The sequence below is a fragment of the Scardinius erythrophthalmus genome, assembly GCF_964197995.2.
Source record: "Scardinius erythrophthalmus genome assembly, chromosome: 3".
In the NCBI taxonomy this organism is placed as follows: domain Eukaryota; kingdom Metazoa; phylum Chordata; class Actinopteri; order Cypriniformes; family Leuciscidae; genus Scardinius; species Scardinius erythrophthalmus.
Genome location: NC_138223.1, coordinates 9,988,627 through 10,060,715, shown reverse-complemented (window position 1 = coordinate 10,060,715; position 72,089 = coordinate 9,988,627). Strand labels below are relative to the sequence as shown.

General features: G+C 37.9%; 5 protein-coding genes across 8 annotated transcripts in view; 3 read left to right on the top strand and 2 right to left on the bottom strand.

Moving 5' to 3' along the window:
- Window positions 1-7,156, top strand: part of ttyh3b (tweety family member 3b) — a 34,122-nt gene extending 26,966 nt beyond the window's left edge. The window contains exons 13-15 of the mRNA XM_081361305.1: window positions 4-183; window positions 1,507-1,582; window positions 4,359-7,156. Coding sequence (XP_081217431.1) covers window positions 4-183; window positions 1,507-1,582; window positions 4,359-4,532 — 430 coding nt within the window. The 3' untranslated portion in view covers window positions 4,533-7,156. The remainder of the gene's footprint in view (window positions 1-3; window positions 184-1,506; window positions 1,583-4,358) is intronic.
- Window positions 7,157-12,320: 5,164 nt separating this feature from the next.
- On the top strand, window positions 12,321-13,658 carry LOC308689034 (QRFP-like peptide receptor; the record flags this gene model as incomplete). The annotated part of the gene is made up of 1 exon (XM_081362585.1): window positions 12,321-13,658. One exon carries the CDS (start codon window positions 12,321-12,323, stop codon window positions 13,656-13,658), a length of 1,338 nt encoding a protein of 445 aa, XP_081218711.1.
- A 20,922-nt stretch (window positions 13,659-34,580) lies between these two features.
- On the bottom strand, window positions 34,581-35,642 carry LOC308688925 (carbohydrate sulfotransferase 12; the record flags this gene model as incomplete). The annotated part of the gene is made up of 1 exon (XM_081362361.1): window positions 34,581-35,642. One exon carries the CDS (start codon window positions 35,640-35,642, stop codon window positions 34,581-34,583), a length of 1,062 nt encoding a protein of 353 aa, XP_081218487.1.
- Window positions 35,643-38,191: 2,549 nt separating this feature from the next.
- LOC308688924 (kinesin-like protein KIF19) lies at window positions 38,192-57,764 on the bottom strand (the record flags this gene model as incomplete). The annotated part of the gene is made up of 19 exons (XM_081362360.1): window positions 38,192-38,352; window positions 38,469-38,576; window positions 38,806-38,977; window positions 39,900-40,271; window positions 40,739-40,860; window positions 41,005-41,275; window positions 41,478-41,655; window positions 42,682-42,844; window positions 44,696-44,852; window positions 47,048-47,170; window positions 47,584-47,736; window positions 48,052-48,153; window positions 48,257-48,349; window positions 50,646-50,771; window positions 50,884-51,020; window positions 51,151-51,238; window positions 54,012-54,122; window positions 56,189-56,269; window positions 57,723-57,764. 19 exons carry the CDS (start codon window positions 57,762-57,764, stop codon window positions 38,192-38,194), a joined length of 2,760 nt encoding a protein of 919 aa, XP_081218486.1.
- Window positions 57,765-59,768: 2,004 nt separating this feature from the next.
- brat1 (BRCA1-associated ATM activator 1) lies at window positions 59,769-70,182 on the top strand. Of its 4 annotated transcripts, none has more exons than XM_081361372.1 (14): window positions 59,769-59,840; window positions 60,069-60,235; window positions 61,147-61,301; window positions 62,140-62,287; window positions 62,987-63,380; window positions 63,796-63,915; window positions 64,500-64,579; window positions 64,660-64,763; window positions 65,181-65,364; window positions 66,047-66,120; window positions 66,220-66,304; window positions 66,742-66,840; window positions 66,948-67,117; window positions 69,248-70,182. In XM_081361372.1, the coding sequence occupies exons 2-14, from the start codon at window positions 60,109-60,111 to the stop codon at window positions 69,968-69,970; spliced, it is 2,463 nt and encodes an 820-aa protein (XP_081217498.1). In that variant the 5' UTR covers window positions 59,769-59,840; window positions 60,069-60,108; the 3' UTR covers window positions 69,971-70,182. The 4 variants fall into 4 exon arrangements, with proteins under 4 accessions (XP_081217498.1, XP_081217497.1, XP_081217499.1 ...); XM_081361371.1 differs by having other exon boundaries at window positions 59,811-59,840; window positions 60,042-60,235; XM_081361373.1 differs by having other exon boundaries at window positions 59,828-60,235; window positions 64,663-64,763.
- The last annotated feature ends 1,907 nt before the right edge of the window (window positions 70,183-72,089 follow it).

Below are 72,089 nucleotides of genomic sequence, written 5' to 3'. Positions count from 1 at the left end.
AAGGTCTGAGGAGGAGGATGGCGATGAGACTACGGCCACACTCGGGCCGCGAGCACCGCACGATAACCTGTACCGCGTGCACATGCCCAGCCTGTACAGCTGTGGCAGCAGCACCTACGGCAGCGAGGCTAGTCTCCCCGCTGCGGCACACACTGTCAGCAACGCACCAGTCACTGAGTACATGTGAGTGTAGCCACGCTAAACTCATCCTAATGCATGGGCTGGATCTGAAGGACCGTACCGGTATTACAGGTCCTGTAGTCTAGGTTCGCAAGCATAGATAACTGCATGGGCTTTGCTGTATTTACCATAGGTTTTCAGATTTCAGTTGTTAATACTGCATGGGTTTTACTTCTTGATTTTAAGTTATTATAAATATAGAACTGTAAACTGCGTGTAGAAACAAACATATTATGGCATGGGAATTATAAGCAGATTAGGGCTGCACCATATTGGAAAAAAACGACATTGCGATATTTAGTTTTTCTGTGGTATATATTGCGCGACATGACAACTATTTCACCAGATGACTTGAATAGCTCTATTTGGATAGAATTAATAATTCTAGAACGATTGGGATGATTTTGTAGGGCAGTGAATCTGCATAGAATATAATAAACCAATTACAAGCATAGATAAATATAATAGAACAAAGATACAAATTAAATAAACAGTGCTTTGTTTTTTAGGTAAGTCTAACAGTATTCAGGCACAGAAATGTCAAATAAAACTGCTTAGTCTTCACTGTATAAATTAAATATAATATTATTTTTGTATTTTGTTGTTTAATTAACATTAATGACTCATCGGGTATATTAGGCTGCTGTCACTTTAAGATGGAATGCACAGATCCAATATAATGATGCGCATCTGTTTTCTTTCTCAGTTGTTTCATGTTCACGTAAGCCATAAGTGACTATTTACGAGGATACTCAGCGAGACGGGCTCAAGCACAAATAGACGTGAAAGAGAACTAAATTCGGTGTTCAAGTGTGCGCAGCTCAGAAAACAATCAAATTGAGTTCTCTTTCGCATCTTCTTGCACTCGAATGGTTTAAAATAGCTTAAATGTTTAAACTCATAGGACCTAAAACAAGTGTACATAATAAACCTGTGCTCTATGATGGTTAAACTTCGCAATAAATCCGAGAATCACATGCCTGGTCCGTATGGATCAACTACGATCCCTATACTTTACATACGGATACATCTCAATATCGATGCTAATACAATATATCGTGCAGCCCTAAAGTAGATAATTCAGCTTGTGCAATTAGTTTTACTCTGTAAATATAGATGATGTGTCACTCATCCTAAGCGATATCTATAATGTACCTCTATATATATAGTGGATTTGACTTAATATAGTGCGTAGTGGTATCACTCAATGGCTTTGCGCATTACTCCTACCCTGCAGTTCAAAGCTTTAAGTTTAGTGCATCGCGGTGTGGAAATCCCTCCCATGAAGAGGGAGTCAGAGTAACTGGTGTCTCGTTTGTGACGCAGGAGCCAGAATGCTAACTTTCAGGCCCCTCGGTGCGAGAACACGCCACTCATTGGCAGAGAATCCCCCCCGCCGTCAGTAAGTGCACAAGCACATTTACACAAACACACATGTCTGTAGATGTACAGTCGCTTTTTAGCGTACTGTCACACATTCAGTTACTCTTTTATTAGATAGCATGGATATTCCTGCAACCCTGCCCCATTATTGACATAACTGATTTGTAGTTGCCCTAAGTTGCTTAGATAATCCAGAAAACAGGATGTTACAGTGGTAGTATTTATGCCTGTTTCTTACTGATAAGTATGTAATTACCAGCTTTGACAACTGTCAAACTTCGATTTTAGCATAGTTAAAGTATATTGATGAACACTGTCAACTCAAACACATACATAAAAAGAGTCTGGAAGGTCATTTTGGCAGCCTGTATGCGACACTAATTACAAGTCGTCTGAATAATCGCCACAAAAAGTCCTCACAAAGAACAAGGTGAGATGGCACAAGCCAAATTTCTGTCATCATTTGCCTATTTTCTTCCTTTGAATTTGATTGATAGGTTCTCTTTTCCATACAATAAATGAAAATGCCAATGGAAATGATGTGGTCCAAATATGACAAAAAAGCACTGTAAAAGCTATTTATACAACCAGTGTACTCTTAAGGCCCGTTCACATCAAGGACGATAACTATAAAGATAACGATAAAGATATAATTCTAAAAATCGTTCTCCATATTAAAGAATAACAGAGTTCACACCACAACTATAACGATAAAGATATAAGGAACGATATCGTTGGGATCACTTTCAGAACGATTTTTTTCCAGCTGTCAAACGATAAAACACTGACAGCCAATCAGAATCCATTCTAGCAGGTCATCCATTTTCGCTACTTTGAAACCGCAGCGCGGGCGCGTGTGTGCTTAGAATAAAAAGACCGTTATCGGTCGTTGGTGTGGACGCATATATAGTTATCTTTATCGTTATCTTAAAAGTTATCGTACTTGGTGTGAACGGGCCTTTATGTGAGGAACAGACCTAAATTGTCATTTTTAGATACCTTGAAAAATATTGATATTCAATACCTTGGGGAATTATTATTATTATTATTATTATTAGTAGTAGTAGTAGTAGTAGTAGTAGTAGTATGGCGGAAATATATTGTAATACAACTTAACTGTAAAAAAAAAAAACACTTTATATTTAGTATATTATAATTATTTTACTTCACAAATGCAGATCGTTTACAAACGCTTCTCATTGCAAATCTGCTTGAAAGTATGAAATTCTATAATCATGCCCACAAAAATCCAAGAGGAGAGCGAGTGTGTACCAGTGCGAGGTACCAGTGTATCGGTGCTGTGAAAAAGGAGTATTTTTAATAATACTAGGGAAGCTTTTCTGCAAATAACTTCCGTTTCAGTCTGTTCCTCACACAAAGCTTTTGAATGGCTTCTGAAGACTTGGAATATAATGCATGGTTTGTATAGTCTACTTTTAGGGTATTTCTATGGTGCCTTTTTGTCTTTTTTTTTTTTTTTGGTCCATTTCCATTCACATACATTGTATGAAAAAAGGGCTGCATGAACATTTTGCTAACTTTCTCCTTTTGTGTTCTTTGGAAGAACATTGTATGGGTTTGGAATAAATAGTAATAGATTATGCATTTTTGGGTAAACCATTCCTTTAGGGCATATTCTGAGACGGCATAAATTTTTCTTATTATTTTCAAGTCAAGGCCCCTCATTGAGTGGAAGTGGGTTTTGCAATGCTTTTCAGAATCCTGGAGTTTGCATGATTGCATGTATAATCAATGAAGAGACTAGAGAATGCCTCTCTTGGTTCAAGTGCGGTGAATAGGGGAGCATGGTACTCTTTTTGAAGTAACAGCGCAGCTCTTTTAACCAGACTTGGCATGCAAGGGCATCCTTCATCCTCCTATTAGTTAAGAGTTCAGAAAACAAGAACACTCCGACTTCTAAGCGTCGCGCTCACTCCGTTTTACTTTCTAGGTGTTTTTTTTTCCTTTTGAATCTGTGTTCATGGGCCCTGGACGTGACGCATGCGTATTCAAACTCCAGACTGGAGAGACCACCCAAGAAACCATGTTTCTTTGAAAGGATGTAATCTTATTCTCAATAATGTCATGGTCCAGGATGCTGCTTTTTGGTGCCTGTTCATGCTGGAATTGGAATAGCCGATATATAATGGAATAGTCTCTCCTTCTCTGGATTTTATGATTCAAAATATGCATGAATTTTGTCTCTTTTACCCATCTGAAAAACATACCTCATGCATGTCTGTTTTGTAAACTGTCTCACATTATCACCCCAGTTGTTAATATTCCCCCACATATAGCTGCATTTTCTGTATCTATGTGTCATTCTCATTCACTGCCGTTTTCTTTTCCTATTTGTTAGTGTCAATTTCTTCTTTTCTATTGATTTTCACATTATTTGCACTCTTTTTAAAGGAATTTGCACTCAAAAGCCGATCTCGAGGAGAAAAGTACCTTAGCACTTAATGTTAATGTGCATCATCACAGTAACTTTTGGCTTTAAAAACCCATCAGGCTGTCCAAATGACTGTCAGTTTGTCTGTGAGTGAGTTAGCGAGAGCGACAGAATGAGGTTCATATTTATATGTGCTTCATGTTTGTAAGACGCTATGGCTATACTCTGTCCTAATGGCCATGTAGACGCTGTAACTTTTCCTTACTTTGACTAAATAATTTTATGAACCATATTCTGAAAAAAAAGTTTTGTAATGTACTGTAAAAAAGAAAAAAAACTTCTTCAGAATGATGTGATGGTGTTTTCCCTCCCCTTTTCCTTGTTTTCTCACCCTGTTTTGCAGTACACCTCAAGCATGAGGGCCAAATATCTGGCAACCAGCCATCCAGACCAGTCCAGGCCATCAGAATCCCAGAACGGTCTGGAGCCCAACATGCGACCAGACTTGATCAGCCGCTCGGCTCCCAATAGCCGACCAAATTCAGCTATCCACCGACCCCACTCCGCCATCCATTAACCATCCTCAAATGCGTAACCAATATTCATCTACCTGTCAAGTCCGCCAGTACAAAGTTTGTCTCCACCTCGATGTTCAGACATTTGCTAGTAAAGAAATTCACCCTAACGTCTTTATCCGATTGGAATCAGCCATCCATGCTTATATACTCTGGCTTTTTAAAGACTCCATTCAACCAAACTTTTGTTAAAACTGCCAGTTTTTACTCCTCTAATCGCACACAATGCATCACAGCAACTACACTGCCCTCTTCTGGAGGACTCCTCTCAGTTGTCTGCACAGTAACTCCCATAATACCCTCACAGAGAGTCTCTCAGGGCAGCCATATTGGCAAGGACTGCAGGACCACATTACCACAGCAAGATAATGGTTTACACCACTGTCATTTTTAAGAGTCTTGCCGTGCTGTGCAAGAAATGTCACTATATGACATCTGATTTTATGATGGAGTTCTATTTTTAAGTATTTTGCAAAATTACACTTGTCGATATAGTTTAACAAGGTTTTAACGATGCAGCTTTTGCGCTTTCTCTGCAGTTCCTGACAATATGGCGGTGTTCTACTAGTACAGCCACAATCCAAGGTATCCATCATTGCAATTTAATGTAAACGGAGATGTTTACAAATGTTCATGAGTTCACTGCATACTTGTGACTCTGTGGATTAACAAATGTTTCTGTCATTGAAGGCCATTCTTTGTATTTACAGTACAGTGTAATCTATGGTGTTCTACAGTGAATTGACAGCCATCAAGCCTTTGAGCCATTATGCACATTCAGTATCTTATTCTAGAAGGGAAACAATTGCACAGCACACTAACAGTGTGTTTGCGTGCGTGGCATGTTTGCCTTGTGCATTAGTGAGTGTGCTTTAACTCGGCACAACTCGCGAGCTTTGCTCTTTGTAAATAGTAAGTGTTTTTGTACTTAAAAATGTCTAAATGATCAACACTACAAACTCGGTGCACTAATCTTCTGTGTAACAGTGCAGTGCAACGTTTGCCGTGGCTTAAAGCTGCAGTGAAGAATACCTGTAAAAAAAATTGTCAATGGACTCTGTGATGAAATAATAGTACATGTTTTGTAGACATTTCACTTGAATTTGTGAATACACTTGTGGGTGCTTGTGTGTATGTGCACACTTTAAATGTGAATATTTCTAATGGAGGAAAATTTGCTCAGTGGAAAAGGAGAAGAAGGGATACTTGGACAAAAAGAGAAATGCCTCCCCACTGCCCCACATGTAAATCTTTTTTTTTTTTTTTTCTTAGTTGTCCAGGCTTTACATTCTTTAGGAGATTTTTCTTTGTCTTTTGTTTCGTAGTGAATCAGATTTGATTTTCACCATGGTCAGCCTTTTTCTTTATTTCTGTTTTACATCAATGGGGAAACACTTCTCTATGGTGTTGATGAATCTGCAATATGGACACTGGACGTGTGCCACCAACAGGACTTTTGTGGTTTCGCCTCCTTTCCACTACAGGATAAAGATATAAAAAAAAAAAAAATGGATAGGAAAAAAAAAAAAACTGATGGGACAATGAAACTGAGGAAAGTTCCTCCTTGTCATGCAGTCACTAAGTAAGACTTGTGTGGATGTAGTGTAAGATAACCTAGCTGTCTTTACCAAGTGCAGTATTGTTGGTTTCATTTACTTGCATCCGGTGTCATAACGCTTTAATAAGTGTTTTGTCATGACGCCAATCAACCGCTAATGTTATCATGCGTAAAATGTGGCATTCAATGCCACTCTCGAGACATCGCGATTCTTGAACGTAGGTGTTTATGGATTCTTTTGATTTGAATAAATATCATAAATTACATTAGCAGGTAGAAATGTCATTTCAAACTGGAAAATGCTATAATGCTGTATCTTTTCTGACTTTGTGACACCCTCAGTCTATTGAGGTTGCGTGTTGTTTGAATAATCTTTTTGTGTAACAAAAGTGGATGCTGTGTTTGGATGCAAACAGGAAAGGGCTTGTATCCCTAACCCTTAAAACTCATGCACAGATATGCTTTGACCATGTAGTGTCAGGCAACCACGGTTACGATCCTAGAAAAACACTCATGCACAAAAAGCAACACTAAATGTTTCACATAAACACAGAATATTACAGAAAAAGTCATAGTGGATAAAAATGCACCTTACCACTCAATAGACAGTGTAAAATTGCTCTGAAATATGTGAGTCTTTTTACAGTATTTACATGTATTCAACCACTAACCATTATATAGAGACAATCCAAATGTTCAGATCTATGATTCTGTACCATATGATGCAGTTGCATGACTGAAGGAAATATTAGGAAGAAATATTCTGCCTTTCTTAACATTTTCATACAGTAACCTTTCTTTCTGTAAATGTACACATTTTTTTCCTAGCGTATTGTCAGCTTTCAATTGTATAGACCATAACAAATGAGCCTACTCACTCCTTTCTAAATGTGAATAATGATTTGTCATAAATTGATGTTTTGATAACAATTCTTATGGATTTTTCATGGTTTTTTTTTTTGTTTTTGTTTTTCATTTGTGATTTAAGATGTTGTACATGTCAGGAAAATTGATTTTCTGAGCCTGGATTTAATGTTTTAATAATATATTAAAATGAACTTATCTGGTGCAGGGTGTTGAGCATCAGTGCCTGAAGACAGTATCGAGGTATGCATTTATCAAAGTATGCTCTTAAAAAAATCTTGGCCCTGGAATTTTGATGCTTAAAATGGAAAGATAAGCTATGAACGAATGCCAAAGTACTTGAATAGAGAATTTGTACACTTGTTTGTTTGAAAACTGCATGAAGTATGTGAGCAGGTGTACATTTAAAAATAGATAATGTTGTAGTAGAACAACAAAAAAAATGCAGTTGGGCTGTTAATAAACTGCTATATGTTTAAATGCCATATAAAAAAGTAGTTTAAACTTGTGTGTTGTTCCTGGGATGCTATCCAAAGCCATTATTATAACATGCGCTAGACACTAAAGTAGGCTACATTGATATTGCTTGTAGCCTAGACATTGTTTTAGTATTAAAGGGATGTTTCGCACAAAACGAAAAATATTTTTTTATATTGTCGTTCATTTTTTTTAATCATGTCGTTTCCAGGATTCCAGAATTTCCAGGGCCTAGGCTGCTCTTTTTCATATAGCTTAGCCTACCTACCACAATGGGGAGTTCGGTTTACAAGCAACAAAAGTTGCAACCAAATATAGGCCTATTTATATTTTTGTGAATGAAAACAAGTCTGTAATACATATCTGTTCCATACTTATCTGTATTCAGTTCCGTTGTCACGTCTAATTTTCGCACACGTTTTCTGGCACCAGGATTAGATCGTTGGAGAGACGCATTTTTAATATTGCTCCAACTGGTCGATACGCAGCCTAATTTTAATAAAAAAAAAAAAAAAAAAAGACTTCTAGGTTATTTTCAGGTAATGTTACAGAACCTGTGTTTAAAAATTATTTAATTATAAAAAAAAAAAAAAAAAAAAATCAACAACAAAAAAAATCTCTTTAATTCATTTGAAATTGTGTTGGTGAGTTGATCAGTTTAACGCGCGCGGCAGTTTTGTCCGCTTTAAAGTCCCCATGAAAACAAAATGTAACTTTTTTGGCTCTTAGTATGAATATGTTAGCCTAACTGTTATTTATAAGCTAGTTTGCTACAAAACAATCACAAAATTCGCATTTGGAAGATAAGCATTCAATTTTGAGCACTCTGCACTTCAGCTTCTCATCAGATTTTCTGTCCAATCAAAATGCTCTCTAGAATCTGAAGTGTCCCGCCCCCTCGGCCCTACATTTTAAATTGGTTTATATATATATATATATATATATATACACTCACCTAAAGGATTATTAGGAACACCTGTTCAATTTCTCATTAATGCAATTATCTAATCAACCAATCACATGGCAGTTGCTTCAATGCATTTAGGGGTGTGGTCTTGGTCAAGACAATCTCCTGAACTCCAAACTGAATGTCAGAATGGGAAAGAAAGGTGATTTTAAGGTGATTCAATTTTGAGCGTGGCATGGTTGTTGGTGCCAGACGGGCCGGTCTGAGTATTTCACAATCTGCTCAGTTACTGGGATTTTCACGCACAACCATTTCTAGGGTTTACAAAGAATGGTGTAAAAAAGGGAAAAACATCCAGTATGCGGCAGTCCTGTGGGCGAAAATGCCTTGTTGATGCTAGAGGTGAGATGAGAATGGGCCGACTGATTCAAGCTGATAGAAGAGCAACTTTGACTGAAATAACCACTCGTTACAACCGAGGTATGCAGCAAAGCATTTGTGAAGCCACAACACGCACAGCCTTGAGGCGGATGGGCTACAACAGCAGAAGACCCCACCGGGTACCACTCATCTCCACTACAAATAGGAAAAAGAGGCTACAATTTGCCCGAGCTCACCAAAATTGGACAGTTGAAGACTGGAAAAATGTTGCCTGGTCTGATGAGTCTCGATTTCTGTTGAGACATTCAGATGGTAGAGTCAGAATTTGGCGTAAACAGAATGAGAACATGGATCCATCATGCCTTGTTACCACTGTGCAGGCTGGTGGTGGTGGTGTAATGGTGTGGGGGATGTTTTCTTGGCACACTTTAGGCCCCTTAGTGCCAATTGGGCATCGTTTAAATGCCACGGCCTACCTGAGCATTGTTTCTGACCATGTCCATCCCTTTATGACCACCATGTACCCATCCTCCGATGGCTACTTCCAGCAGGATAATGCACCATGTCACAAAGCTCGAATCATTTCAAATTGGTTTCTTGAACATGACAATGAGTTCACTGTACTAAAATGGCCCCCACAGTCACCAGATCTCAACCCAATAGAGCATCTTTGGGATGTGGGATGTATGTCGTGCCCTGGATGTGCATCCCACAAATCTCCATCAACTGCAAGATGCTATCCTATCAATATGGGCCAACATTTCTAAAGAATGCTTTCAGCACCTTGTTGAATCAATGCCATGTAGAATTAAAGCAGTTCTGAAGGCGAAAGGGGGTCAAACACATTAGTATGGTGTTCCTAATAATCCTTTAGGTGAGTGTATGTGTATGTGTATATGTATATATATATATATATATATATATATATATATATATATATATATATAGGTTAAATCATTTTCATATAGGCCTATATAAAAGGGCTAGGAGACCAAATTTGTTTGAACTTTTGTTAGTCTGTTGTAGAGGCTACAAGGATGTTATTCGAGTCTTGGTTGTTTAGTGCGTCCTTATAAGGACATTTATGGACATTTTTGCTAATGCCAACTGCATAACTTTTGGCACAAGTGTGTATTTTTATTGGAATTTTACTATATCACCCCTATTTCCTTTAATAAATCTATTTTACACTATAGGTACACAAAACAGTTACACTTTGGATCTTAAGAACAAAAATGTCCCGATTGAAACCCATTAAAACTGCAATTTTTAATCCCATGATACAGTCTTTGTTAATAGGCTTTCATTCTGTTGGCAAGGCTTCAAAATAAACATGTTTACTATTTTTTACCAGATGGTGCCTTTTTCTCAGATTTAGCCTACAAAGCAAATCACTTTATTCATGTTTTCTGCTTCTGCATTGGATAAATTAGGAAGCTATAATTTTTTTAAATGAGACCAAACTTTAGTGCTCCAAAGGTTAAAATTTTTATGACAGTTTTTTTTTTGGTTGACATTTTTGTCCTCTAAGGACCTTTTTCAAATTGGTGCACAAGGGTTAAATTATGATATGGTGTATTGTGATTGCATCTGTATCACAGGGGTTATATGAATAATGGCCCAGGGTAATTGCAGTAGGCACAGACGGAGCACAGAAATTCTGCACAGATGGTGTGCCAGAAAATGGAAACTCTTCAGTATAATGAATTCAGAAAAAGGAGAAATATCACATGAAATGTGCTGACAGGTGAAAGTAACATTGTCGTCCAGAACAGAGAGTGAGTTAATTAAGGGATGAACGGGTGCAGATCTACAGTATGTAAGCTTGGTTTGTCTCTCAATCATAGGCTATTATTGCATAAAGAAATTCTTCTTTTTTGGCCCCTTAACATTTTGCAACATGCAATTGTATGCAACATGCAATATTAGTTTTTATGTGTAATGATGAAAATAATTTTTTTTTTTTCAATTGCAATTTAAGGAAGTATATATATATATATATATATATATATATATATATATATATATATATATATATATATATATATATATATATATATATATATATATATATTTAATCATGGTGTCCAGACTGATGTATTTCAGTAAAGTCTAATGAGAGTTAAATTTTTTATGGTAGAGCAGAAAATGACTGGGGTGGGCTTCTATTATTAATTTCATTCTATTTACTACATTCCATCACTTTACAACTTAAATATTTAAATGATTCTGCTATCTTAAGCATCTGGACGTGCTTTTCTTGCCTCAGGAGGAAAGCACAGCTGGTGACCGGGGGTTGTGTCAGTGTCTTCATGCTGCCGCGAGGGGGCGCATGTGTGCAGCGATCGAATACAGTTATAGACAAAGCTTCAGCTTGCCTCGAACCTCAACCGATAACCCACTTCTTCTCCTTTACCAGAGGTCGTGAACAGGTAACTGACGCCTCACCGCGCTGGATTTAATGGAAGTCTGTTGGAAAATGTTCGTTGATCTTTACCTGGAGGGCATTTATTAACTTTTGACCTATTGGAAGATACACCCGAGCGTTATGATCGTTTGAGTAAGTAGCCTTGGCTTTCCATTTCCAAATTCATCAGTGTGTAAAATGAACTGTGTTCTGTGTCGACTGCTGAATATGTTTCGTCACTTTAATGTATTATATATATATTACATATTTTATCTACAATTATTATTGATAGCAATAATATTTATATGGAGGGCATAGTGTTTTAATAAATCAGGCTACTTATGAATCGTGTATTTCTGCTTTTTAATCTTAAATGATTTACCTTCATCGGCATGTATATTATTATAAATTATTATGTTTTATGTTATTTTATATTCATAAAATAAACAAATATTTGGTAACCAATAAGTACAAGAGTTCTTATGAATGGATTAAAACATTTGCAACACCATTCATGATTTTACATCAGCATGACTGCAAATAAGTTTGACAGATGAATTGGGGAAAATAAAGCTATTGATTTACACAAAGTAAAAACCTTTCTGTCTTATTTACTGCTGTTTGCACTTATATTTAATATGGGAATCTCAGCTTCCCTTATACACACTATGCAGCGTGAGGCTGAAAGCATGAATTAATCAAAGGATTTGGAAAGCTTTTACTTGTTCGTGTTTGTGGCTTTTCTACATTCTTTAAGGGGTATGTGAATAAACGTGTATGTCCGTGGCGTGTACATCTATGTGTGTAACTGTCTCTGTCCTTTTTCAGGTCATACATGAAGAAACAGATGACCTCAAGATGTGAAGGAAGAAAACAAAGAAATGAAGACGAGGTATACATATTAGATAAAGAAGAGGATCTTATTTGCTTTTGTTGCCCTCTATATTGTCTGGGGAGGTAAAAGTGAATTGTGTAGTCAGTACTGTGTGGAAGAAGAGATGCATTGTCTTTGAGTTAGTGAAACGACAAAAGGAAAGAATGGATTTCACATCATCTGCTTTTTTCTGTCATGGCCTTCAAGCTTTTTTGGGCATGAATGGAAACGTTAGTACCTGAAAAGTAAATTGTTAACATGTAGTTTAGTCATGACGTAGTTCTGTCATAGTTGACCCACTCAACATCACGGGAAAACCACTATGAATCTGACCCCAGATCAGACACCAACCCAGTTCTACGCCCTTCCCAGGGCATTGGACCTTCAACGTGAACCTCAAAACAAGAGCAGGTCGACTCCAGCCAGCTTCTTCAACAGCTCCTTCTTCTTCCAGGATAATGCTGCTTTAGAATGGCAGCTGTTCCTCACCATCCGAGAGCCTGGCACCATTATATTGACTGTCCTTTACTCTATTTCCTTCCTTGTGGGTTTCTTAGGAAATGTCATGTCCCTCAAAGTCCTACTCGGCCAGCATGGAAGCATGCGTCTGTCGGGTGCGAGCGCCACCCGCTGCCTGCTGATAAACCTAGCGGTGTGCGATCTAGCAGTTGTTTGCGTGTGCATGCCTGTCACCCTGGGCCACCGCATCTACACACCATGGGTGTACGGGGACTTTCTGTGCCGCGCGGTGCCATTCACGCAAGCGGTGTCAGTTTCGGCCAGCGTCCTGAGCATCACTGTCATCAGCATCAGCCGCTACTATGCTGTTCACTCGCCGCTGCAATCCCGAGCCTACTTCACTCGTCGACGCATCCTCGCCTCCGTCACAATCGTGTGGCTCGTCTCCTCAGTGATCTGCATGCCCGTTGCAATAGTCACCAGGCGTGATGAAGTAGCTTTGATCGAAGGGCTGGCCATCGTGCTGCCCGTCTGTGGAGAGGTGTGGCCTCAGCCACGCTTGCGACAGGCGTACAACGTCCTGCTGTTCAGCGCACTCTACTGCCTACCTGTTGCGTTCAATCTGACTCTAGCCTTCCTCACGTGTCGCCGGCTGCGCAGCACTGGCACCGAGGGTCAGTTCACAGAGCTGGACCCCCGTTCTCAGGCGCTTCATGAGACGAGGTTGCAGGGGCGCAAGCAGATCGCACGTATGGTCGCAGCTTTGGTGCTGCTCTTTGCTCTGTCATGGTTGCCTATGTACGTGACTGATATTTGGCTGGACCGTGAGCTGCGGCATCCACCGGACTGGCTCCTACAGACCAGGCCCTTTGCACAGTGGTTAGGCCTCACCAACTCTTCTCTCAACCCATTTTGCTACTGCTTCATTGGTGACCTCCACCGCTCAGCCAAGGCTTTGCGTTTGCGCCTCTGTGGCCCGTCCCCAGCCTCGGCGCTGGCTCTGGCCTCCCTCCCAAAAATATTCAACCTGCAGAATCAAGACAAATCTCCAGGGAGCGCCGCTCTCAACACAACCAACTCCTGTGGAGAGGATAATGGAAATCTGAATCTGTCGATGTGGTGGACTCAATCTCGCACGTGTGAGTCTGTGAGCTTACCTTACCACTTAGGAATGAGCGAGGCGATTGCACTGGATACATAGCAGGCCTGATGCACCGCTGTGGACATTCGCTCTCAGATGTGTTGTGCTTTGTGCTTCTATAAACGCTTCATTCCAAACCTCTTTGAGTTTCTTTCTTTTTCAAACAGCCTTGGACCCCATTGACTTTCATTGTATGGACAAAAAAATGATTTTGGATTCCACAGAAAAAAAACAAAGTCATACTGGTTTGGCTGACTCCTATGGAAGCTTGTTTCTGCCACAGAATAAAACATTATAAAAGATAATTGCGACTTTTTATCTCGCAATTCTGAGTTTTTATCTCTGAAATGCTTGATATAAAGTCACAATTGTGAGTTATGACGTCAGAATTGCAAGATATAAAGTCGCAATTGACCGTTTGCAAAACCCCGCCCTCAAACGGTCCTCATCCAATCCTAGCTCAGCAACTGTAACTAAGGAGAAGGACCTCCGTCAAACATTGCGATTTGAGCAAGATGGTGAAACGATGCGCCTATGGCACCTGCAAGTCTGACACCAGGTACCCCAAAAGTTTAGAGGGAGGGGTCGTTTTTTCTTTGTCTTTCCAAAGCCCAAGACCCAAGCGGAAATATGCCGACAATGGATTAAGCAGTGTGGGAGACCTCACTCACAGCTAAATGCCTCGAAGATTAACGTTAATAAGTATACATATGTCTGCTGTAAGTAAAGCTAGCGAGCTAACTTAGCATATCAGTTATCAATAAGTAGTTTAAGTAAGTTACTCTTACAACACTTTGCAGTTTTAATGATGTCCTGTATGAATAAAATGACGGAGTATTTATTTTTATGTTTCCACTGTTCGATCGCGCCCGTGCCTCTCTCTCTCTGACACACACACACACACACACACACACACACACACACACACATAACAGCATTGTAACATTAATCTTGACATCGGAGCCTGTTCATTATGCTGCGTTCACACCAAACGCGAATAGAGCGTCACATTCGCGTGTATCGCGTCTAGTTCGACGCTTGAACATTCTGAATCCATTCGCGCGTCCAAAGCGAATAGGACGCGAGCGAGTGAGCGAGTGCAGTATGAAATGTTTAAAGACACGTAGAACATATACGATGATAAGAGGTGGGGAAACTGTAGGCTAATAACGTTACTTGTTTAGGTTGGTCGTCATCCTTAGGTTAGCTAGCATAGCTAACCTGTCATACCTCTGATAGAACAGGTAGAAACTGAATCTTTGTAACCTAAACTAGATTGCAGCCCTTTCTGTCGTGCCCTGGAGGATATGTCTGCTGCATTACTCCAAAACCAATCACTCAACCCAGCCATGGCTATGTCTGGTTCTCAATTGTTTGTCGGGCGTAGTAACAATAACTAGGGGGCGTGGCTTTTGCGAACGGTCAATTGCGTGTAATAAAGTCATAATTGCAAGATATAAAAGTCGCAATTATCTTTTATAATGTTTTATTCTGTGGCGAAACAAGCTTCCATAGACTCCAACGACACGAGGATGAGAAAATGATGACTGAATTTCACTTTTGGGTGAAACATCTCTTCGTGTTTTGAAAAACAGCTTTCAAGGTTTGAGGAAAAATTGGCAAACAATTATTTTGTGGAATATTCTCAAGTGGGAATGGGACAGTCATGTGTGAGCATTGAGCATCTTTTTAATCATACATCAATTGTTTAACTGCAGTGATTAAACCATCCATGTAACTCTTAGCCATGTTTAGATCTTCTGTAAATGTACTAATAATATGAAATGAATATTTTGCCATTTACAACTTAAGTACCATGTAAGAAATCCATATCGTGAAGGAATAAAGTGGTTCAATTCAGAATGTATAAGGTTATGCTGCTATGTTTTGCCTAGAGCAGTGTCTAAAAATAAACCAACCGTCTAGCAGAGCAGCAATTAAAATTATCATCCGAGTGAAACATAAGCACTCACACCTACAATCTCTGGTGAAGAAACGTCATGGAAGCGTCTTTCTGTGAACACACTCACAGCTTCTCACCTTCTCTACTAAATGTGGAAACCATCTGCATCTCAAGTCATCAGCCTTTTCTTAGTGTTATCTTTCTGAAGTCAGAGAAGAAACTTAGTTTCTAAACTACACTACACCGTCCAAAAGTTTAGGGTCAGTAGGAAAGAAATTAATACTTTTATTCAGAAAGGATGGATTAAATTGATCAAAAGTGACAGTAAAGACATGTATAATGTCACAAAACATTTCTATTTATTTTGAACTTTATATTCATCAAAGAATCCCAAAAAAAAAAGAAGGTAAGCAGCAGCAACTGTGTTCAGTATTGATAATAATAAGAAATTGTTTCTTGAGCACCAAATCATATTAGAATTAGGGATGCACGATATATTTGCCACCATATCGGTATCGGCCAATATGTTAATTTTTTAATGTTATTGTTATTGGCCTGATACGAAAATTTAGATGATATATTAAAGCCGATAAATAATGGATTATTTCCTTCAGCTGAGACACTTCATATTCGCACTGTTCGCCATGATGGTTTTGAATTGCTTGAAATATGATTAGAATCACTTAAAAAAAGGAAAATACAGTTAAGTGCAACATGTGCAGCACAAGTCTGTCATATAGGCTTCATAACATTATAATGAGAACATTATAATTGTGTGCTTGAGACATGGATTTTAATGGTGAGACCTTTGTTTTTGTAATCAGGCAGAAACATTTTTTTTTTTAATTTATCGCCCAATATATCGGTTAGCAGCTTTCAAATATAAAGAATTATTGGTTATCAATACCTGGGAAAATTTTCATATTGGTGCATCCCTAATTAGAATGTGACACTGAAGACGGGAGTAGTGATGCTGAAAATTCAGCTTTGCATCACATGAATCAATTCCATTTTAAAATATATTATAATAGAAATCAGTTTTTTTGTGATAATAGTTCACATTATCACTGGTTTACTGTATTATTGATTAAGTAAATGCATCCTTGGAATGAGCATAAGAGACTTCTTTTAAAACCATGTAAAAATGTTACTGGTAGTGAATGTAGAAATTACAGTGACTGCAACTTCAACATAAAGAGACAAAAATGATGTTTGGAATGGATAATATCTTTGGTTTAATAATAATAATAATAAAAAAGAAGCTGTGTAATGTCTGTCACTATGTCTTAAACATATTCTGAGGAGAAATGCCCTCTGGTGAAAATGCTCAATATTTCATTGACTTGGAAATTTTATAGCAGCAGTTGCATAAGAAGCTACAGTACAGCAACTGAAAAGAAATTTGACAGGTATGATGGAGGGAGACCTTAGTCAAATAAAAAAACAGATATAAAATGTACAGATTTTTAAAAATATATATATTTCAGTCATTAGCTTAAAAAAATACACTATGGCATCATAGTGTATGCTGTTAGGCTATACTTCCCTGTCCTATTTAGTTTTTTTACACACATTTATACGGGTACATATTTTCCCATGAGTTCTGTAAATATTAATTGTTTTCTGCAATATAGACGTGATATGTGTCTTGTGTATACTAGTTCCACTATCTTGGCATTGCTATCTATGTTCAATTTATATTAAGCAATCAATATAAAAGCATTATGTCTCAGAGAGGACATGACCTCAGATTTGTAAATAGAATTTATAATAAACAACTGCATTTCATTTTGTACCAAATGCTCTTGCTCTTTGTACCCACCTTCTCTCTCTCTCTCTCTCTCTCTCTCTCTCTCTCATGCTCTCTTCTAATCAGCCAGTAGCTTTCAAGTGACTTGTAGTGGAGTCAGTGCACAATTGATCCTGACTGACTGAATGTGGGTCGTGGTACCTGATAACATGATCACATAGACACCAAACTGTTAAGCTGCGGTTTTTTTACGCATGTACATGCCTTATCTAGTTGGAGGAAAGTGCTACATCAAAAGCATTGCATTCATAAGACGCTGTATCATCTACTTTGTTTTTCGTTCTGTTCCATTCTGTTGCGCTCCATCCACCTCTTAGCAGTTCAGACAACCCACCGACTAGGTCATTTGGAAAATAATCTTCCTTAGGCCCCTGAATACATTTAGCCATTAAAACTGCAGTAGGGATTTTTCTGCATCTGTTTTCTTCACGCTTACTGTTAGGTCTTGTGAGTAGTAAGCACGACACTGTATTTGCATATCTTCAAAGACCTTGTATTTATTCTAAACAGTAACTTCATGTTTAACACTAAGCACACTTCTTCTTCCCTCTTCCACCCACTTCTTCTTCTTACAACACAGCGTCTCTAGAGGTAGCATGACACAACATTTCCCCTCTTTGTAAAAACCATAGACAGTAAAAGAAATGAACACAGCGACCCCATAGACTTCAACGGAGAAAAGTGAACCTTGACTTTATCGGACTTTATGCCTCCACGCCACTGATGCGCGGGTTGATCCAAAATGAGCGGGTGCCTGCGGTCACCCGCGGTTACGAGTCATCCAAAAATATTTTTAATGATATTCGGGTCGCGGTCGGTCGGGTCGTTTGAAATAAAGATGCCAATTAAACCTTTGTAATTTATATAGTACTAGACACAATATTCTATGAAATACATAGGCCTACACTTTTATGATGCACGAGCTCAGTCTGCAGGTAGAGATGGAGGCAAGTGAAAAGGTGAAGACTGGGGAGTGGAAGCTCCGCAAATACACAAATGTTGTGCTTGTGAGAGCTTCAATTGGGCATCCACGTGGCAAAATAGCCTAAGACTACTAATACAAGTGGGAAATCCTTATTTACCTTTTGAATGTTGAGCGTTATTAACTTTTGAATAAATCCTGACGCGGGACAAAATGCCCGATTTCCCAACACGTTCAACTGAGCAATGCCATTGTACCATTTTAATAGGCTACTTTTAAACGCATACAGCTCAGTAATGTCAGTTTTATGTATTTTCTGAGAGGGGGGCGGGATTTTTGCTGGGAAAGTCGGGGGAGAGACGCACTCTTCGATTAAACAGGATAAACACATGCAGCATCTTAATTGTTACGAAAATTAAACAAAAAAAAAAAGAATAAATCAAGCCTTTATTACATAACACTAGGCTATATCATACAGCACCCCTAGTTCCTACATCTATGGCCCAATGACGCTACGATGAGCATTTACTACTCATTTACATTTACTAAGCGGGTCGGATACAATATTTTCTTTTTCGCGGTCCGAGTTGCGGGCGGGTTAGTTGAAAACTTCGGTCGGGTGCGGGTTGTTTATACATTGACCCGCGCATCACTGCTCCACGCCCCCCCGATTGACTGCGAGCTTCTCCTCCTGTCTATACGGTAATTTCCAGAGAGTCGCGTGGTTTTGACGCAATCGTTAGCCCATTTTTACGAAAACTGCTTCTACGGGGCGATAACGTAAGATACAAGGTAATGGAGCCTTTTATACATTGTTGTGTTTCTAATAAACAATGTCCAATGTCCAATAAACAATGGACAAATAGAGTCTTTAAACGCCTCAGATGTAAAGTTATTCGCTGTCAAAGTGACGCCAAAATGAATGGGAGTCAATGGAATGCTAACAGCAGGTGATGGCTTGTTAGCCAATGGCGGCCCCCGGGGATGGTACGCTTTCCGGCTGCTGGATTACCTCCCTGGTAAAAACATTCTTCTTAACTCAACCATAAGGAAACATGCACTCTGAATAAAGAAGTTCTTACAACATAGCGTCTCTAGAGGTAGCATTAGGAATTACACCACATGACACAACACTTACATTATGTAATTATACAAACCTATAAATAACTGCATCTCCGTTGCCAAAGTGGTGTACCGTTGACAGTATTTCAGTATGATGTAATGCAGGGGTGTCCAATCCTGCTCCTGGAGTGAGGTACGAAATCATACGAATTCGTACCTCACTCGTACGAATTCGTATGATTTTTGCTAAATCGTACATATTTTATGAGTTGCCCAATTCGTATGAATCAGTACGAATTACCAACCCCTGACCCCGCCTCTAAACCTAGCCAGACAAATCGTACGAATTGGTCGTGAGATAGCGTCTCCTTGCAGCATATCTCAATTTGTGTGTGTAACAGAGGATTCCGTGCCGCTGTTTTGACCCCTTTACACATTTTGTAAGTTCTTTGTGAGTTCTCATGGTCAAAAATACCATCATATGTATGCACATACAACTGGCGCATATCCAGTACACAGCCTTGTATTGGATGATTGATCATTTCTGTTATATTAACATTTTATATCTTTCAATGTTAATAATGACAGTGTGAACACTAAGCGAACCAGGACTAAATATATAATTTTATTTTTTGAAAGAACTTTGGGCCCTTTCACACCTACCTTGTTTGGTCCGGATTTTCTGACTTTTCAGAGAACCAAGAGAACCGAACTACAAATGTGAACAGACCCTAAAAATACTCAAAAAAACACAAGGAGTTTGTAAATACAGCAGTACTGATTTTGTTAACTTTGGAGTGTTTTCTATTTCATCAATCAAATTCTTTGATAAAGCATGCACATACGTATTGCATCTTAAAATTAATAATGACTGTCTGTGAATTCTGCAGTCCTGGCTTTCTCATACATTATTTATGAGTTCATCTTCATCAGCACAGTCTCTGTGTAGATTGATAGTGACATTTTGCCCAAGGGATATGTGGGTAAATTTAGTAGTTGTGTGTGTATTAATAACTATGCACATGACCAAAAGTATGTGCACACCCAAACACACCCATATGAGCTTGAGAACATTTAAACGAAAAAATCATGGATGTTAATCAGGAGCGCATTAACGCACTCAAGCTCAGGGGCCTAGGCTGCTAGATGCACAAAAATAATATTCTTCAAATAATTATTTTTATATATGGGATTTTACAGCAGTGACAACCACGTTCTATAAACAAACTCACACACCCATACAGTAGGCTAGGTAGTCAACCAGAATGTACATTTTTCTGACTATTTTCTTAACAGTTTCCATTCTTCTAGGAAGGTTTGACACTAAATGTTGGATGTTTTGCCAAAACAGATTTGCTCCCATTTGTACACACGAGCATCATTGGGTTCAGGCACTGATGTTGGGTGACTGGTCCTGACTCGCAGTTTGTATTTCATTCCAAAGGTCTTCAGTGGGGTTCTGATCTGAACTTTATGCAGGCTAGACATGATTTTGTTCTTGTCTTAGAACATTATTTGGCAGTATGCATATATTATAGGTGCATTTTTTTTAAATGTATATGCAAGTATCTGTCTGACAAATGATGTAACGTACCAACGTTTGTGTGTGTGTGTGTGTGTGTGTGTGTGTGTGTGTGTGTGTGTGTGTGGTGTACCTGCTGTGGTCCTAATTCTGCCTTCCAGTCTCACCATCAAACAGTCAGTGTTGTGTAACTGTAAGGTTTAAGCAGCTAGTAACACAGGCTACTGATAATTTAAGGTAGTAAGTAACTACACTGGCTCAACGTATATGGGTAAAATCTTTTTTAAATATATTACTATCAGATTGTATTTTTCACCTCTGCAATCAAATCTTTGTTCATATGGCACAAGTTATCTACTCAACAGAATTAAGGCAGATTAAATATTAATAAATACAGCTGTTTAGAATCAATTATATATCAAATGAGCAGCTTGACAGTGCATCATTTAAAAAGTGACTGCAAATAGATCATATAAAAATGTAACTGATTAAAAACAACTAGCAAACTGGTACATGAATTATTGTGTAGTTCTAAATTTTTTAGTTCCAGACTTCCAGACAAATTATAATACAATTAAAATAAGTTAACTAAAATGTAAAAATAATATAGGCTTATTTGAAATGTACATAAATAATTTTTTAGCTCCTATATATGTGTGATTTAACATAAAATTATGGATATTTAAGTTTATACAGTACATGAATGTAAAAGAAAACATGTATCACTTTTGGATATACAGAGACATGTTAGAGGATACACGACTACAACATCAACTGAGATTCTAAAGGCTGATAGTATTCACATCAAGAGAAAAATCTGCAATGCCATTTAAATGTTAAGGTTTCATGAGTCTTGAGTGAGAATGAAAGTTAAAAATTGCCTCTACACTTTCAAACACAGACTGTCATCAGATATACAGCAATTATATTACTCGAATCAGCCTATTTAAAATCATCAGTATACACAAAGAGAGCAGAAAGTTTGATTGGGTAGTTTATAATGCATTCAATATCGACGTCGCACGTTACCTTAACAGATTGTCTTGAGAATCTAGAGGCTTCTTGTATTCTTTCAGTCTGTCTAGACCATGAAAGAGAGTGAGAGAAGAGAATGTGTGATCCATATCCCCCATAATCACCACAGCTGTGAAGTCTGTCACAACTAATCATATAGCTGCCAATCTCACTATACAATACATCAGCGCTGTATCTGAAAATGATGCACACAAGATGGAGTCTGATTACATTTGAAAATCCAGCAAATCAATGATGATGATGGTGATGTGCGTGCTTAAGCTGCTCTGTTCTCTATATTGATCTGTGACTGTCGACTCAATATTTCTCTTCAAGGAGCTTTCAAAGTGTAGTTTTGCTTTGGACTGAATAAACTGTTCTGTCTTGTGAAGTTAGAAATGTACTTAAGATAATTACGCAAACGTTTTTTTAATTCAGCAAAAACTTTTATTTACTGTTACAAAATATTCCTATTTCAAATAAATACTGTTCTTTTGAATTTACTTTTCATTAAAGAATCCAGAAAAAGTGTGTCCTGGTTTCCACAAAAATATTAAGCTGCTGTTTTCAACGTTGATAAAAAAAATAAGAAATGTTTCTTGAGAACCAAATCAGGATATCAGAAGGACTTCTGAGGGATTGTGTGACACTGAAGACTGGAGTGATGGTGTTGAAAATTCAGCTTTGCCATCACAGAAATAAATTATATTTAAATATATATTAAAATCGAAACAAATATTTTAATTTGCAGTAATATTTCACAGTATTATTCTATTTTTGATGGAATATATGCAGCCTTGGTAAGTATTTTGTTCAAAAACATTTAAAAATCTTACCAACCCCAAGTGTGTGTTTAGAAAAGCCCACAAATGAAGATAATTTAAAGACATGACAATATTATCACAAAAACAAAGCGCAGAGGGACCATTAAAAGCTTGCAAGTTAGAGCAAAATTACTGAACTGTTAATTAAAGTTTTCTAAATTCCTCAGGGCATGCTGTGTGATCTCAGCATTTCTCACTTTTTAAAAATCTGATGAATAATGATCAAATTGGCATCCCGCAGCATTTTGATTAGGTAAAAAAAAAAAAACTTTCACCTAGTATTTGAGATAATTACTGATCTATATGAGTACTTTGCTCAGCTAAAACAGAGTTCTTCTATGGGCAAAAAAAAAAAAAAAAAAAAAAGTGTCCACAGGACCTCTCTGTGTCTCAAACATAAAAATATAATTATTTCATAAATAATCAGTAAAATGATGAAGTGAATCTGAATGGTAAAGTAAATCTGAAAATATAGTCAATTTAAGTGATGTCTTGCATGACAAACACTTTTATTTATTAAAGGTATAAGTTTTCACTCACCCTCATGTTGTATTAAACCTGTATGACTCTTTCATTTGCAGAACACATATTTTGAAGAATGTTGGTAGCAGCCAAACAGAGTTGGTGACCATTGATTGACACACTGAATGGACAAAAAACACACAGAGGGCCCTATCTTGCACCCAGCGCAATTGACTTTTTACATCGACGAATGTATCATCTCTATTTTGCACCTGACGCACAGCGGACTTTTCCCTCCACAGACGCACGTCGGTAAGTTAGGAAATGAACTTGCGCTCCCGGGGGTGGTTCAGCGAAAAAAGGAGGCGTGTTCCGGCGCAAACGTTCCCTGGTGCTATTTTGCAGTTCCAGAAAACAATTCCGCCACTGACCAGGAAAAACCTAGTCTAAAGTCAGTGGCGCGTTTTCAGTGGCGCGTTCAGATGCTATTTTAAGGGCGCATGCTTGGCCATAATGTAGCGTGTGCACAACGCGCATACACTTTGCTTCTCTCATATACACACAGACGCAGCAGTTGCCATTTTTGCAAACCATTCATAATTACAAGGAAAAATATTCCACATGAGGGAAATCATTGTGGTGTAAGATGTTAAAAAAATAGGCATTAATCTAGCTTACACATTTACCCAAATTATTATACGCTTGTTTAACCGAAGCTAATTTGGGTGGGTTTCTCCCATCCCCAATGTAACTTCTCTGTCTTTTACGGCCCTGACGAGAACGTTGGTCTCCTCGGCTGTGAACCGCGCCTGGCAAATCCGCCGTTATAATAGCAATCCGCCATGGAACAAGCGCGTCTGCTCTTAAAGGGAATGTGAGATGACGCTCTGATTGGTTTATTGCACGTTACGCCCAAACCACACCTATGAGTAATGTACTGTAGCTACTTCAGACCAATCCATTTTAGATTTGCAAGATCTGCCCACAAAGTTACTTGCGTTTCCTGTTTGATACTTGCGTTTCAGATCATTAAAATAGGGCCCAGAGACATTTAGCCTACAAATATCTTATTTTGTGTTCCACAGAAGAAAGAAAGTCATACAGGTTTGGAATGAATCTGGGGATGAAGAATTTAATTTTTGGGTGAACTAGCCTATCATCATTGTGATGACATATAATCATTGTGAAACATATAAACCTTTCATGATAATCCAGGTAAATTACCGTAAAGTGAACAGAATGACTTTTCCGGTAAATACATAATGCTGTTCACACAAGCAAAGGCATTCTGTCTTTTTGCTGGTAAGATAGTATACTGGTATTTTTGTACTGATGTGTGAATAGCCTATGTGATGCAAATCATCAGAAATTATTTTAAAATGCTGAGCCGTGTTCTTCATCCTCGTGGATGAGGAAAAGTGCTTTAGTTTCACTATCTGTCCAGTTTGACTACATTTTTTACACCTGAGTATGACCACAAACCAAACCCGATTTACTTGTATTTTTAAGTCCTGTTCACATTTGATCCAGTAGCATGCAGTGGTGTCTGAAATTAGATATATAAATATATATATATGTAAATTCATGTCTCAGTTCAACTTAATCTTGTCACATTTTCCTGGTTAAATAAACATAACTTTACATTACATCAAAAAAGAAACCAAATACAATTCTAGTTTTAGTATAATTTTTTTATTGTTCTGGTTATTAAAACCAAGTATAAATCTCAAGTTAAGCATTTTTACATTTATTCCAAAAGAATTACTGAAGGCAGTTACTAACATTTTAAACAATGTTTTATTTGTTTATTGATGTTCAGCTGTTCTTTTTTACTCAGCCTATTTTCCGATTATCATTCATGCTTGGTAAACGAAGGTGTATCTTTAATTTCACCAAGCTGATAGCTCATTAACGGTAAATTACCATTAAAGACTGTATGAATGACAGGGGCTATATATAGACTGACATATTCCATCATTCTTTCTTTGAATTTCATTTGACAACATGTCTTTATGTCAGTGTAGTGAATATGGCACCACAGTTCAAACATATTCCATCAGGTCTGTTGACGGGGGAAGAAAACCTGAACCTGTGTCTTGCTGTGTCTTGCTTTAGTGCTTTTTAAAGTAAGTCTTGCCATTTCAAACCCGTCAAGAGGAAGCACTGAGCCAGTCACAGGAGGCGTTCCTGCCATCTCTGTCAGCTTGGCCCTTTTAAGATGAGGTGACATCAACCAGCTCTGCCTCCTCAGGGTGTAAACTTTATCTGGATGTGTCTGCTATCGTGATCACAGCTCCTGCAGTCAAGTCTCACGAGTTTAAGGGTGTAAGATTGGCTATTGTTGAACACTGTTGTTGTGCGTCACTAAAGCAGAAAGTTATTCTCTGTAAACTATATCACAAAATATTCTTCTTGCTCATAAGAGAATGGAGATGATGATTAAAGGCTTCTGAATATGCTCTTATGTAGCCTAACAGGTACATCCATTTTTATTGCAAGAGGGTTTGATTTTTGAACCTTATTGGATTATTAGATTTTGATTAGCTAAATAAATACATTTTGAAGGTTAATTTAGAATATATATCATTGTTCCAAAACCAACCCATGTAAATGTATCTTATTCATTGTTTATATTGTAAAAGTAAAGTCAATGTTTATCCATATAGTATATTTCAAAACAACAGAGCTGAGGCTGTCTTTAGATGGTTCTTGTTTCAGTTTCCTTGGTTCTTGTGTGTGTATTGGTTAGGTTTATTTTTGCTTGTTTGTTTATTTCAATATAACCTCTGCAATTAGAACTGCATCTTCGCCTGCCATCTGTTCAAGCATCATTACAAAATGAGAGACAATTTTTTGTCCAAAGTAATTATCATTATTATTATGCCGCTTGTTAATGTAAAGAATAAATCTGACATGTTTCTCTTTGTTTCAGATATTCTATTTAAAAAATGCTATCATTAATGACTAGGTGGTGTATTTCATCAGTCATTCGAATGATTAGACTGCATTAATGATGAGGTCTATGAGTCTAAACAGGTGTGACCTTCAAACACTGGCTGCATTCGAAATCGCATACTTCCTTACTATATAGTAGGTGAAAAATATTATGTAACGAAAGAAGTATGTCTGAATTCACAGTGCTCATAAAAGAGTAGGCAAAAAGTACATGGATGACCTACTTCTTCCGGAGGGATTCTGAAGTGTGCATACGATGGACACTTTACTATCCCATGAGGCCACAGGAGAGGATTTAAGAATGGCAGTGAAGCAACACTGGTAGGTCACATGATAATGACAACATGGCGAATAGATCACATTCATACTATACACATTCATACAATATAGAACATACCATTTTAGCAGTCGTGAAGTAATTACTTATTCAAAATAAGTTCTCACTCTAGAGAGTATGTGATTTTGGATCTGCCTCCTCACACTTGCAAATGAGACACCTTCCCACCTGTTCAACCAATCGTTCGTTGATTGCTTGGAGACCCCAGACTTCCTCTTCAAGATTATCATGGATATGCATGAGTGGTGTCCACTTTTGGGCAATCTGAATCACAGCAAATACTGCAATTCACTTTATGACAAATACGACTGATAAACACAACTGCAACGATACGAAATGATCTTGGTTAAATGTGACATGTGCTTCCCCTTTTGCAGAACAGAAAAATATGGCATTGATGGACAGGTTCGTTAGGGAATGTTTTTTCACTCACTCATTATAGTAAATTTATGTAGATTACCTGTGACAGATGATGTGTGGAAGGAAATCCAGAGAGGAAAGTGCAGGAATATTTCACCTGAAGACTCAGATTCACACGCAGTCTTCATTCATTTCACATTGACAGGAACATTTCAATTCGAAGGTATTTGTGTCAGAGATATTTAGTCATGTTTGTTTCACTTTCATGGACTTTTAGTTAGTATTCATTGGTTCCTGTTTTCCATTGTCCATCTGCTCCTTGTTTGTGGAAGGAAATCCAGAGAGGAAAGAGCAGGAAGATTTCACCTGAAGACAGATATCCACACAGTCTTCATACATTTCACTGATCATTCAAAAGGAGATAACACACTACCGTTCAAAAGTTTGGGGTCAGTTAACTGAAATGAATAATTTTATTCAGCATGGACACATTATCAAAAGTGACAGAAAAAACAATTAAAATTTTACAAAAGATTTCTATTTCAAATCAATGCTGTTCTATTGAACTTTCTGAATCCTGAATAAATGTATCAGAGTTTCCACAAAAATATGAAGTGTAAACATAACTTCATATTTTTATACATCTTGCCATGTAACTGGGAGTGGTTTCCTTGGCATGCCATGAAAAGAGTTCTTTCTTTGATTTGTTAAAAATAATTTGTGTGTGTGTTGAGAATAATTTGATAAACACCATGATTTCCCTTATTTCCTTAACTCTCAGCAATCTGTTTTCCTTCCTGCCTGTTAAAACACAAAGATTTACCACTCTACCTTTCCTTGATTCCACATTTTCCTCTCTCTTTCCTGCCTCACTGGTTGTTTGTTTAGGAAGGCGCCTACAGCTCCGTCCGCACTGGTGTTAAAGCATGCTAAGAGGGTGAGCATCTAATCGCAGCCTAAAGAAACCTGAAAACAAAGTCACACAGCCTTAAGACATCACTTCCCACACATTTCAAAATGCATATACACTTACCCAAAATAAGCCTGAGACACATTCGGTCACCCGACTCACCAGTGATAACATTTAAGGACAGGAAGCAGTGAGAACCACCCAATGACCATCCAGAGCCCTCAGGCTTTGTCTGGGACGGTGTGCTGCCCTTATCTTCATGATCGCTCAAGTGAAGAATTACCTGGCACGCAGGTCTCTAAATCTTGTCAGTGTTTATATTGTCTTTTATTCGCTTATCTTCATTCACAGTTTTGGTTTATTGGTGGATTTATTTCTCAGTATCACCACTTAAAATTGATGTGAACAATCTTCATGCAGACCAAGCCTCTGACGTGAGTTTGCGAGAGCGCCATGACGCATGCACGAGAACTGAGAAGAAGATGCTCACGATCATTTGATGGGAAAGTGTTCATTTTGAGGCACTTTTACATTTTCTCGTTGGTTTCTCACGATTCGGACATCCAGGAAGTGCACACTTTAGAGCCATTTTAAACACTACATCGAGACACATCTGCGTCATCTTCTCAGTTCTCGCGCATGCGTTGTGGCGCTCTTGTGAACTCACGTCAGAGGCCCACACAGAAGAAAATGAATAGTTGAATAAAATCGTCTTTTTTTTTTTCACACAAAAAGTATTCTCGTCGCTTGATAAACTTAAGGTTGAGCCACTGTAGTCACTTGGACTATTTTAACAATGTTTTTACTAACTTTTCTGGACCGGCAGAATGAAATTGCCTAGAAGCCTATGAAGCAGTGAGACAGCTCTCAGATTTCATCAAAAATATCTTCATTTGTGTTCCGAAGATTAACAAAAGTCTTACGGGGTTGGAACAACATGAGGGTGAGCAATTACTGACAGAATTTTCATTTTTGGGTGAACTATCCCTTTACCCATCCAAGTTAGAGCACACACATTAGGAGCAGTGAGTAGTGAACACACACACACCCCCAGAGCAGTGATATTTGCCGCTGGCTCTGATGTCCCTGTTGTGGTTAACATGAGATGTAATTCGCTTTGAGTAGCCTAATATCAAACGAGTAATCTTTGGTCTCAAAAATCTATTATTTGTTACCGGGCAAATCGTTTTGGCTGAGGGCAAAGTTAGTTCATAACCTGATATTTAGAGCACTAGGCAACCTTTGCACTTTTCACCAAATTGTTTGCTTGTCTTTATTTCCTATTCTAAAAGCTTCTTATAGGCTACATATAGGCCTACTCTTATAATAGTTATAATTGTTCATTAAAATCTTTTTTTTTTATGAAAACAAAAAGAAGCAGGGTTGTTTTATATAATACTTTGTTTTATTGTAAATATTCATTACAAGATTACTAAAGTAGGCACAAGGAAGCTTGTTTCCGCCACAGAAAAGAAAGGTAATTGCGACTTTTTGTCTCGCAATTCTGACTTTTTATCTTAGAATTGTATGATATAAAGTCGCAATTGTGTGTTATAAAGTCAGAATTGCATGATATAAACTTGCAATTGTGAGAAAAAAAGTCAGAATTGCGAGATATAAACTTTTTTAAATTGCCTATAAATGTCAAAATTAGCACAATGAAAACTACATCATGACAATATCTTTATAGAAAAATCCTAACACTAAAAATGTTATTTCATTATTATGACTCATATTTTTGTTGTCTGCCCTATAGCTCCCTCCAAACCTACAGTATAGGCTACTATAAATGTATGTAAATATCTCTCTGCTAAATTACTACTGTAACTTTACAATATAATAATAATGTCCTTTAGCATACAGTATTTAGACCAGAGTAGAGTGACTAAAGTAATGGGGTGCTACTGCTTACATGAATTAGCATGTTGCTAACATGTTCTAACACGTTGCTAACATGAATTAGCATGATACTAACTGTTCTAACATGTTGTTAACTTGAATTAGCATGTTGCTTGCATGTTTTAGCACGTTGCTAGCATGAATTAGCATGTTTTAACACTGCTAACATGAATTTGCATGTTGCTAGCATGTTTAAATTTTGGCTCAGAAGAATAATAATAATCTTAAAAATAGTAAATCAGTATGCTGGCTTTGTCAAACCAAAATAACAACAACAACAACAACAACAATTGTCCTATGTAATACTTTGAATATAACTAAAATACATTTAGGTTATGTGCAAAAAATTACAATGAGGTGGTTGTTTTGCAACAAGGGGGAGAAACTTCTGTTCATAGCAAGAAGTGACTGGTACAAGAAAAATTGTGCAAAAAGTGTACAAACACTCACACACAAAAGGGAGAGAGACAGAGATATCAGGGAAAATGAAGAGAATGTGCAGTTCAAGAGATAAACTTTCATTATTTTGCACAGCCTGAGGATTTAAACCTTTTTTTTTATGTGATGGCCATAAAAAAATAGGGTTGTCCATGGTTCCAAAATGTGTTGTGGGTATATGGGATGGCCTGGATGATTGTGAGATTTCTCTGCCTGAAATTTTGTCCCAGTCCAGCCCTGGAGATATAGACATGTGACGTGTGTGTGTGTGTGTGTGTGTGTGTGTGTGTGTGTGTGTGTGTGTGTGTGATTTTACCCCCTAACATATAGCCTATGTGGAAGAACATAAATGTATGCCGCTGATGTAAATGACTTGGGACACCACTACTTCTAGGCATGGGATTTCTGCTTCCTGTTTTTCAAATAATTAAAATGCTTTATAGAAAAAAAGGAAAGGCCCTGAAGCCAGTGGTCACACAAAGCACACATACACGCTGCATACTTGTTCTATAACTGTTGCTGACACATAAGCAGGAAAGCACAAGAAATGTACGTCACTATGTTGAAGAGGTAAAAGAGCAAAGTATTGATTCTGTCAGTGCACATTTAGTTGCCCTGAAATCAGGTCTGAGTGGCTTGTTTCTTTAAATGGTTTAAGGAAGAGCAAATCTCTTTAGGTTGGACTAACAAGACCCTCATTTGATACTTCCTCTCACAGACACAAAGTAACATCAATATATCTGTTTTATATTGAAAAACATCATTTTCTTTAATTCTCCTCATCTAATAGTAGCATTGCATGTTTTTATAAGTTATAGCTATAGCTACACAATATCATTTGAAACAATTGTCACTGTACCACACACAATATAGCCTACATGTTCCTGTTATTGCCTTCTGTATAGGAAAGTACTTGGCAAGACATGAAATGAAAATCTAATCTAAATTGAGCTATCTGAGTATGTAAATGTTAAAACCTTTAGGCTTTTTTGTTTGGTTCCAAGACCAGCCCTGTTTTTTTCCTAACACAAAAATATTTTATTAATTGTATTTGTGCTTTATACTTGAAAATGACATATGACATTTGTTTTAAGTGTTTGATTACGTTTTAATCAATGTTTCATCGCACTACACTTCAGGCAAGGCGCTAGAGTTCTCATGACGAAGCAGGAGCACTGGCGCATAGTCTGAAGGTGCGTTCACGCCATGTTGAAATTACCTTGATTACCAGATTTTAACAAAAAAATTGGACTTAAAGGATTAGTTCACTTCAGAATTAAAATTCCCTGATAATTTACTCACCCTCACATCATCCAAGATGTTCATGTCTTTCTTTCTTTAGTCGAAAAGAAATTATGGTTTTTGAGGAAAATATTCGATTTTTCTCCATATAGGCTTGTGGACATCAATGGGGTACAACCAGGGTACAATGGTTTGAAGGTCCAAATTGCAGTTTCAATGCAGCTTCAAAGGCCTCTCCACAATCCCAGCCGAGGAATAATGGTCTTATCTAGCGAAACGATCATCCATTTTCTAAAATAAATAAACATGTATACCTTTTAAAGGGGTCATATAATGCCATTTTGTACAAGCTAATATGATTCTTTAGGGTCTAAATTAAAAGTTTGTAATATACTTTAATTAAAAATTCTCATTACTATTGTAAGAAAACACTAATTTTAGCTGATCAAAAACAGCTCTGTTTTCAGCACACCGTTTAAGTGCATGTGTCTTTAAATGATAATGAGCTTTCCTCACCCCGCCCCTCTGTTCTGTGCATACACTGTAACACAATAACCATAACGCGTTGTTCATTATAAACGTGGGATTATGAATTATATTGAGAACGTTGTATATAGAAAACATGCCGTAATGTACCCTGAGTGTACACAGCCGCATTCATCGTGAAGCGTGCAGCAAGCGATTTGCAAAGATTAATATTAATATTAATATAAAGGTTAATAAAACGTTACACTCACTTCAGTTCTTCTGGAGGTTCAGCAGGAACACGAATAGTTGGTAATGATCCTTTTTTCAGGAGCAGCTTCTTAGCAAATAACCAGCTTTATATTGACTTCGTTTGTAAAGCAGTCTGGTGTGTGAAATGATTCGCGCAAACATGAAAGCATTGACGTTGATCGTGGGGAATATTCCCTTCGAAAACAAACTCAGCCACTGCGTCTTCAGCTGAACGGATTTAGGAACATCAATATGACTGCTGTGTTCCTTATTACACCCAAGAACAGAATACCACAATCACTTAGACGCCATTCTGCTCATAGACAGTGATCCAGCGTATCAACAATGACCGCGCCTGTCCGCGCGGACTATGATTGACAGCTCACTCATGAGCGAGGGCGGGTCTGTGTTGAAACACTGCTGTCAATCAACAATCGTAGGAGGGGCGTCGATTTTGTGACGTCACAAAATCGAACGGCTTGATTTGAGATGGGGGGAAAACATATAAGAAGATAAAAAAAATAACACTGGATGGATTTTTATCATTTTATGATGGTTGTGTACATGCACTGCCAACACACATTTCAGTACAATCAACTTGTAAAAGTGCATGTACCATTATATGACCCCTTTAACCACAAATACTCATCTTGCACGAGCTGCCATGAGCCAGGCATTACGTAATCACGTTGGAAGGTGATATGTAAATATAATTATACATATAGGCTACCATATAATTGTTTTGTGTGTGTGTGTGTGTGTGTGTGTGTGTGTGTGTGTGTGTGTGTGTATGTGTGTGTGAAAAATGCATAAAGTTATTTTAGGGTGTGGTATATAGCCTATTATAACTATCTATATATTTAAAAACAAAGGTCAATGGGATATCACTTATTTAGATAGTTTGACCTCTTGAGATGGATGAAGGTCAAGCAGTTCCTGACCACATGGAAAAGAACATCAATGTGTCTTTTCAGGTCCTATTTTGTTCACCGTTAATGGAAAGTGCAACCACACTTACTCCATAGTCCTTTTTTGGACCTATTATGTTTTCAGTTCATTTACTGATCTACATTTTAGCAACAGGTAGGATCCCTCTTGAGGGGGACCAAAGAATGCGCTGAACTAAAGTAAGAAATAATGGGCATGAGTCAGCATGGACAGGGGTCACAGGAAGCAAAAATGTTCTTGCATCCTGTTCTTGTGGGCAACTACAGTAGGCCATTAGTATTGACCTTTATTCAAAAGCATCTCATAGAGGGGACAACATTAAAAGGACCTGCCACACAACCTTTCAAGCTGTCATACAGCAGAAGCGCAAGCAAGCTGAAGAGGACAGTTAGTTCAGAAGATTTTACTTGTCGGTGAATTCGCCCTTGACCTTTCAGAGTAGACCATCCAGATCTAGTCAGTTTAATAGAGAACTAAAGAGAGACGGAGAAAGAGGACAAGACAAAACAGTTTTTTTTTTTTTGCTTGATGGAATTTACAGTGACCTTTTCATCTCCTCATTTGTAATGAATATGACTGATCAAAACACTCAGTACCATTACTTATCGTAGCTTAATTAACTAGAGAACAGATTATAACAACAAATAATGTGCTTATTAAAATAAAATGTATTATTTTATTATTTACTTTTTATAGTAACATTTAGCAATGACTAACACCGGTTTTCAGCAGATAGTCCCATCCAAAACTCGTGCCATTGGTTAAACCGTTGTTAATGTGCTTGGGATGCTCATACAAACAGAACAATGTTGGCAAAAGTGTGCGACAATGAGGGAATTTATAACCTATATATTATGTTTAAAAGTATTTTAACATCAAAAATGAAAACATAGCCTTAGAAATCTGGAAAAGTTATGCATGCTGTTTTTTTTAGGTTAGTGATTTTCAGTGAAGGTAATATATTTGACTGCTTTTTTTGCCTGTTGAACTGAAGAGTAAAAATATATGACCCCAAAAAGATTTATTTGCTAAAATCATATCAAAATCTATTTCCGAGAACACTAAATAGAGATAAAACATCAGAAATTGAAATGTCATACTTTTTCCAGCTAATATTATGTGAAATGTCAATTTCTGTCCCCAATTATTTTTATCATCTCTTACTTTTGCTCAGAGATGTCTGGTTTCAAACAGGAGCCCCTATTTCACATATTCCACTGGACCTTGGAGAGCTGTCTCAATAGGCCTCTTTTCATAAATTCTAAATTAAAATTTCAGAACTTCATCAGAGCGCTGCTCACAGAGCTGTAGTATATTGCACTGGCTGCAACAAATCAGTTGAGAAACACTGTACCCTTGTGGCCAAAACAAACCAATGCACTGGACTGGTCATTTCCAACCAGTTCAAAATTCATTAAATTTAGAATTTCACTACATGTACTTGCGCCTGTGCTGTCCAACAGTGTTTGTACGAACAATGAAATATTACTGAAATTTTCTATGTGGGCAACATGAAAATCTAATCATTGAGCAAAGCAATACAAAACAGCAACAATTTAACAACAAATATAAAAATGTTTTAGTCAAACAAATTAGAATTATGTTTAAGTACCAAAGTATCTGTACATTTTTATTATATAATCCTTTTACTCTCATGTCACTTATGCAGAAGTGTCTCAGGTTTGTCATATCCAAATAATCTAAAGTCTGCTTCATAAAGATTGTAAAGTTTTCTCCTGTCAGCTACTGAAATGTTTGCAAACCAGTCTCGCTCCCAGTTTACGGCTGTCCTATTGCGGTACCCTGGGGGAAAGTGAATCTGATTATCCAGACCAAGAATCCTCAACAAATGTTCTGTATCCTCATCAAGAGTTTCCAGCTTCCCAACAAAATCATAGTCAATTTGGCACGGATGGCAGAGTCTGTACATTTGCTGCCAGTGTTCATTGAATGGTTTTACCTTCTCAGTCTGTGGATCTAACAGGTACTGAATAAAGTGAGTAAAGGACAGTCTGATACCTGCGGCGAAGGCCTCTTGAGCAGAGTCAGGGGGGGATGAAATATTAGCATAACGCTGAAGCATTGTGGAGGCATACTGCCTATAGAAATCCTCATTTGGCAAAGCAAATTTGTTCCGGAAAGCAGAAATAAGGCGTACAAAAGGATCCCGTACAAAAAGGAACTTAGTGTAATTCTTTAGTCTGTGATGCATCAATGGACGTGAGAAACGGCCAAAGAGCCTCCAGAACTTGTTAAACGTCAGATGCAGAGTGGCATTGTGGGATAACGCTGATGGTATGTCAAGAGGATCCAGATATGGAGCTCCATTAGGTGCCTTCAGGTTCTGGCTGAGCACAATCATGACTCGTTTCCAGTTGGTACATGCTACCTTCGGTACAAAACAGTAAATAACACCATGATGATCATCCACAATGAGATGGTCCAGGGATTTTCTTGGAATCTGGTCAAATGTCTTAAATTTCCCTGGGAAGTTCAAGCTGCTATTGGCTGAGCAAAGCTCTCTTATAATACGTCTACGACGTGCTTGACGCAGGTTGAGTTGTGTGGGAGAAGTCTGCATAAGTGTGTGCATTAGGTTGTTTGGACCCTGATCATGTTTTAGGTGAGGGGTGATGATCGTCAGGTTTGGTTTGACTGACCTGCTTGACTGTTTCCAGATAAATGAATCTTCACTTGTCCTACGTTCAGAGGATGTCATGCTTGCGGGGACTTCAGGTAATGATGATGCCACGTGCAGATAAAAAGTCCCATCTCTCACGTCATCCCAGTGAACTATTGCGAAGAATATGATGAATACTGTTCCTAGCAGAAGGAAACACTGGAGCTTCCTCAGCATTTTCACTGAAAACAAGTCTGCAAGTCTTCAATGCATATCATTATCATCTCTGGAATGAGTCAAGTTGGGACTTCTGGAGAAAAACATAAACATTTAGGACATTCATGTTGAAGTTTCAATTCAAAATTTCTACCATGAAAAATGATCCATCACTCACCCATATTTTGTCTTTTTGTGCTCTACATTTCAGAATGTTCCACATGAAAACTTTGAAAAGGGCAGGAATGCTTGAAGTTACATATGTAAACTCACACTAGGGTGTGACTGTGAACGCAGGAGAGAAACGCTCCGCCTTTCAGCCAGAGCTAAATCATATGCTGCTGTTTTTCCAGAGGGTTCAGCTAAAACTAACTACCACAACCATTCACAGGAAACCACAGCTGAAAATAAACCAACACGCTTCAGCTTCAACTCCAGACATGACAAAAAATATGACCAAAAACTATATTGTCATAAAATACCTTTTACTAGTTATTTCATTTCAAAATAAATTCAAAGGTTCACTCGTTTACTCGGTTATAAAAATAGCTGAACCCCTGAGATCGAGTGGCCTCTCGTGGGATTTCAGAGGGATTGTTTTATGTGAAGGAGAAGGGACACAGACACAATCTACACACAGAGATTTCTCTTGATTGCAGGGCCGGTGCTAGCCATTTGGGTGCCCTAGGCACAAATGCTTGGTGGTACCCCCCTCCCTCCCCCTCGCGACACGAATGGACCAATTCTACAAATAAATAAATCTCCAGTTAACTGACAGAGCATTCATTTCGTTCGTTTTTTAAATAAGATACTAGCGCTGAAATGTGTTTTTTTAAATCAAGTGCTCGTTGCCGCCGCGATCAGTGGCACTATGGATACAGAGTTTTCTCGCGTGGCTCGCGCACACACCGCACTGTTTTCACTCGACGCGCGCTTCAATCGCAACGCAACGGATTGAAGCGCGCGTCGAGTGAAAACAACTTGCGAATATAGCCTAATCGTTTTGATGAGAGAAAAAAAAACTATACGAGAAAAAAAAAACCTATACAAGAGCGGATTTGAACCCACACCCTCTGACACGGCTGGCGAAAGCTCTACCACTGGACCATTGAGATACACGTTAATGTTGATGGCGGATCTATATATTGTGACTGACAACATGTATTAGGCTACATCTCATTAAACGACAAATTAAACCCCATGTAACCTACTATTTAAATCGATTGCTGGACATCGTAATGTTATTTGCGTCCATCGTCATTGAATTTTGAAATCAGATAGAGCCGGCCAGAGCGCTGCATAATAAGTAGCCACGCCGGCTTATTCAGTGGAAATACACACCGACAATGACACGCCCCTACTGCGTGCTAGAATCTCCGAAAAACAAGCCGATTTCAAAATCAAAATGTACGCTTTTAAATATACCAATACTGCTATCTCAAACATACAGAGGCTTGTAAAACTAACAGATTCTGCAAAAAAACGAAAATCACCACCAAAAAAAAAAAAAAAAACGCTTCTTTTTTTTCACGACCCAGATTTTTTGGTGCCCCCCCAAGCACTTGGTGCCCTACGCGCAGTGCGTGATGTGCGTGTGCGGAGCGCCGGCCCTGCTTGATTGTTACAAATGATTGATTTATTACTTCACATTTTAAAATCTATATTCATTCCCATTTAATTTTCTTTTATTTACACTTTCATTTATTTTCATAATTCATGTTATTTATATTCTGAGTGATTTTTAACCTTTCATTTCTTGATGTCATCTTGATGTTAATGTCATCTTATGTGTTTTAAGTGCTCTTAACAATTTTGAAAATGTTAACATTCAGTTTTTGAATTTTGAACTATAGCATGCTATACGTTCAAGTGACAAGGTAGAACAACACCAACATGTTACCGGTGATGAACATTTATTTACTTTGTGTCTAAATTCATTCCATTTGTATTCTATGTGCATATTGTGCATATTCTATGTGATAATATTCCATGGTTGTGGTAGTTATTACAGGGATAATCCTCACTGGAGAAACAAATATAGGCTTTCACACAAATTTTTATATAATTAAATTTTTATTATAAAACAATCAATCACAATAATTTATTTTGTTTTAGCAGCTTACTCAATACAGAGAAAAAATAAGCCATTCTGAATCATGCTTTATTTACATTTTTTTATTTCTAAGATTTTCTCCAAATAAATTAGCTTTGAATGTGATTGATCAAAAAATTAGTATGTGTTCTGTAAACCGTATATAAAATCTCTATTTAATATCTCAAAAAGTGTTTTTTCGAATTATAAGATTTTCAATACATATCTGAGAAATGCTATAATAAAATGAAAATAACATCAATTCGCAACATAGTCTCAGCTGTACATTTTAGTGCAAAAATAAATAAATAAAACCTTCTCTTGTTTAAGAACCAGAAACTCAAACATATGACCTTTTTACAGTATGTTTGTTTTTTTGCCGTGCTTCATTCATTCTGTTGACATCGGCCATTCCTTTTTGTCTAGGATTTTCATTAGTGGACTTCTTGTAATTGCCTGGTTGCTGTAGGAGATTGCTGGGGTACGAAACATCTCCTGGGCCTAAAACATTTTTATTAACTTAGATTGGACTACAAAACAATCACAGCCTGCCAACTTCATTTCACAATTAAAAACAAAGGAAACATTTTGTTGAGTAGCAAGAAAAAAAATCTCACCTCGCTGTTGTTTGTAGATTGCCTGCCCTCGTTTGACATTGGAGTGTTTTTGATGGATGGTGCTGGGTGGTGTTCCCCTGATCTCTAACTTCTGAAGCTGCACTTCTCCTAAATTCAAATTGACAAAATATCAAAATTTGTTCATTTTTAGGCCTGTTTCACACATCGCACGTCTGCGGCACGAGAGCAACAAGCTGATTTTGGTACCCAAATTAAAAATCCAGAAAAACCTTAATGAAATCACTTTATGGTCTGCATTTTCTAACAGAGATCCAAACGCTAGCCTGAATCTCAATTTTGCTTGAGTTTGAAAAAACAAGTAGCTGTAGTTCTGTACCTGTAAAGTGAGAGACGTTGTTCTTCATTTTAGCTACTGGGGGTGTCGCAGGGTTTCCAGCACCACTGTTGAGTTGCTGGGTCATGTTTAATGCTGGTTGCACAAGGCGGTTGTCGGAGATGCTCTCCAAAGCTGGATATCTGGAAGGGGTTTGTCTTGGTTTTTGTACATGCTGTGATAAAAACAGATCAAATTAAGGCACCTCCTTTCAGAGTGCCCCCTGAAATTGACAGTTTTTGCATCTATTTACATAGAAACCCATTTTTTTAATGTAATTATTAGGTTATCACTTGCTATGCGTACCAATTAAAATAAAAAGCAAAAGCACACTGTAAAAGTACAGTTTGAGATAAGTTAGTTAAAAGATAGTTTGTCTGACATGATGAAAAATGTATGTGATATTTAGACAAAGAACAAGAAAGAAACATGTAATAAATGCAATAATTTACCTCACATCACAATGATGTAAAGACAGCTAATGACTATACAGTGAAGTAATACAAATCATAAAATGCCAAATTTGAAACCTGCACTATTTAAAAATATTTTTTTACATACCCCATATATTACACTACCGTTAAAACGTTTAGGGTCAGTAAGATGTTTTTGAAAGAAGTCTCTTATACTCACAGAGGCTGCACTTATTTGATGTGTAATCATGTGCAAAATGTAATTTATTCCTTTGATGGCAAAGCTGGATTTTCAGCACCATTACTCCAGTCTTCAGTGACACATGATCCTTCATGAATCATTCTAATATGCTGATTTGGTGCTCAAGAAACATTTCTTATTATTATCAATGCTGAAAACAGTTGTGCTGCTCCATATTTTTGTGGAAACCATGATATATTTTTTCCAAAGTCTCTTTGATAAATAGAAAGTTCAAAAGAACAGAAATCTTTAGTAATTATATTATAAAAGTCTTTATTGCCACTTTTGATCAATTTGATGTATCCTTGCTGAATAAAAGTTTAAAAAACAAAAAAACAAACAAAAAAAAACAAACACAATATCTTACTGACCCCAAACCTTTGAACAGTAGTGTACATATTTAGCCTAACCGAAACTCACTGAAACAACAGATGTGCTCATACCCTTTTGCTTGCTTCAAAAGATCTGGACCGCTTCTTGCGCTGTTGTTTCTCAGGCAGCTCCATTCTGCCTTCTGTTCTCTTAGAGTCCTGCTTCGATTGGGAACTGCCTCTATGTCTTGGGGGGTTTCTTTTGACCTCTGCGGACTCATCTGCCAAAGTAGAAACTAAACTGTCCATGCTCACCGAAGACTTGAGTCCTGCGGCCAAATTCACACCAGCCACCCTGGAATTGGACTCCTTTACTCGAAGGTTTGAGCGGCGTTTTGCAGCAATGACTGAGATGCTCTTGGTGTCACTGACAATTTCCCTCAGAGTGTCTGGACTCACAGCTTCAGTAGGACATTCAGGAGTCGAATTCTTAACAGCACAAGCCTGCTCAAAGACATTCAGCCGCATTACAATCTTCACAAAACTGACTTATGACGCACAAATGCAAAACGTGAACACATCACTATCAATCAACATGCTTTGTCAAATCAATTGTAGACTAATTTCAGAGTAAAGTAAGATTTGGGAATAATATAGGTACATCAAGTTGAGTTCATGTTGACCTGTTTGATTTAATTTACTGAATATTCTCATTCTGATAGTTAAAAGTGTTTCTGATGTAAAGTTGTTTATTTACACAAATTAAAGGATGAGCCTGACAGTCAGGATGGTTCAGTGTCTATGAATTTACCTTCATCACAAGAGTTGGGCTTGAAGATAAGTGGAGGGTATAGAGGTAGAGGTAGTGTATATTTAAAAATCAAAAGAGACTGTTGAACTGAATGAAAAGGGACAAGAAAAGGAGAAAGAAAGGAAGAGATCAAACAGAACAAAAATTGAGTGTTGCTTACTGCTCTGGGGTTTGTGACGAAACTGTGAAGGTTGAAAATCTGGTCCACGCTTGCATCACTTAATTCACCAAAGTATAGTGAATAAAGCTCTTGTAACTCTTCAGGGACACAGAGTCCTTGATCTGTGGAGAGGATTAATAAATAAATACATCAGATAATATATATTTATATCTGAAATTTCCTAATGTTTATTTAGCAAATAAAGGTTTAAAATTTTAAATAAAGTTTTACAAATTTAACTTTTTAAAGACATCAATGACCCACACCTTCAATCAGAGCCTTTTGCTGGTGTATGATGTCATCACAGAGTGTCCGCTGCTGCTCGTGCCGCTGAATGATGAAGTCTTTTGTTCGGAGAACGTTTTCTTTACAGAGAACAGCTGACTGGATTTCAGTTTTTTCAAGCTCCAGCTCATGGACTTTACAAAGGAGTGTCAGAATGTCTCTCTGCTCACTGTTACTTATGCGTTTAGGGAGCAACTCCTCAATCTTTGATGACTTCAGTTTCATGTGCAATAATTTTTCCTCCAGTTCACGCTGAAAAACAAGAGTGGAAAGCAATAGGGAAAAAATTTTTGCAAACAAAAATACAAATATTTTAAAATGCCTCCTAATTAAGCTTAGGTCATAAAACAGCATGTATAAACATTAAAAAGGATTACACTGCAGTCACTGCTTTACATGTCAGATGTCCATTTGCTTTTATGGCTCAAAATGAGTCTTAATTAAACTTGCTTACTTTCAGCTCCATTGTTTTTCTCTGTTCAGCCAGTAGGGGGCCGATCTCCTCTCGAGCTGATGTAACATACTGTGGCTCCTCTAGCCCACTCTCTTGCTCTTCCTCATTATCTCTCTCTCTTTTCTCTTCGGTCACCTCGTCTCTCCCTCGCCGGGCACGTGCTCGATCACGCTCCCAACTACCAGATGAAGAAAAGAGAAAGAGGGTGGATGTGAGATGAAAATGATAAGAATAAGATGTAATACTAAATGATGTATTCAGGAATATTTTTTACTACTTAAACTAAAATAAACATTTAACTTTCAAAACATTTATCTTTTGGATTTTGGTATAATATGCGATGGTGTAGATTTTAAACTATGTGTGAGATGGCAATGATGTAAGGTGGTAATGACATATTTGGAGGACAAGCCCAAAATAGACACTGTCAAATTTACCATTGCAACACTCTTAAAAATATGGGGAAGTAATTAAATAGATACAATAATATTTTAAAGTGATTCAACTTTGAATTATTGTTAAACTGTTATTAAACTTTATAATTAAATTCAAATTAATATTAAACCCTAATCATTGTTGTTTTAATATCTTTGAGATACTATTATAGTTTTAATTTATATATTTTTTTTATATTTATCAAAAATATATGTTTTTGTAATTTTGTGTTTGTCATTATTATTATTATTAAAAAAAAATTGTCTGTACGGTTTCTACAAAAATAAGAAATGTTTACGTTTTTTATATTTAAGTTAGCATGAAACGAAAGTTGCAATCATCCTTTTTTTCCTATGGTGACTTATAACTGACTTTTCGATCAAGAAAAAATGTAGGGCGGGACTTGATGTTTTCCATCAGGAATTGATTGGGTTGTAGTGGTTTATTATTGCTGTGATGTCATGTGAGTGACAGGTTGTAAATACGTCATCAGAGAAGAGAAGAGAAGAGATGTTGCTGCAAGAGGGAGGCGAAGCTATTTTGATTAAAGATTATGAAGACACATGAATAATAAAAAAAAAGATGTGCACAGATAATTTATAATAAAAACGGCAATAATCCATAAAAAATAAGTAGTCAATTTTGATTTCAAGTTGACTAACGTTTAATCATTTTTATTGTTTTAGTTTTAGATAACTATAATAACCTTGCCCCTAATTGTAAACTTGCTGATCAGTCTAACTGTTTATGTGTGTAAGTTTGTGTTTACTCTGAGATGGTGAGCAGATGTCTGGATGTGTCTATATGGAGTTCCATAGTGCAGTTCTCCAGCTCCATCAAGCTGCGTCTGATCTCCATCTGCTCCCTGAAGGCAGACAAGAGCTGCTCCTGCAGTAAAGCCATCTCACCATGACTGTACTCTTGCACCTCAGCTAAGAAAAGCCCATTCAGAGAAATCAGTTGGCAATCATAAAAATGACCCTTTTACTGCTATTTCAAGAAAGAATGTCCTCATTGATGTTCTAACATGGCAAGATCTCATAGTATTGCTCACACTTGCATACTTTAGGGATTTGAACAGAAGAATAAGTATTAAACACTGGTCTGTAACTTGTAAAGTGTGTACATTTTTAAGTCTAATATCCCAAAGATACACTATGTAACTTTTGGACCTCTACCGGTTAAAAAACAAAACTGCATGCATTTTGTGGAAGAACATTGTTTTGGTTGTGCTTTGGCTCTGCGTGACTGTGCGGATGAATATGGTTCTTTCTCATAACTAAAAAAAGAGAGAGAGATTATCGTACTGCTCATAAAACATTCTCTACTAGGCTTAAGAGACACAACCAGTTTAGATAGAAAGGATCTCAAACTGACTGACTGAAGATTAACTGTAGCTACCATACCCGTTAATAGACATGGTAGCTACTTCCTTGAAAATAAATTCCAGCACAATGAACAACCCATAATGAAATGACCCTTCACAGTAGATAGTGCTTTGCAATGAACTCTACATGTGGCAATTTAACTGTTTAATAAAACTTTGTACTAACCTGTTGAGTAATAAAAACACCATCTCCACGTCACTTTTACAACATTTCAAATCCCTCAGTTCTCGACATCTCCGACAGCCAAGCAAATGTTGATTCTTGTTTTATTACGAGCTCTGACATGTTCTCGTTTAAATTTTGTTAATTTTGACCAAAAAAAGTTACATAGTGTACCTTTAAAATGTATTATTTCAATATAGTGCTGCACGATTAATCGTATCGCAATCGCGATGTCAAGCCTACGCGATTATATGACGCAAAATGCTGCGATTTTATATTAAATAAACAAATTAGAGCTGTTAACGCACTTATTAATGCAAATGCTTTTAAACCATTCATGCGCGATAAGACATAAAAGAACGAGCCGCCTGTGAATGTCCTCCTGACACACACACACACACACACACACACACACACACACACACACACACACACACACACACACACACACACACACAGATAGACGTGCGCCAGTATCAAGTTCTCTTTAGCGGTAGAACGAACAACACACATGTATGCCAAAATGAACGCGCTGCCTGTGAATGTCCTGACTGTGACAGACAGAAAGACTCGCGCTAATATCGTGCATGCGCACAAAACAGCATAACAGAATACAGTTCTCTTTCGAGCTTGAACGAACAATAACACACACAATTATGCCAAAATGTCTTTTTGTCGAGTGTCTTCATAACATAAGAGTAGTCTTATGATGAACATGAAGAGTTGTGATGACTCGGGAACTTATGACTGGTCTTAAAGGGACAGTACAGTAGCCACTAATTACATCTGTCGCTAAAGTTATTATTTTTTCTTTTTTTTTCAATTTCTTTTTTTATTATTATTATTTTTTCTTTAACCTGACATGTATGGTTATATGTACTCTTGTATGTAAATTATGTTTTGTTCTTGTTAAAATGCAAAAAAATAAAATAAAAATCTGTCGCTAAAGTTAATAAAAGAACAAAGGGAACAGAGAAAAACACTCACTGCTCTTGACTAAAGAACTTTTTTCTTTAGGCTGATTATCACTAATCTGTGTGTGCATTTATTTTCCTTGAGAACCAAGCAAGTTGACTCATGAAACCATTTGTTTATTATATCGCATCTCGCAATCGTAATCGCAATATTGACCCTTAATTATCGCAATATGACATTTTCCCCAAATCGTGCAGCCCTATTTCAATATTAATTGTCAGCTACTGTACCCAAATACAAACACAAAATTGAACACACCTTGAATGTCATAAATGCCTGCTTTCTCTCCTTTTTGTTGCTCTTGACTCTGTTGGTCAATCTTTGCACGAAGTCGGTCAATTTCACTCCGCAGATCAGCAATAATACTGGTGTATTGGGCAAGGTGATATGAAACATTCATCAAATTACGCTTCACCTAGAAGAATTTAAACAATTGGGCAATCAGACACCGAACATTAAGAGAATATATAATTAACATCCATAATATTTATGGAAGTGTAGGTGTTTGTGTGAACTGGCCAATGCTTTTACTAATCCCAACACACTCAAAAGAAAAACGTCAAATCTGTTAAAGGGGAAACACAAACCGCAGGCAACTAACATTCTTAAAGGGGAAACATTCTTAAAGCATAGAGACAGAGCGTAACGCATCATAATCTGAAGACCATGCCCACAGGGGGGGGGGGGGGGGTTGGGGGGGGGGACAATCCGTCTCCGTTGACTTTGCATTGCGAGAGGCTGCCTCCTTATGGTATTTTTTTAAAGAAATGTGTACTTTTATTCAGCAGGGAAGGATTAAATTGTTTAAAAGTGACAGTAAAAGTTTTTACATTTTAAAATGTAATCACAGTTTACACAAAAATATCACATGAATAAATGACATTTTAAAATATATTAAAACATTTTTTTAATTGTAATAATATTTTACAATATATTAAATGCAGACTTGATGAGCAGACTTTATTTAAAAACTTTTAAAAAATCTCTGTGACCCAAAACATTTGAATGGTAGTGTACTGTAAACTTAACTCTTTCCCCGCCATTGACCGAAATTTCCGTCATTTGTGAGACAACGCTTCCCTGTCATTGACGGAAATTTCAGTGTTTCCGTTTTCTCGCAGTTATACAGTAGGGGGGCGCTATTGCACATATTCTGAAAGGGTACTGAATCTCCTGATCAAAACACAGGCGAAGAAGAAACAGAAACAAGCAATATAATATGTAAGCAGATGCATATGTAAAATAACAAATTCATCAACAATAAACTGCATATAAATCAAAACTGCTTAATGTTACTGAATGAAATGTTGACCCCGGGGCGAGGTAGGACTGTGCAAGCTTTGATGGTGTTTATGGACTCGATCTACTCCATGTTCTATGTTTTATGATCTACTCAACATCTATGTTTTGATCATAGTTCTGAATCCGATCCAGACATAGTGTTTGACAAAAACGCGATTTTCTCAGCTTTTTACTTGCTCACATTCAAGTGTTGGGCTAATAAAAAAAGAATGCATGAAGCTAGAATAAAATGGAGCAGAGAGTCTGTTCTTTCTTTTGATATTTTGCATGTTCAGACATTCATACAATAAAATATTCTGGGGGCTATGAAACTTTTGTGAAAATGATAAAAAAAATTGGCGCTGGCTTCCAACTTTTTCTTTTTTTTCCCCGCTGGCGGGGAAAGAGTTAATACAGTTTAATACTTAATTCTGTTTGTGTAATATTTATTCAATGGTTATTTTAAAGGGATAGTTCACTTTGAAATTAATTTTTGATATGTTCTAGCTTACCTCAAGGGCTTTCAAGATGTAGGTGTCTTTGTTTTCGCAGTAGTTTAAATTTTGATATTTTTAGGTCAAACCGTTCTTGTCTGTCAGTCATATAATGCAGGTCGATGGTCACTGTATCAAAACACAAGCACAGAGTCCAAATTAAAACAATTCCCCATCGTCCAAATGAAACAATTCCCCATCATAAGTACACATTGATGGCCTAAGACACGAAACGAGCGGTTTGTGTGAGAAAACGAACAGTATTTATATCGTTGTTATCTCTTGAAAACAGCACACGTCCAAATGATCTGACGGCGCGGGCGGGTATAGATATATACATAGATGTCGCCTTGGCTACGGTTTCGTTCCAATGAACTGCATTAGCCAAGGCGAAATCTATGTATATATCTATACCCGCCCGCGCCGTCAGATCATTTGGACGTGTGCTGTGTTCAAGAGATAACAACGATATAAATACTGTTCGTTTTCTCACACAAACCGCTCGTTTCGTGTCTTAGGCCATCAATGTGTACTTATGATGGGGAATTGTTTCATTTGGACGATGGGGAATTGTTTTAATTTGGACTCTGTGCTTGTGTTTTGAGCCAGTGACCATCGACCTGCATTATATGACTGACAGACAAGAACGGTTTGACCTAAAAATATCAAAATTGAAACTACTGCGGAAACAAAGACACCTACATCTTGGATGCCCTTGAGGTAAGCTAAAACATATAAAAAATTAATTTTAAAGTGAACTATCCCTTTAAAATATTAACATCAACAGTTGTGGTTGATGCAGACTTTCTAAACAAATACAATTAATTGTGTTTACCTTGTTTCGTATATTTTTGGCTTTGTCGGCATAAACCAGTGTGTTTCTTGACTCCTCAAAGTTGGAGCTGGCAGGACTAATATGGGTAATCATGACTGTGCGACTGTTTCCTCCTAAAGCATCCTGAAATCCACATCAAAATTTGCAACTATGTGACAACTGTGCAAACCAAGACTTTCAATGATTAAGGCATTTGTGAACATTGTGGGATACAGTATTCCATGCAGTGTGCTCTGGTTGTACACTTCACATTTTGGTAAATGTAGTAGTTCATCTGGATTTTCAATGCAGAAATACAGAAATCGTATGATATATTATTTATATCTAGTCGTCTTGACAACTCTCTGAGTGTTTGTTGAGTTAGGACATATAAGTCTGCGCCATCTAGAGTTTTATGACAGAACTTTGTGTGTGTATATATATATATATAATGCTATATAAAATATACTATAGCCTGTTTTTTACAGTAGGCTTACAAAGTCTATTTGAATGAGGAGATTAATTAAACTTGTTGTAGCCAGGCTGGTTTTTCTCACCTTAAGAAGTCGAGTGAGTTTGCTGTCTCTGTAGTTGACAAACTGAGCACCTTTCCCACCCTTCTCACTCAAGGCATTGATGCAGTTGGCCAGTGCTAAAAGGGAACGGTTTATATGTGCTCCTTCTTTCATTCTCTTTCCTCTGTTTTGAGTCTGAGAGAAGAGAATATGTGCTTCAGAACAGGACAAATGGCTGTCTGTTGGTGTTCATAGACAAAGAAATTGTCTAAGAATGTTTGAATTTAACGAAGGATGTTTGTGATGTTTTGGCTGCCATATGAAATGTGACATGCTCAAATTCTTTAATCAGTCTCACATTATTTGCATATGAATAATGAAGGATAGAAGAACTTAAATATTTATTTAGATGAAAGATGAGAGAGGGCACTGGACTATAAAATCTGGCATCCATGAGGAATTTAAAAGCTTGCGTTTCCACTTCAACACATCTACACACACAGCATGTACCTGTGATGCTCGCTCAGTTCCTGCCAAGTCTACCATGAATAGCTTTCCCACCCTGACCTCCTCGTTGATATCCTTTACGCGACTCTTTTGCTTGACTGCCACCTGTGGAGTAGACAAAGCAGGAGGCGCACACTCAAACTACAGTGCCAATTTGAGGTCATGCACATGATTATTGTGTGTGTGTGTGTCTCTGTTTTAGGCTTGCCTGAAGTATAGCATGAGAGCGAGATGACGTCTTGTTAGCAGCTGTCGACTCCTGGGTCCTCAGTTTATTCCCTTTGGTCAAAAGAGCCATTATCTAAAATCACAAGCAAACACCAGGTTCAGAAGGACATCATCCTTTACTGGAGACACTATAAGGTGTAGACAGGCCAATCATGGGAAATTAATAATAATAATTAGGGGTGCACCGAAATTTCGGTCGCCGAAATTTTCGGCCGAAAATGCCATTATCGGTTTCGGGCCGAAATAAAAAAAACTGCCGAAAACGTAAACCGAAAGTGAATACCACCCGCCCCTCCCATCCGTGCGCAAGCGCTTAGGTTTCACTCATGGTCGAGCTGTTATCACGCGTCTGCCTATCAAAGATTAAGCATGTCAGAGGGCTGTCACTTATTGCACAAGCGATCGGACCAACCAACACATGTTTCGAAAACGAAAATAGGGAACGGCCTTCTCTCGGAGCGCGTCCAGCTCGTCACGATACGCCCGCAGCGAACGCACGTCACACAGCAACTGCAGGTTCTGACACACACACACACACACACACACACACACACACACACACACACACACACACACACACTCACAAAATAGCCTATTTATGTATTATATAGCGCATAATAAATGTAGCCTTCAGTAATGTTTTTCATTGATGTTATGGCAGTCCACATTGCTGACTTGTGTGCGTCTCAAGCACTGTCTTTACGTTCGTCCTAATGCCTGTTTAGTTGTCCGTGGATTTACCTATGTTGAAAACGCATCAACGCCAAATATAGCCTAGGCAATTTACTAACGATTCAATGAACACTTATGTCTCAAAAATCGAACAGGATTTTTTTCACAAAAGTGACAGCCCTATACGTGAGGACACCAACGTTGCAATATGTAACATTTGTTCTGCAAAAATCTCCAAAATTGTGGATTTTTTTTTTTTGCTCAACTTTTAAAAAACTATTTTATTTAATGGAACATAAAACTTGAAGGATAATATTATTTGGTATTATTATTTATATTTATTGTTAAAATATTGTATGTTTTGTTATGTAACTGTTAATAAAAGTTTGATTATTATATTGTGATTTTTCATTTAAGATCCATTAATTTCAAGCAATTTAAATATATATATATAAAATGTATAAGTTTTTTAAAAGAAGCCATTTTCGGCTTCAGTTTCGGTTTTTCGGCCAAGTGCATCCTAAATTTTCGGTTTCGGCCCAGAATTTTCATTTCGGTGCATCACTAATAATAATAATAATAATATTAATAATTCATTACATTTATATAGCACGTTTCTTGGCACTCAGAGTGCTTTACATGGAAGGGGGGAATCTCCTTAACCACCACCAATGTGCAGCATCCACCTGGATGATGCGACGGCAGCCATAGTGTGCCAGAACACCCACCACACACCAGCTTATTGGTGGAGAGAAGACAGTGATGAAGCCAAAATCAGTATATGGGGATGATTTGGAGGCCATGATGATAGAAAGAAGCCAATGGGCAAATTTGGCCAGGATGCCGGGGTTAAACCCCTACTCTTTTTTTCCAAGGACATCCTGGGATTTTTAATGACCACAGAGAGTCAGGACCTCGGTTTAACATCTCATTGGCAATTAGGACCCACACAGACCACAGGGTGAGTGCCTCACTAACACTTTTTCCATCAACCTAGTTTTCCCAGGAGGTCTCCCATCCAGGTACTGACTAGGCTCAGCCCTGCTTAGCTTCAGTGGGAAACCAGTCTTGGGCTACAGGGTGATATGGCTGCTGGCACTTTCAGGATGTCACTTATATTGACATGCTCACTTTATCTAAACCAACGTAACTTCTAATAACTAGACTTTTCATACACTAATTTTCAGAAGTTTTAGGTTGGTAAGATTTTTTAATGTTTGTGAAAAGTCTCTTATGCTCACCAAAGCTACATTAATTTGATAAAAAATTGTCTTATTGTGAACTATTGTTACAATTTAAAATAAAATCCTGTGATTGTAAAGCTGAATTTTCAGCATCATTACTTCTTCAGTGTCACATGATCCTTCAGAAATCATTCTAATAGGCTGATTTGGTTCTCAGGAAACATTTCTTCTTCTTCTTATTATTATTATTATTATTATTATTATCATGCTTAATACTTTTTGTGTGGAAACTTTTCCCCCAGAATTCTGTCATGAATAAAAGATTAAAAGAATAGCATTTATTTGAAATAGAAATCTTTTTTCATAACATTATAAATGCCTCTACTGTCACTTTGGAACAATTTAATGCAGACTTGCTGAATAAAAGTATTCATTTATTAAAGAAAATTATAATAAAATCTTACAGACTTCAGACTTTCGAATGGTAGTGTATTTTAAGCTATTAAAAAGTACCTCTTTAGCATTACATGTAGAGAATTCAGTGATGCCTGCAATTTTTATTTTCCCTTTAGCGTCCTCACGCAGCTCAAGGTATCCAGAAGATGGATTCAACAGATCTCTGATCATCTCATTATAAATCTGCAAAGAAGTTCATTAATGTTTAGTGCATTCAGGACACACTGCATTTGTATAAAGTCCTAAAGGGACAGTACCAAAATTGATATAATATCATCAAATCAATAAGACTGACCTCTATATATGACATATAAACACAGCAATTCAAGTCTTCTGTGCTGTCTTCAATGGCCGTAAAGAGATCATTGAGTGTTCGGATGTAAATGCCAGGCTCAGAATCTATGCCTAACATAGTGTATGTCTTTCCAGCTCCTAAAAAATCAATAGATTGTTACAAGAAGTTTGCAGGAAACGTGAATGGAGTTTTGTAGGGTATTAGAATATAAAGTATGTGCTTTTTAAAAATCCAAACACTAAAAAGAAAATCTAGATTCTAGATTACCTGTGGGTCCATATGCAAAGACGGTGGCATTATAACCAGCAATCACACCATCAATAAGATTTTTTGTTGTTGCCACATAAACATCCTCCTGAAGTAAAGAAAAAAGTAAGTAACATTGAGGTCTGGAACTGTGATCATGCTGTATCTTTCAAAAACGTCTCGGTTACGTATGGTAACCCTCGTTCCCTGAGTCCAGGGAACGGAGACGCCTCGTCGGGGGAGTTCCCCTGACGAATTGGGATCACGCCAGGGATCCAACCACCTTCGAGAGAGTTAACAACGAGCCAATGAAAGAGAAACTGAATTGGCATGCAATATTTGCATTCCGCGGCCCGCCTACCAGCGCGGGTATAAAAGGCGGAAGTAAACATTGCGCAATGCTTTTCGCTGAGGAGCCGAACAGTGTCCAGTCCTCCGCGAAGGTACAGCAACATGGCGACGGGACGAGGCGTCTCCGTTCCCTGGACTCAGGGAACGAGGGTTACCATACGTAACCGAGACGTTCCCTTTCGTCAGCAGGGAACTCCGACGCCTCGTCGGGGGAGTTCCCCTGACGAATTGGGATCCCTACCAAAAGGCCATAGTGCTGGCCCCTTCCAGCGCCCAGCTAAGCTACCCTGCAGCAGTTTCCAGAAAATTTTGCGGGAGCTAGCTAGGGAATCACACTGCTGTTCCGCAAGACCCAATCAGTGGATATTGGATAACACTGGGAAAGCGCGCCCGACCCCAAGGATATAATGGGGGGGGAACGCTGCGGAAGCTGAGGCAGCCTAGAGGAAGGCCCTCAAATACACACATGTACTAACCACGTAGGGTATTGAAACATATGGAAACCCTTGAAGGTAGTCCCAGTCCAGAGGAGTGAGGAGCGTACTCAACAGGGATGACAGAATGTGTCTGTCAAGGGGAAGACACGGCTGCAATGCACGTGGCAATAATGGGTCGCCGCAGGGACCACTGGAAAGAACACCCAGTCTACTAGCAACTCCTTACTGAAGGTAGCAGACCTGGTGCCGGGCGGTCCGCAACGCCTGGCACCGGAGGGGTGATGGAGGAACTCACGAGGTTAGCCGTTTGTTGGGTAACCAACGGAGCACAAAGACGCACGTATCCGCTCACGGAATGGCGTCGCAAGCCGACACACCTATTCCCTCTAATTACTGGCCGTAGCGAGTACTCGGGAGGAAACCGGTTCCACACGTAGGCTGTAAAACCTAGCGAACGTGTTCGGTGTCGCCCAGCCCGCAGCTCTACAAATGTCTGTTAGCGAGGCGCCTTGTGCCAGAGCCCAGGAAGCGGCAACACTCCTAGTGGAGTGAGCCCGCAACCTAGATGGGCAGGGCTCACCCTGGGACTCATAAGCCCTGGTGATAGCATCCACTAGCCAGTGGGCTAACCTCTGCTTGGAGACAGCCTTCCCCTTCCGCTGGCCTCCGTAACAAACAAAGAGCTGATCTGAGGTCCTAAAGCTTTGTGTTCTGTCTATATAAGCCCGGAGGGCCCGGACGGGACAGAGAAAAGCTAGGGCTGGGTCTGCCTCCTCCTGGGGCAGCGCTTGCAGGTTCACTACCTGGTCCGCGAAGGGAGTGGTAGGAACCTTGGGCACATATCCGAGCCTGGGTCTCAATATGACCTGAGAAAGGCCAGGCCCGAACTCTAGGCACGATTCGTCGACCGAAAATGCCAGTCGAGCCGAGTCGTCACCTGAGGATGACCGCTCTCCCTCCGATGCAGCGATAGACATCGCATCTTCAGGTGGCGCCCCGAAGGAAACAACCGGCACCGCACGGGGCGGCACCAGCGGCTCCAACGGGGGCACCGATGGCAACGGCGCTACAGAGGAGTGGGAGCCTCGTGAGGATCTTTCACCTGGCGAGGTAGTCCGCACTGAAACCCTCATACGCTCACCAACAGCCACAGCCGAAGTAGTCGCCTGCTGAACTGAACCAGCCGACGAACTAGATCGGGTGTAGACTGAAGGGACACCCTCAGCAACTTTCTGCTGAAGGATTCGAAGTCTCGAGCGGAGCGTCGCCAGAGTCATGTTCCCACAATGAGAACATGACTCGTTCACAAACGCTGCCTCTGCGTGCGCTAAGCCCAAGCACGAGACGCAGTGTCTGTGACCATCACCCTGAGACAGAAGTCTACCGCATCCAGAAACACACGGGCGAGATGACATCTTTGTCACGTAGACAAAGAAGCAGGTCGCCCAAAGCTCTTTTAGGAAAGAGAGAGAACCTCTCTTTCAGTGCCGAAGCACTCAGGGACCCACCGCGGCCACACACGGGGAAACTGCAAGCCCGTGTGGGCACTCAAATACCAGCCGTGAAAACGGCTTTTTTTTTTTTTTTTTTCACAGCTGGCAGAAGCGGCGGTCACTGACGAGGCTGTCACACCGGCACCAGAGAGGACTCTTCCCGAAGAGACTCGTTGAAAAAGCTTCACTTCTCAGGCGGAAAACAGCAGCACAAAGCAATCTGTTCGGCTCCGAGGCGATAAGCATTGCGCAATGTTTACTTCCGCCTTTTATACCCGCGCTGGTAGGCGGGCCGCGGAATGCAAATATTGCATGCCAATTCAGTTTCTCTTTCATTGGCTCGTTGTTAACTCTCTCGAAGGTGGTTGGATCCCTGGCGTGATCCCAATTCGTCAGGGGAACTCCCCCGACGAGGCGTCGGAGTTCCCTGCTGACGAAAGGGAACTTAAATTACCTAAACACAAAACTATTTTGAAAACCAATTACTTTTTTCAAGAATGGCACCTTAAAATCTTAATGAACATGAAGGATGAGGATCAAGTATCCCATGACCAACAAAAAGAGTAAATATTTTGTGTGGAAGAGCATCACTACTATACACCTGGGTTGCAGTATGATCAAATGCCACATCAAACATGTATGTTTTTTCACGTGAGCGGTTGGCCCTCAGGACATTGTCAGCATCCTCACAGGGGTCCATCAACACCACCATCTGAAGAAAGTAATTAGACATGAGAATGAACTCTTAGATCAATTCGGCAATGTTTAAACATTTACTCACTGCAAAATAAATGACCTGAAATATGTTGAGACTGATGTCCATGCTCTCTGTGACATACTGTACACTACCGTTCAAAAGTTTGGGCTCAGTAAGATTATTTTTTTAATTTTTTGAAAGAAGACTCTTATGCTCACCGATTCTGCATAAAGTAATATTGTGAAATTGTATTACAAATTAAAATAACTGTTTTGCAACAATTTTTCATGGAAAAGCTGAATCTTCAGCTGTAACATTTATTTACAATGCTAAAAACAGTTGTGCTACTTAATTGTTTTGTGGATAGAGGATGCTTTGATTAATAGAAAGAACTGGGTTCTAATTAAATGGATGCTGTGTTTCAGTCTTCCTTCCCTTAAAGTTGCTCTAAGCGATGCCACGTGTTTTTTAGGCCGAAACATTTTTTGTCACATACAGCCATCATCTCCTCAATATCCGCTAGCTGCCTGTCCCCTGAACACACTGTAAAAAACACGGTGTCTGTAGACAGCCCAGGCTCCACAAACAGCAACGAAAACAAACTGGCCCAGCCTGGACCACGAAACATAACAAACAGTGTTCCAGCCAATAACCGACAAGAATGATTTGGGGGTGGGGGTTGGGGGGTTAGTGCACGTGTACATGAAGGGGGGGGGGGGGGAGTGGAGGAGAGAGAAGCATGAAGAGGGAAGTTAGCTAAAGGAGAGATGTCCTAGACAACGACAAACGTTGGAATTATATTCTCTAGAATTTTGATATGGCCGACACACGGCCAAAGAGACGACGTTCCAATGAACAAATAGCAAAGAGGGAAAAGGAGAAGGAACGCGCAAAGACCCGAATTTACATTGGAAAAGCCTGTTTCAGGAAGCACGGAAGGGAGGTGGAGGGGACGGGATGAGGAGGAGGGAGGGTCGAGCTAGCCTCCGTTTGTTTGACAATACTTCAAACGTCAACAAGAAGTGACGTCACCCACTATCGCTTAGAGCACCTTTAACAAAGCCTATTTTCCACCGTCAGGCAAACCGTTCTCATTGCTTAACCGTTCCAGTCCATGCAAATCCAGCCCAGCTGGTATGGATATGGTTTCAATTTCCACTTCGGGGCTGATAACAGAGCTCTTTGGAATGTAATACAAATGCGTCAGTTGTTGCCAACCGTGTGGAGAATTCCAAGCCGAGAGCGGTTTGTGATCGCGCCTTGCCAAACCAATCTCAAGTGGAAATATAACTGGAACCATTCCATGCCATTCTTAAAACCGTTCTTCCTAATGGTGGAAAAGCGACTGAAGTCTCTGAGAACCTGACACCTACTTGAGGTAGACATTTCTGGAAAACGGTGGCATGCATTGATTGCATTCTAAAAAGTTCCTGGTGCCTTCAAGCTCACTGTAATTCTTTGCAAGTCTTTTGCACTTAATTTGCAGCTTTGCTTCTCAGCATGTTTTTTCGCAAACTTCTAGAATGTTGCATTCTTTCATAACCTGTAGTAAAAAATAACTAATAATTAAATACATCTAAACATAAGGTGCACTGCTAATATAATATAATAAATAATTATTAAGATTGAAGTGGTCTGAAATTGGAAAAATGTGCTTGAAAAATTATATAAAATGAGATTAAGAATATTGACTTGCCTAATAATCATGCATACAAAGACATGTCTGCTGCATGTTTCTTTGCCTTTAAGAATCCTAAAACATTAAGCATAAGCAAAGTAGACAGTAAACCTTATTTATTGACTGTAAACAGGATTTACTGCAGACGAAAGGGAGGATTAGGTCTTTAGACCATCATTCATCATGAAAGATTCAGCAACAGACTCCTAATCAAGAGTTGTGAATATTATGCATATGTTTTCAAAATGTATACAAAACATATAGGGGATACAGTGGCTAATTGTAACAAGGCTATGTATTAGGTTTAAAGTCAAAAGTCACTTGATTAAACAATTTCAGACAGGAATTATAAGTAATGCTGGACATGTGTCTCAGGTGGTCCTTCGTGTTGTTTTTTGCCTACCTGGTTGTCAATCTTGTGCGCCACTGTGGTTGCACCCTCCTCAATCTCTGCATCGTTCAGAGGCCGGATGCGCAGAGCAACCTTGAATAAGTACACATCACTTATTTAAAAACTTATCTTTAAATAAATCTGCCTTCATCCTATTAGCTGCAAAAGACGTTAACAATGTATGTTCATATCATTAAAACAACTTGAATTAATTTAATATTCATATTTGAATCTACATGAACTGTTCTGATCTGTTAAGAACTATTGGAGGATGGGGCTAGTTGTCACACGGGGAAGTGTTCATAGTGTTATATCTAGTGTTGAAGGGTTTTGACACACTACACTATAAATTGTGACGAGGGTCAACTGTAGGCTATAATAAACATTTTTTTAATAAAAGGTCGAAATTTGTTCTCAGGGTATGTCAGGTCAGTGCAAGTTGTCACATGTGGTTTATATATTCTTAAATATTATAATTCATTACAACCTCTGATAGCAAAAAAAAAAGTCTCTAATGCTCATCAAGGCTGCCTTTATTTGATAAAAAGGTAAAATCAGTAATATTGTGAAAATATTATTACAATTTAAAAATGTATTAAAATATTAATTTAAAATGTAATTTATTCCTGTGATGGCCAAGCTGCATTTTTAGCATCATTACTCCAGTCTTCAATATCATATGATCCTTCAGAAATTAATCTAATATGCTGATTTGCAGCTCAAGAAACATTTCTTTTTATTATCAATGTTGAAAACAGTTGCGCAGCATAATCTTTCTGTAGAAACCGTGATACATTTTTTTTTAAGGATTGTCTGAATGGAAAGTTCAAAAGAACATTTATCTGAAACAGAAATCTTTTGTAACATTATAAATGTATTTACTGTCACATCTGATCAATTGAATGTGTCATTGTTGAACAAAAGTATTAATTTCTTTCAAAAAAAATAAAACAAAAATCTTACTGACCACACTTTGAATAGTAGGCTGCATAATGCATGTTGCATCTTACTTGTGGTTTTCATTAATTATTTTGCATTTCATAATTGTTTATTACCAAATATAATACATTTTAAACACTGTTATGTTGAGAAAGATGGCCATTTCTGTTTTCCTAAATCTGCCAATAATAACTAGCCTCGCTTTGACAACTCTACTCTGACCTTTTTGTATCATCTTTTTATAACATTACTTTTTTTGTAGCGACTTTAATGTGCATGTCTATACAAAGACTGACTATCAAAACATTCTACTACACTGATAATATTCACTAAAAACGTGATAACTGCTGCATAGTCTCACATGTAGTGACATACTAACGAATGTTATTATAAGTGTTATCATTTGTTATCACAACAAGAGACACGTTCTGCTCACTAGATGATTCTCTCCTGTCCCGCAGGAGACACACATTATCATGCAGCATCTCTATTAGTAGCCTGTAACGTTACATTTTCCTGCGGGACATTCGTGACAGGTGCAAGTGACAGGCGTTCAACCTTACTGTTGAATGAACTGTGGTGCTTTAATAAAAGATCGACAGCCTACCGTGAGCTGATGGTCCTTCCACTCTCCTGGCAAATCCTTCATCTTTTTATTCCCAACTTAACGTTACTCCAGTCTTGTGCTGTATCAAAGCCTGTTTTGTTTTTTACAGACAATATCAAAATACGCCTCAGCTAGTGCTACGCTAGAATATACTGGTGATTTACTGCGGGTTAGCCTAGTTAATCTTCTAATCTCATTCTGAGACCGGACTTGTGCTGCTGGCTGGCCCCTGCGGAGGTCCTGGATTCACCAGCGGACGGTTGTTAACGGTGATGAAACCCCTAGAGGTGTGAAACAACCCAACTCGCTGCTACCATGCTGGGACTATGTCAACCCATGCTCTCAAGTGCAGCTAAAAGTACATTTTCATCAGTCCAAACCACAGTTATCCTCATATTTACGCTGATATTTAAGAGAAAACGTGTGTGAAGGATTTAACAAGAGGGATAAAGGTGTTTGCGCGCCTCTTTAAACCAGTCAAGACGCTCGCAGCGCGTGCTGGCGCAAGAAACGGTTACTGTTGCTATGGAGACTAGTACACACTAGTTTGGTTACTTTGGCAAGTTTTTGTGCCTAAAATAAATGAGTCAGACCAAATAATATATTTATCATATTTTGTAGTTTTATCATGCTACTTTTCTCGCATTTGCAAATGACACTTGCAACAAAACAATTTAATGTGCAAAAATTGGTATGGGGGTATGGGCATAGCGCTGAGCCTGACATGAATGAATGTCAATGCAATAAATTATAAAAAATAGATTTAAAAAGTTAAAAATATTAAACCACAGAAGAAACATTAAGTTGTTCACATTTACTATAGAGGAGTAGTAGGCTAAACATACACAATCTTGTATGTTTGTATAGAGGCTTTAAAACTAATTCAGTTTATGGGAAATTCAAATAAAATACAACAAGTAAATTAAATAAAATACAAAGAAAATTCTCATGTCAAAAATGTATGATGCTTGTGAAAAACTCATGGCTCATGTCATAAATAACACTTGCCTAACAATTTTTCCAATGCTTTTGTGTTAAAATTCCCTAATCATTTTACAATAGATTTTTTTTAAGTGCAGCTTGGATTTGACATTATGCCTGATACTGCAGCACATTGGCATCACGAGTGAAGATGTCTAGAAGTCATTCTCTTGAATGGCCCAAAATTAACACTCGCCAATCGTCAAATGCGAGTACAAATCGGAGTAGGCTAGGCCTATATGTCAATACTGTTTTTACAGTATTTTTGATAAAATAAATGCAGCCTTGTTAAGCACAAGAGACTTCTCACAAAAACATAAAAATAATAATAATAATGTTTCCAAACTTTTGACAGGTACTGTATAAATTAATAAATGTTTAATCCAATTCAAATATAGGCTAATATTTCTTTTGATGAAAATGTTAATTAATTTGCAGTTCTAATGAGTGACAATGACTGTATCCCCAGGGTATTCTGGCGGAAAAAATATTTGCAAGGTCCAAAAGTAGCCAAGACTAAACTGAATGAATAAAATATGATCTCATAATAAATAATTTTCTAGAATTCTAGCAGACAGAATGTCCTTTTTTTCTATGCACATAGAGAAAAACTGTAATGAAAAAATCTCAATATTATTGCAGGAAATATATTTAAAATCCCAATTTCAATTTAGTTTAAGCAGTTTTAGTTAATCTGATGTGCATGGTGACTGTCTCATGTTGAGGCATCGCGGATTCATTGTAGCCTCTTCGCCTTCATCATCATCATCATCATCGATGTCTTAGAAAATCATCCGGGATCGCTGAACAAAGGCTCCTCTTCTTCCCCAAATTCAGATTCAGCCGCCATTTTTAACGTATCCTGCATTTGACGAGCAGGAATCGTTGGATTTTTAATGCAGTATGTTTGCTTTTAGTTAGACAACTAATAGAAATGCGTCGGGCAATACTGATGCTGTCTTCCTCCTATCTGCGCAGTTAGGAACTCCGCGTCCGCTGTAACCATGCGTGTGAATGAGAGGCGGTTACTGTATTGGAGAACATTAAAGTGCGCAGAATTTGCGCATACGTAGCTGGAAGCGTCAACGCTCTGCTCGTATTTTTTATGTCCTTTCCAGCACGCCGTACAAAGCGAAAGTAAGTGCAGCGTGCAGCCAACTTTGACACCAAACTGTTTAAATGTGATACATGAAAGGGTGTTTTTTCCTTCAATACTGTAGATATTTTTTCCACTTGCTTTTGAATGACTTATTGTAGTGTACAGTTTCAGACTCAGACAAACGTTTCAAATCGTTCCTCCATACTGGCGTAACGTTACCCTGTTGTGATTGTATCAAGGCAACTTCTTGTTGTTGCCACTTGCAGTTGGATTTGATGTGCTGGTGACTCAGGGATTTTTGATATCATGGACAGTGACTGCTTATCTTTGCTACCAGCGGTCTGTCTGGTACTGGCCGACCCGAAGCAGTCTCCGCCTGATGACACCTCGTTAGAGAAGCTGCTCGATTGGTTCAAAGAGCTGCACAGCCAAAGTGAGTAAACTGGAATCAAATTGATACCAATTTTTGACTAGTTGAGATCTATCTATCTATCTATCTATCTATCTATCTATCTATCTATCTATCTATCTATCTATCTATCTATCTATCTATCTATCTATCTATCTATCTATCTATCTATCTATCTATCTATCTATCTATCTATACATCTATACATATAAGTGCTGTCAGTGTCAACTAATTTTCACATTGACTCTCCATATTGACATAAAAACAACAAAGATGGCATATTTAAAATATTTGTTAAATGGCATCTTATTACTAAGTAGCCTACTATGAATGAAGATCTGTATCATCGATACCAATACTGATACTTGCTGATATTTTTTGTTTTTCAATTTCTGGGGATGGAATGAGCAATTCTAGTCATTCAACATTACAGTATAATTGAAATCCATTATTATTTTAACATTTAATAGGCTTAAAAATATATTATAAATAATAATATAATTAAAACTTTTAATTTAAGTGAACTTGAAACAGTCTTCACAAAGCATTTATGCTTTTAATATAGTGTGTTGAAAAAATGAAAGCTGTCAATTAATTTTTCCCCACTAAGTTTATTTTGTGTGTTAATTTTACAATAAGTAAGAAAATGAATACTTAAACGAATACTTAAAACATTTGGTATCCATATTTTTATGTGAGGATCGATCCTCTCGATACATCAGTAATGCTAGTATTTACACTTATTTTTGCACTTATACCTGCGTGTCTTAATTATTGAGACAATCACATTACTGACAGGATGAAAAACAAGCTGCCAAATGGAGCTTGAAACATGTAAGCATCCTTAGGGTCTCGCATATCACGCACAATATACGTATGTACATATATATGTATTGCACATACTGTCTGATAGTGATTACTACGTGTTTCCTCAGGTAATGAACAGGTGCTTTTGCAACATCAGCCATGCCTCAAGGAGTTCATTTCCAGTGTCTGTACATCTAAAACTACAGATCCTGCTATCCTGTCTTTCACCCTCAAACTCACTGGACTTTTGGCTGGCAACAAGCAGGGTTTCCACTTGCTTGAGGTGAGATAGTTTCTACTATATTGTCACAATATCAGTGACAGATTATTTGCTCGCTCACAGTAGTCTAGGATAGTGGTTCTCAACACCTCTGACTTCAAGACCCCCCAATATTCTAAAAAATATTTGAAGGCCACCCAAAATATTTCTGGATGATGCTCGTTTTCAAACTTTATTTACAGAATACTTTTATTAGTAACTTTATCAATAGAATAATTATAAATAAGTCAAAAAATGTAATTCCACAATTCCAGAAGTTTCAATAACTGAACGTTTTCAGAGTTTATGCTTTTACACCAATTAATTTACATGACTATTCTCATTATTTGTGATTATATTGTGATTTTGAAATACTGTTTTTTTTTTAAATAGCAATTTCTACCCAATAAAATATTTTAAAGCTTGACATAACAAGAAATTTTTTATTCATTATAAAAAATGCCCATGACATTTTAGGATTTTATTAATTTACATGAATTATCCTGGTCTAGATATCACACTTAAAAAAATCACATATATATCCAGGTTTTCCAAGACTGCGGTTCTTAAGTAAAAATGTTCCTGGTTCTTCATTAATTCCCTCAACAACTGCATTTTATTTAAAAGTAAGAAATATGTCCGTTTTTAATGATTTTTATGTCTTATCTTGTTTTAATGGCTGTATTACCTTCTATTTAAATAATTTTAAGTAGTTTTTTGCCCCTCTTGGAAGTTTGCAGAGGCCCCTTGGTTGAGAAGCACTGGTCTAGCACTAACCCCAAAAAGTACTATGGTATTCTTTGCAGTTTGCAGTGTTTTCCATTCACATCATGTTTTTGAGTTCTCTGTTTTTGGAAATAAGGAGGGAGGTCTTTTGGTCTGTGTGTTTGAGCGGGAAGCCTGGTTTGTGTGTGATCTTTGGGAGGATGCCTCAGTTCGCAGTGGCTGGCTGCAGGGAATGTTGAATATGCTGAAACACCGGCAAGCTCTGGACTTCATCTGTGGAAAGGGTGAGAATTGTCATAATAATATCATCCATTCCAAAATGATTCAGAAAGTTCCAAATGTGCATAAAAATGGACTATAATAAGAGAGTTATGGGCCAGTAAATAAAAAAAAAATGCAACATAATATATGCTTTAAATTGCAATGTAAGAACTACTTTAATTTAGATGGCAGATGAAATTGTTTTTATTCAGCAAGGATTCATTCAATTGATCAAAAGTGTCAGTAAAGACTTTTACATTGTTACAACAGATTTCTATTCAAAATAAATGTGGTTCTTTTGAATTTTCTATTCATCAAATAATCCTGAATTTTTTTATCAGTTTCCACAAAAGTATTAAGCAGCACAGCTGTTTTCAACATTTATTATAATAATTTTAAATGTTTCTTGAGCACCTAATCAGCATATTCAAATGATTTCTGAAGATCCTCAAAAATCATTTATTATTATTATTAATAAATCATTAAACATTTGTAACAACCCCAAACCTTTTAACAATAGTGTACATAAACATTCACACTATGTATTTTATATGTATGAGAGGTCATCACATACAAGTAAACACTATATTGCATTGTGTTGCTATGTTAATTCTAGACTGTTGCCTGTTAGCTGGTGTTTTGGTTCAGATGAAACTATGAAAAAAGATTTTCGATCTTTAGTCTTTTCAAGTCTCAAGTCTTATATTCCGTTCTATCCACAGGACTCATCAAAGTGATTCTCCAGCTGCAGAACGACGGGAGTCTGTTTGTTGCCTGTCTGGCTAATCAGCTTTTAGTGCACATCTTAAAGTTCCTCACATCATCAAACATGACCAATGGCAGTGATGCTGTGGGATCAAGAGAATCATCTTTGAGCCCTGATTGGGTCTCAGTCTCCTCAGAGATTATGAATGGCGTGGTTGAGGCGTTGAGCTCAGATGATCATCCGCGGGTCCTCCAGGGTTTACGGCTTCTGTCATCGGTTCCCTCTCAGTGTGGAGAGCCTATCAGAAGTACGCTATGGAAAGATGTGCTAGTACCTCTGGAAGTCTTGATCAACAGGGGGTCTGAATCATTGACTCAGCCTCTGATGGCTGTTCTTCAAGCTGCTGTGAGGTGAGTTGAATAGGACATTTCTTACATTTTATGTATCTATTAATTTGAGCAAAATATTTGTATTACCAAAAAAAAAAAAAAAAAGATTATAATAGAATATAAATGTTAATGCTTAAAAAAAATCATTAATTCTGCTTTGCATCTAGGTTTATTCCATAATAATGACATAACATTATCCCTTACATATTTCTTATATTTCATAGTTACATTTAATTAATTCTGATTGTTTGTAGTTAAAGTGATATCATTTAAAAGCTGCTTTTTTAAAAAAAGAAAAGAAAAAGCTAAAATGAGTGTAAAACTTATATTATAGTTTATTTCAATTACTCATGGAAAGTACACGTTTTATTGTCTTCTCTTAAATATGTATCAGTGTAATGCAAGGATGCAGAGAATTGTTTATCGTCTGTTGCAGGACGCCTCTGCTCGGACAATCGGAGTATAAAGTGGAGTATTTATTGGAAGCCATGTTGGGTTCTGGAAACAAAAATGAGAGTTTTCAGTGTGCTGCACGAATCATAAAGCTGGAGAAATGGTGACTACCGAAGACTTTTCACATATGCATATATAATATAATAGTGCAGCATTAGGGATGGGGGAGAACCGGTAAAAATTTGAAATGATCATCTCTATCGTGGTTATGTTCATGTGAAACTGCACTTCAGCGTGAAAGTTTATTATTGGCATGCTCTTTCAAACCTTACCAGTTTAAACATTCATGTGATTTGTTCTGACAGGTGGTTTTCTGAACGATCACATACAGCATGTGGATTAACTGAGTTCTCTTTCACGTCTTATTGCGATTAAACTGTCAGATACATGCAATGCTATGTCAAAGAATGTCTGTCTTCCGACTGACTGATTACAGTACAGGCTTGAAAACCTTTTACTTACATTACTTAGGCTAGTAGCTTTGCTGTGATATCAAAATTTGTATTGAGAATTGTGAAATTTTAATGATATCTAATATTTCCGGCAAAAATAAGTATTGTTAACGTGATATTAAATTACAAGATTTTGGTATTGTCCATCCCTATGCCACATACACACATTTGAAATGGCAGCCAGTTATGTATTGTGTTATTTCTCTTTATTTCTCTCTCTCTCTTTATCCTTTAGTCCTGAGGTTTTAAAGAGGAAGGCCATTGATATCGTCTTGCTCCCCCTGCAGTGCGTGTCAGCACAGTCTCAAGACACTGGTATCACACATTCACTGAATTGTGCCTTTTATATTGTAAAAACCATGCAGCTCTACTTACAGAAGTATTCATTTCTCCAGCAGAAAAGATGAATTTAGCCCTAAAGGAACAGCTATCCCAGAAAGCCTCATGTATTTCCCACCTCATGCAGAGTTTATCAAGTCTAGAAGATCTGGCATACACAGTAAGTAGGCTTTTGCTTCACTCTCAAGACTCTCTTTGGGCCGGTGCACACAGAACCTGTTTTTAGGTTTCCCACTGTGCTACTTTTTAATTGTTTTTTATGTAAACGTGCACTAAATGGATATCTTTGACTGTTGCATCGCATCTCACTGCACTTTTATGGCGTCTCGCACAAAAGCAACACATTTTTTTTTTAAGGAGATTGTGTCAAGTTCAAAGTTTTTCCTAAATGTATCTCGAAACGCAACTCGCTTTCTCTCTTTTCTGTGTAAATGGTTCCTTAGTCTTGTCTCGATGCAATCTACAGATTTGTTTTATGCACATTGTTCATGCAGATTTTGCTGTAAAGTCTATGGAATAGATTTAAAAATGGTAGAATGTGTATTCCACAATGAAATGTGTAACTTTCTTTTGTTAGAAATACCAGTTTGAAGGCATGTGCATTCACTCGGTCACCAGCTCTGTGGTGTTGCTTCTGAGGATTTGCTCTGGGCATTGCCCTTCCTCTTTGATTCCAAATAATGCCTCCACTCATCTGATTGGCTGCTGTAAGATTCAGAGGTGTGGCCTTGATACATTAGGTGCTCTCTGCGTGTATGAAGGTAAAGACTCCTTCAAATAGAATTTGAGTTTCAACTTATGTTGATATTGAAATGACTGGGATGAGTAAAACATCATAATTAATTACAAAAAAAGATAGCATTATCAATATACACAATGTTTATGCATAATTACACTACCGTTAAAAAGATTTAAAGGTTTAAAGTCTCTTATGCTCACCAGGGCTGTATTTGTTTGATCATAAATACAGTAAAAAACAGTAATATTGTGAAATGTTATTACAGATTAAAATAACTGTTCTTTATTTGAATATATTTTAAAATGTAATTTATTCTTGTGATGGCAAAGCTTTCAGCATCATTAGTCCAGTCTTCTTCAGAAATCATTCTAAAATGCTGATATGATGACAGTTGTGCTGCTTAATATTTTTGTGTACACACTGATACATTTTAGTATTTTTTTTTATGAATAGAATGTTCAAAATAATAGCATTTATTTGAAATGTTTCAACAATACAAACATCTTTACAGTCACACTTGATCAATTTAATAATCCTTGCTAAAGAAAAGTATTAATTTATAAAAAATGATGAAGTGTAAATATATATAAAAAACCTTGCTGACCTGAGTCCAGAGCCTACTGACTTTGGCATCATTGACCTTGAAAGTGATTGGTATTGAACTGGTATTGATTGTAATATCTGATTAATATTTCTACATATAGAAAATTTGAATATAAGGAAGGACATATTTGGTGTCCTCTTGGACTATCTAAAGAGTCCAGATTCCCATGCTACAGTAAGTATGCACACTTCTTGCTAATATTACTTTTTTGCCTTTAAAGCAGATCTGTTGTTGAAACTCCTTATTTACTTGAAGCTTCATGTGATTTCCAAGGTCTTGAAGAAATCATATCAGGCCACTGTGAGCTGGATCTCTGTGTGTTCGCCCTTCCCTGATCTCCTGCAGTTTATCAGCAATGGTGAGGAGCACTTCAGCCTCATTTGTAACGTAATATGGAAATTTTCTATCTAAAAACATTTAATCAAACAAATACATCATTCCTTTATCATTTAAAGGGATAGTCCAACCAATTCTGTCATCATTTTCTCTCCATCATGTCGTTCCAAACCTGTATGATTTTTTTTTTGAAGAATGTTGGTATCTAAACAGTTTCGGGTCCCACTGACTTATATACGTGTATATGTATACGTGTATATGGAAGTAACTGAAACTATGCGGCAACCAACATTCTTCAAATATCTCCTTTTGTGTTCGAGAAAGAATGTATTAATAGATACAAAAATGATTATATTGATTTGGAAGATTCAGCAACGACATCATGCACATTTCAAAAACAGATCGACATCAAAAAACATCACAGTAAATGGTCATGAAGTGAGCATGTGTATTCTGCAGATCTCTTTCCCGTATTGAAGAAACGGATGTGTGATTTGCGATGGGAAGTGAGAGACTCCACACTAGAGTTCATCACCCAGCTGACTGTTGCCCTCAACGGTACCACAAGCATATATTGTGATGCTTTTACTATTTCATCTTTTGCTCTGCAGCGTATTTTAGGGATAGGTTTCATTGTAATTGTACTTTTTGTCTCTTTCTCCCAGGTAACAGTGGTTTCATTGAAGCTCTCCACACCAGCGGCATGGTCTCCATTCTCCTCTCTTCACTGGCAGATTCAGAAGGCTATGTAAGAGCTAGTGCTGTGGCTGTCGTCGGGGAGGCGGTTACCTCTTCTCTCCATCATACGGTGCTTGTGAGCAACAGCAACCTGCTGGTGAGACAGTTACTCAATTCGGTCAAATCCAGATTTTCAAATATAATCTTTAGGATGATCCTGCATTTTTCTTTTGCAAGTGATGAAATTGCTTGTTTCTGATCAATGTAGAACCTGTCCCCTTAATCCCACATTTTAAAATCGGTTTGTTCCTGTCATAAAAGAAAGTAAGAAAACAAAATGACCAGTGACATATAGGTCTTTTTATTATAGGCTTAAATCTCTTTCACAGATGACTGCTTCTCATGTTTACATTAAAGGACACCTATTATGCGTTTTTTTATTTTACTTTAGTGTGCAAAATAGCTGTTGGTGGTCAATCTGCAAGTTACAAAGGACAAAGTCCATGCCAAAAGGAGTGATAATAGTGAAAATAAAAATGTTAGTTATTCAAACATATACATAAAGGCCTGGTTTCACAGACAGGTCTTAGAGTAAACTAGGATTAGGCCTTAGTTCAATTAGGACATTTAAAGGGATAGTTCACTTTGAAATTAAATTTTGGTATGTTTTAGCTTACCTGAAGGGCATCCAAGATGTAGGTGTCTTTTTTTCCGCAGTAGTTTCAATTTTGATATTTTTAGGTCAAACCGTTCTTGTCTGTTAGTCATATAATGCAGGTATATGGATACTGACTCAAAGAGCTTGCACAAAGTCCAAAATAAAACAGTTCCCCATCGTCCAAATTAAACAATTCCCCATCATAAGTACACATTGATGGCCTAAGACACGAAACGAGCGGTTTGTGTGAGAAAACGAACAGTATTTATATAGTTTTTACCTCTTATAACACAGCCGCGTCCAAATGATCTGAGGGCTCGGCGGGTATAGATATATACACTAGATGTCGCCTTGGTTACTGCAGTTCATTGGAACGAAACCGTAGCCAAGCGACATCTAGTGTATATATCTATACCCGCCGAGCCCTCAGATCATTTGGACGTGTGCTGTGTTATAAGAGCTAAAAACTATATAAATACTGTTCGTTTTCTCACACAAACCGCTCGTTTCGTGTCTTAGGCCATCAATGTGTACTTACGATGGGGAATTGTTTAATTTGGACGATGGGGAACTGTTTTATTTTGGACTTTGTGCAAGCTCTTTGAGTCAGTATCCATATACCTGCATTGTATGACTAACAGACAAGAACGGTTTGACCTAAAAATATCAAAATTGAAACTACTGCGGAAAAAAAGACACCTACATCTTGGATGCCCTTCAGGTAAGCTAAAACATACCAAAATTTAATTTCAAAGTGAACTATCCCTTTAAGTAACTTTTATAAACGTCCCCTAGAAAAAAAACATTACTGGTTCTTGAGACAAAAAAATGTCATTGTTGCTTTCAAGTTGCTTTCAGTTAAAATGGCTCAAACATGCATTTTAGTCTAGGTTAAACCTTGTCTGTGAAACCAGGGGATAATGTTTTAATATTTGGTTTAATTTTGCACTTTCTTGTAAAAAGTAATGTATTTTTATCATCTAAATTGGGTGCAATTTTGGTCAAAAGTGACTAAAATGTGTGAATATGACATGATCAAATATTGATTATTAATATATTGCTATATCACAGAGCCCACAATGGGACATGATGATGGAAAATGTAAGATGGGAGGAAAAATTATATTTCTGTGCGACCAAAGGCAAGGTTTCTCAGGGGAATGCAAATGTTTTGAGAGTTAAAATTGTTTAAATATATTTTTTCGTTCCATCTCATATTTTTTCCACCACCATGTTGTCCCTTTAGGAGCTTGGTATTTTACAGATGTTTAAAGTTAAATATATTTTTTTATATTTTCATCAAAAAAACAAAAAAAAAAAAATGGTCCTGGACAATTAAACAAGATAAACAATTGATAAACAGTGAATTGTTCACTAAGCAATATCTCAACACTAACTGTTGCATCTCACCAGCTGAGAAGCAGTACTTTGGACCACAAAAACCAAACGTTACACTCAAAAGAATCTAAAAATTAGTTTTGGACGACCAGTGTGAAGAAAGCCATTCTGACCTCAGTGGACTTGTCAAGTGTCCCAATTGTAGCTCATTGATCATTTTAATGGTTGGACACTTGACATCATGTTGATATTCTTCTTTATCAGTCTAATCTCCTGTGTTGTTGAACTTTAGGAGGAGGCTTTGAAGCAGATGATGACCATTCTCTCTCAGGACACGGAGGGCTTCCCGCGTAGAGCGGTGGTCAAAGCCTTCACATCATGGCTGAAAGGATCACACCTCGTAACAGCTGTGCACCCGTTCCTGAGCTCCGTCCTGTCACTGGGATGCAACGATTTTGACTGGGAAGTGAAAATGCACACACTGGAGCTGGCGGAAGTGTTGATGGAGAAGACACTGACCTGCTGTCCATACGCAGTCCAGAACTTTGGTTCCTCTGAAAAGACGCACTTGATGCAGGGCTTGAGCAAACTGAAAGAATTTGGGCTGTTTGACTTGCTGTTTAACAGCTTGTTTGACTGCGACAGACCCGTGTGTGAGAAAGCCTGCGCACTCTTGCTGAAACTCAGAACACTTACATCTGAGAACACGGACTTCGATTCCACTCTTGTCTTAAATGTAAATGGGAACAGATGGGGGGACGAGGTGCAGAGTAGATACCTCAACAAACAACATGCCAAAGGATCTGTGTGCACATCTGATGAGAGAATAGACAGTGATCTACACTGCATCAAAGACATTAGGCTACCCATGATACTACACATGCTCGATCTAGATGACATGCAGAGGACGTTGAAGTTGAGTAGTGATCATGTTGTGAATTCGCCCCGATCGCTAATGGAGGACATTCTTTCAGCAGCCCAGCAGAGTGAGGACAATATAATAGATTGCTATTGAGAATAGACTCTTACAATTTGAGACTTTTTTTTTTTAAGGGCCATTTAATAAAGGATGATGTACAGACTGTTTAATATGTTGTATAGTCTCAAGGTCCATTTAATTTTTACAACCTATATTTTCAGAGTTTTTGTAGTGTTGTATTTTTATTTTAATTTTAAAATTATTAATATATAGGGCTACACAACTTGGCAAAAAAGATTGTTGCGATTATTTTGTCCTATATTGTGATTTATTAGCTTTTAAGCAAATCATAAACCACCTTTTTGGGAACCCTGTCTTATAGGGTTTGAAATCCTTTGAGGTTCCTGTACAGTACTGTGTTCAACAGTCTAAACACAGTCTTAAAGGAGAACTCCGGTCAATTTTAACATTGAGCTCATTTTTTTGTACATGTGGAGTGCTGTCAATACAGAGAATAGGTTTAGTTACCTATGATCACGCGCGTGAACTCGGCAATAGACTACTTTGGACTTCAACCGAAAAACAGGATGTAAACACAGGTATTTGCGCTGGCTTAAATAACATCATTTTATACATATCTTTCACATCTACTGCAGTCATATTCACTCGTGTTCACTCTGAAGGAATCACTCACATTTTCTGTGCACTTGTAATGACACATCAAGGATGTTAAGAGGCTAAAAGCAGGTTTAGTACTTGCCCCATTGAAGTCAACAGGGTGCAAATTTTAAAAATAGAATAACTCGGTGTAGGCAACACTGATTTTTGTCGTTGTTCTCTGTATTGACAGCACTCCAAATGTACAAAAAAATGAGCTCAATGTTAAAATTGACTGGAGTTCTCCTTTAACATTCTCCTTGTCCACTGCAGTGATCATGATAGAAAACCGGCCTGCTGTTATTCCCTTTCCTCTTTTTAAAGCTTTAAACCAAGAATTCATGCACATCCTCCAGCCTGTGAGGATCACCTTGGAACTCAGGAAGGCTATATGGACAATAATATATTTGATGATTTTGACATGTGACATGAATTATAAAACAGTAAAAACTTAAACCTAACAGGATTCCATTTAGTCTGTACAATAGTTGATAGTGTCGTTAATTCAATCAATGAAAGTTCCCGGTGCCCGCCCCACTGCGTTCGTCTGGTTTCACAAACTTGATTCTCTCGAACCCTGGTGCACTTGCGTTCATCTTACGTCATCACAAACGTGCACGGCGCATGATAGAAAACAGTGTGTCAATGTTGTATTTTTTATTTTATTAATTTGGTGCTATAATGCGCAGCTGAGTAAACGACAGGTTTACTGTTTGTGCGTCGCGTGAAGGCGCTTTCTGCTGCTTGCAACCAGGCCCTGCATAGCTCTTTTGAAGAGACAGTGGATTGCCATTGATTTACTGCCTTGATTGCACTCGCCATCCGCGAACACACTGCTGGCTCACTCACTATCTCTCGTATTCAAGGTAAATCATCAACACTATCATCCCTTACATGTGTTTTATTGAACTAACTTAATCGTCTAAAACGCATGCATCTGTATTGAGCGTTTTAAAATATGCAGGTTGTGCTGGAGTTTATGCTGAATTTAGTGCGTAAATCATATTGTTATTTCATTATGATACTGGCTAGCCAAAACTACTTTTGGGTTTAAAAGTTTATAAAATTGACGGGATATCTTGTGGAATTTGGAAACAAGGCCTGCCTAATTCCAAGTAGCTAATCGCGTGCGTCTCTGGTGAGATGGTCCTCACTGCAGAACACGAAATCCTTACATACCTAAACCTACCCATCTCCACCCCCTGATCACTAAATTTTAATATTGGCAGTGTTGGCATTCCATATAAACCCACCCCTAAACCTATCAATCGCCACCCCTTAGATTAATTATTTTGTCATTTATCCTCCATGTCCCCCCGATTGCCCGCGAGCTTCTCCTCCTGTCTATACGATAATTTCTCTACTGTGCGACATAGTCGCATGGTTATGACGCAATCGTTAGCCTATTTTTACAAAAACTGCTTCTACGGGGCCATAACGTAAGATACAAGGTAATGGAGCCTTTTATACATTTTCGTGTTTCTTTAGAAATAAATAATGGACAAATGAAGTCTTTAAACGCCTCAGATGTAAAGTTATTCGCTGTCAAAGTGACGCC

Bases quoted from the DNA above. Each gene is read 5' to 3' on its own strand.
- brat1 (XM_081361372.1), top strand. From the start codon at position 60,109: ATGGACAGTGACTGCTTATCTTTGCTACCAGCGGTCTGTCTGGTACTG. The intron at 66,841-66,947 runs GTACCACAAGCA...TCTTTCTCCCAG, and splicing joins GCTGACTGTTGCCCTCAACG to GTAACAGTGGTTTCATTGAA. The intron at 67,118-69,247 runs GTGAGACAGTTA...GTTGAACTTTAG, and splicing joins TGAGCAACAGCAACCTGCTG to GAGGAGGCTTTGAAGCAGAT.